This window comes from Pituophis catenifer, unplaced genomic scaffold (assembly GCF_029215685.1).
Source record: "Pituophis catenifer annectens isolate HBS135680 unplaced genomic scaffold, rPitCat1.0.hap2 SCAF_6, whole genome shotgun sequence".
Taxonomy (NCBI): Eukaryota; Metazoa; Chordata; class Lepidosauria; order Squamata; family Colubridae; genus Pituophis; species Pituophis catenifer.
The window spans coordinates 84,306,550-84,378,638 of NW_027256886.1; the positions used below are offsets into that span (position 1 = coordinate 84,306,550).

Below are 72,089 nucleotides of genomic sequence, written 5' to 3' on the forward strand. Positions count from 1 at the left end.
GTGTGTTTTACAAGAGATGTAGGAAGCTGCACTTCAGAGTACATCAATGCCTCTGCAAAAGTAAACATGAGATGGACGTAAGGGGAAAAAGAGATTAATAACCAGGTGGAAAGAACACGCTGAACTGGGATTAAGTGATCCTTCATAAATTATAGAAAAATATTTAATCTCGCTCCATAAATCCTTGCTACAAATGACTAGAATTCTATAGATGTTAAGTGCTAGGAATTACTTACCGTACTTTAAAATGTTAAGATGCCAAGAGGTAATAAAGCACATCCATATGCAAACAGATCTAGTTTTTATCCTTACGGTTCTTATTTATTTATTTAGTGTATGGCAAATACATGGATTTATAGTGGTTCAAATGTTAATGTCCGGTCCACCCAGCTATTCAAGGACAGGGTGGTTTATGCTGGAAAAATCAAACATTGGGCCGGTGTAAGCTCTTGATTTCCTCCTCTGTGGACGAAAACCATGGCAAAGCTAGACAGCATACTAAAAAGCAGAGACATCACCCTGCCAACAAAAGTGCGTATAGTCATGGCTATGGTTTTCCCAGTTGCAACGTATGGCTGTGAAAGTTGGACAATAAGGAAAGCCAAAGAATTGAGGCCTTTGAACTCTGGTGCTGGAGAAGACTCCTGCGAGTCCGTTGGACTGCAAGGCGATCAAACCGGTCAGTCCTAGAGGAGATCAACCCTGACTGCTCTTTAGAAGGCCAGATCCTGAAGAGAAACTCAAATACTTTGGCCACCTAATGAGAAGGAAGGACTCACTGGAGAAGAGCCTAATGCTGGGAACGATTGAGGGCAAAAGAAGGGGATGGCAGAGAATGAGGTGGCTGGATGAAGTCACTGAAGCAGTCGGCATGAGCTTAAATGGACTCCAGAGGATGGTAGAGGACAGGAAGGCCTGGAGGAACATTGTCCATGGGGTCGCGATGGGTCAGACATGACTTCGCAACTAACAACAACAAAGCTCTTGATGGACATTCAGACACAATGTGATGGATATTTTGTTGAGGAGCACCACAGTCACAGTGAGGGGTATAGATAAGACCCCACTTAAACAATTATGGTTCTCATTGCCTTTCTTCCATACATATATAAACTCCATGAAAATCACAGTATTTATATGCATGGAAACATAGAAGAACCATAAACCACACACAAAAGGCAATCAAAAGAAATTCAGCATTGGTTCTTAGGACACCGTAAAAGCTTAAAATGTATTTAACCTCCATTTTCACAGGGGAAAAAAAAGTGACAATAAAGGTGATCTAACCTTATCTTTTATCTGTCTTGTCTTGTCTTAATTAAACCAGATGGAACACACCATGGTAGTAACGAGAGGATAGACAGCCAGAAATTAATCTCCACATTTTAACACGATTCTCAAGGCTCGGATAAGAGGAGGGAGTCTGTAGTCTGAAAAATCAGCCAGGTCTCTAAATCCTTAAAACCGATATGGTCAAACTGCCCTCTTCAGGAGAAGAGCTGCTTCAGCTACTTATCCCTCACAAAGCAAACAGGACTTTGATAAAGTCCTAGGTTATGCGGTTGAGTAATTATTGAACATTTTGTTGATATATGTATTTCAATTGAGTACTGAATAATAGTTCTGATATTTCAGTTCATAGAAGAAAAAATAGATAGAGACAGACAATTTCAAAATAGGTACTGTCAGCCTCCGCTTTTATATTGCTTGCTTGCTACGGCTGCCATTGTAATGAGGGGAGCTGTCTGGGTAGTTGGGAGGGGGGAAGTGAGCTGGTGGAGATGTCTTGTAACAGGGAGTGAATTGGAGAAAGTTTTCCTCAGCGCTTCTCTGCAGCTGGGAGGCGCACTGATAACCAGTCAAGGTCAACCGTCCTGGCACACCAGAAGGATGGAGCCGTCGGAAACTGCACCCCACATGACCCCTTGGGGGGATGTGGATTGGATAATCCTGACTGGACCCTTGGGGGGGAGGGTTTTAGGGATGCTTTCTATATGTGATTTTCGCGCCTATTGCCTCAGACCTTGCTTTTCTTTGGTTGCATTCAGTTCATACTCAGTAAAAGTACCTTTCTCTACAAAAATGGAGTCAGGGTTTTTCTTTCTTGAGTACTGAAAGGAGGCATACCTGACAGGTACTTTTTAGAAATAGTGGTTGGCACCATTAGCAGTGGTGGGCTGCTTCTGGTTTGGACCGGGTTTTTTTTTTTTTTTAATTTGATTTATATGCCGCCCTTCTCCAAAGACTCAGGGCAGCTTACAATGTGCTCAGCAATAGCCTTCATCCTTTTGTATATTTATACAAAGTCAGCTTATTGCCCCCACAAACTGGATCCTCATTTCACCTACCTTAGAAAGGATGGAAGGCTGAGTCAACCTTGAGCCTTGGCGAGATTCGAACCCTGCAGTAATTGCAGGCAGCTGATCTTAATAACCAGCTTAATAACAGGGTGCCTTAAACCCCTGTACTACCAAGGCTCTTGCACCTCTTCACCTGAACCGGTAGTTCCGAGCACCGGTCGGCTCTGCCCACCCACTTCAACACTATCTGGTCCTAGATATCTCACTTTCCAGCTCGCTCGGCCCACAGCCCAGCTGATTTTTGCACCTCACCTGTTCTACTAACCGTGGCTGACCTAGCAGGCATGCAAGAAGCCTCCCCCATCGGAAAAGCCTTGTTTTAGGTGCTGCGCGCAAGCTCACATTTTTGGCGAACAGGTTGTTAAAGTATGTGCAGCCCACCTCTGACTGCTAGACAAACATTGCTTCAATAACAAGAACCAATGAATGGAAACTAATCAAGGAGAGAAGCAACCTGGAATTAAGGAGAAATTTCCCTACAGTGAGAGCAATAAACCAGTGGAATGGTTTCAGAAGTTGTGGGTGCTCCATCACTGGAGTTTTTAAGAAGAGATTGGACAACCATTTATCTAAAATGGGGTCTCCTGCTTGAGCAGGGGGTTGGACTTGAAGACGCCAAAGTCACTTCCAACTCTTTTATTTTGTTTTTAATATTTTCTTTTCTTGCAGTAACACAGGCAGTTCAATAATTTCAAACGCAAGAAATGCAAGATTCTAAAACCCAATTAAAATTATTTCATAACAGTTAAGTTATTCGTTTGCATTCCAAAAGTTTATGTATCTATTCAGTCTCTTTTGTTAGCCAGTATATCTTGATGGAAAATACTGCCTCTGTTTTATCTTCGTACTGACTTTAAGTCAGATGTTGCAGACGTTTAATTGTTCAAATGTTATTAGCGAGAGATGAGAGAGATCGTTTTCAGGCACCAGCCCTCTCTCTCAAGTCCCTAAATTAAATCTTTGGCGGTGGCACAGGAGCAGATATTAATTTTGTTTATGGTTATGCGTGCAAATATCCATCCTGGTGGTAGCATCTAGCCAACCTTGGCTGTTCTCCAAAACTTAAAATGTACCTATTTAGATAGGAAACCACCGAATAATACCAAAGTAAGAAAGTAAAAAGTCAAACCCATTAAATAGTGTCAGGGTAATAATTTAAGAGCTGACCAGCTGCTACAATGTAATGTAATACTGGGAATGAGTCAGCAAGGTTTTTGGGCTGATATCACTTTAAGAGCCTGTAATAAGAAGAGACCCTGTTGGGGCGTATCTCTCTCTCTCCGTGTGTGCTTTTGTGCTGTAGTTGCTGATTGCTGTTTGTTTGAGGTCTGACTAAAGTATGTGCATGTATATATTCTTTGTAGATAAAACCACTATTTATTTATTTATTTATTTTATTAAATTTCTATACCGCCCTTCTCCTGCGGGACTCAGGGCGGTGTACAGCCAGGATAAAACATAGCATATAAAATTTAAAAACATTTTAAAAAACAATTAAATAATTTTGGCCCGAATTTAAAACAACCCAATTAAAAACCGAATTTCGATTAAAAAACTAAGAGGATGGGATCAAGCCAGCCCAGCTAGATGGAACAAGTGTGTCTTCAGGGCCCAACGAAAAGTCCGGAGGTCTGATATCGTGCGTATCTCAGGGGGCAGGTCATTCCAGAGGGCAGGTGCTGCCACAGAGAAGGCTCTCCCCCTGGGGATTGCCAGCTGGCACTGCCTAGCTGACGGCACCCTGAGGAGGCCCTCTCTGTGTGAGATAACCGGTCAGTGGGAGGCTATCGGCGGCAGAAGGCAGTCTCGCAAATACCCCGGCCCTAAGCCATGGAGCGCTTTAAAGGTGGTCACCAACACCTTGAAGCGCACCCGGAAGACCACAAGAAGCCAGTGCAGCTCGCGCAGGAGAGGTGTTATATGTGAGCACCCCGTCCCTCCCATAATCCCCCGCACGGCCGCGTTCTGGACCAACTGCAGCCTCCGGGTGCACCCCAAGGGGAGCCCCATGTAGAGAGCATTTAAATACAAACCTCTGTTTACTGTATTTGTTTCTGGGTTGTCTCACATAGTCACACTGTGCGCATACCGACAGCATTGACAAATCTCTTCCATGTGGTTTCCAAAAGAGTTAAATGGGTTAAATCAATGTCACTGGTAATTCAAAGATTTCGCCTGGATTCAGGGAAATCTCCAACTGTTAGCTGCAACTTCAAAATGAGAAGGACAAGCATGTCAGATCCACCATCGCATCGCTGCAGCCCTGCTTCACTTTTGATGGCAGCCTGCCATCAAAATATGGGGAGAGGGGATGGGAAGATATAGGGAGGGGGAAGGGGATGACAAGAATCCGAAGTGCCAACCAGAGACAACAGTTAAGCAATCCAAGGGCAGAGACACAGGAATGGAATGTAAACCCACACTGAAAAGATGCCAAATTTTAGAACTGTTACCAAAAGAACTGGTTTGAACCTTATTAGACACTAACAAGGTGATGAAAGGAAAGAGAGAGGGAGGGGCTGGGAGAGGAGAAAGCTACTGGGTTCACGTGGGAATACTCAGATCTGGCTTTCCTTATACTGCAACCACTTGGCTTTAGTAAAAGTATCCCTTGCACCGCAAATGGAGTCAAGGGTCTTTCTTTCCTAAATGCCCAAGCTGGGACAGGCTTGATAGACCAGTTGAGTAAAGTGATGTGCCTTTCTGCATGTTAAAAGTGCATATTAAAATGTTAATGCATGTTAAAAAGTGCATAAAAGTCAATCTAAGGACCCAGATTGTTGGGGGCAATGTGCTGACTCTGTAAACCGCTTAGAGAGAGCTGTAGAGCACTGTAAAGCGGTATATAAGTCTAAGTGCTATTGCTATGGACCCAGCCTTCCGTCTTTCCGAGGTCGGTAAAATGAGGACCCAGATTGTTGGGGGCAAGATGCTGACTCTGTAAACCGCTTAGAGAGGGCTGTAAAGCAGGGGTGAAATCCAGCAGGTTCTGACAGGTTCTGGAGAACAGGTAGTGGAAATTTTGAGCAGTTCGGAGAACCGGCAAATACCACCTCTGGCTGGTCCCAGAGTGGGGTGGGAATGGGGATTTTTCAGTATCCTTCCCCTGAAGTGAGGAGGGAATGGAGATTTTTCCGTATTCTTCCCCTGCCACGCCCACCAAGCCACGCCCACAGAACTAGTAGTAAAAAAAATTGGATTTCACCACTGCTATAAAGCAATGTGAAGCGGTATATAAGTCTAAGGGCTATTACTATATTAAGAAGGAAGGACAAGGAGAACTGTCGTAGCCAATGTTTTGAAGCCAGTGACCATCACTGTGGATGACCTTGCCTTCATGAACACGTTAGTACATGTGGGCTAATCTTGGAAGGAATTAAGCAGAAATGCGCCCATTCAAATCTTGGGATGGTAGACCAGCAGTCCCCAAACTTTGCAGCTTGGTGGGGAGAGGGGAAAGAAGAGGAGAAGCATGTGCGCACGGAGATCAACTTCAGGGAGCGGAAGGCTGGTATACAGGCGCATGCATCTGCAGGACAATTTGCGTGAGCGGTGGGCCGGCGTGCACATGCGCATGGGCATGCAAAAGCTCGAGCTGCATACACATATGCACGCGATACCCTCGCACAAGTGCTGTGCACGTACGCATGAATGCCAACCTGCCACTCACATAGCCCAGTTCCAAATAGACCATGGCCCAGTAGTGAGGCCATGGCCCAGGGTTTGGGCACCCCTTGTGGTAGACTACATGTAATCCTCGACTTACAACCCCACAATGGAGCCGAAGATTTCCATTGCTAAGCAAGACAGTTGTTAAGTGAATTTTGCCCCATTTTATAACCTTTCTTGCCATGGTTGTTATGTGAATCACTGCAGTCAAGATAGTCGCAGGGTTGTGAAGCGAATCTGGATTCTCTGTTGACTTTACTGGTCAGAAAGTCACAAAAGGGGATCCCGTACCCCAGGGACACTGCAACTGTCAGAAGTATGAGTGAGTTGCCAAGCATCTGAATTTGGTCAGGTGATGTTGCAATGGTCGTAAGTGTGAAAAATGATCATAAGTCACCTTTTCAGTGCTGTTGTAACTTTGAATAGTCACTAAACGAATATTTGTAAGTTGGGGACTACTTGAAAAAGGAAATCTAGGTTAGGGCTTCAAGTTAGACTAGGAAGCGGGAAGAAAATTCCCATAAAGCGGACACAATGGCAAACCATCTCCATATTCTGCCAAGAATCGACGTAGGTGTCTCCAAGAAGACTTCAGAGCTAAGAATTCCATGGAATTAAAAATATGTGAAAAAACCCTCCTGGGACACTCCATCCTGTTTCTTTATCTCACCCCCCCCTTTTTTTTTTGCAAAATCATTTTCACTTACCTGTAAAAATAAAAAAAAAATCCAGTCTATCACCCAGTGAATAGTTTTTATTTTGTATTATTTTTGTTTCAAATGTTTTATTCAGTTTATCAGGATATAAAATATAAAAGAAAATGAACAGATTGGGAAAATGGGAGAGGAAAAAGGAAATGGAAGGGAAGGGAAGAGAAAGCAGTATAGTATAGTATAGTATAGTATAGTATAGTATAGTATAGTATAGTATAGTATAGTATAGTATAGTATAGTATAGTATAGTATAGTATAGTATAGTATAGTATAGTATAGTATAGTATAGTATAGTAATTAGTATTAGTATTAGTATAGTATAGTATAGTATAGTATAGTATAGTATAGTATAGTATAGTATAGTATAGTATAGTATAGTATACTAGTCTATTCTAGTCTAGTCTAATCTAGTCTATTTCTTTCATCCTGAGCCACGGTGGCGCAGTGGTTAGAGTGCAGTACTGCAGGCTATTCCTGCTGACTGCCAGCTGCCTGCAATTTGGCAGATCGAATCTCATGAGGCTCAAGATTAACTCAGCCTTCCATCCTTCCGAGGGTAAAAGGAGGATCCAGATTGTTGGGGGCAATAGGCTGACTCTGTAAACCGCTTAGAGAGGGCTGTAAAAGCACTGTGATGCGGTATATAAATCTAAGTGCTATTGCTATTTATTGCCACTTTGAATGTACATTAATCGGCATTAAAATGAAATTTAGTTGCATACAGCTCTCAAAGGGTCACCACCTCCAATATACACTACATAACCATGACAAAATAAATAAATAAATACAAAATTATACATGCACCCACATATATTATACGACAGAGGAAAAAATGTAGAGTATAGATGGAAAAAGAAAGAAAAACGTTGACCCTTTTTAGCGCAGTAAAACAGAATAAATAGCATTGTGGCCTGAACTTTTTACTGTTACATGCTAATCTAGGTTAACCATTTCTATAATAACAAGCTATCTTATCAGCAAAACCCCCATTTTCATTTTTTTTCCTTTCTTTTTTCCATCTCAAGCCCCACATCAAAAACACCCGGTGAAGATTTTACGACATGCCCGAGATCTCGAGCTGCCTTCTGCACCGACTGACAGACTGTCAAATTAGGGGTAAATCCTGACAGTTTCATGACATGTCGTTTTGTGCTCAGAGAAAATGATGCAAGCCTCGTCTCTCCACATCCATCTGTTAGGGCTGTCGGGATTCCCCCCACAACATCCCACTCTGAGATGTTGACACCCTGGTAGGGGAGGAAAGACACCTGCCATTTCCCAAAACAAAACAAAACAGCATTTTACGTGGGACGGGGGTCCATCTTCGTTTGCAATAGTTATTGTGTCTTAATTCTTGTTCGAGGAGGAGTGAAGGTTACTCCTTTGGACTTGAAGGGCGAAACGAACTATTACAGGAAATTGGCTTGCTAAATTGGCCAGCCCACCTTCCTGGCACAGCATGTTGACTTTTATGAAATATTGCATTTGAGGGGAAAATCTCTCTTATTATCAGCAATCTTTACAATGATCTTAGGAGATTGGATGGGAACTAATCAAGGAGAGGAGCAACCTAGAACTAAGGAGAAATTTCCTAACGGTGAGAGCAATCAACCAGTGGAAATGGCTTGCCTTCAGAAGTTGTGGGTGCTCCAACACTGGAGGCTTTTAAGATGAGACTGGACGGCCATTTGTCTGGAATGTTATAGGGACTCCTACTTGTCCAGGGAGTTGGACTAGATGGCCTCCAAAGTCCCTTCCAACTCTGTTATTCTGTGTTCCCCAAATATTTCCGGCTTTGCAGACCGGTGAGAAAAGGGGAGGGGAAGAGAATGAATGGTTCTGCGTGAGCGGCAGGCCAACCCGCCCGCACGCTGTTTCGGTGGCCCTGTTGCAAACAGCTCACGGCCCACTAGTGGGCCCCAGCCCTGAAGTTGGGGACCCCTGTATTATCTCCTCCAGGTTGGTTACATATCTCACCTAACCTGAAGAGACTTGTTAGGTAAGTAGCCAGAGGGTCTTTGGGATGTATGTTAGTGCGCCAACTGCTAAACCCTTCACCCTACGTGAGCAGGGTGTTAAGTGTACCTCCGTGGTGAACCTGTGCACTTAATGTAACTGGGGACTAATGAACATGGAAGATTAAGGCCGCTTCACCAAGGACATCCTGCTTAATGACTCATCTACGGTAAAGGATTTAAGAGCTGTAACATTTACATAATATCCCAATGATCTTTTGTTTACTCATCTAACAAACCTATCCTGATCAGGTAAGGAATATAGACCTCTCCGGAGGAGACACAAGGGGTCCCCCTAACCAACTTGTTCAGACTGAAGAAGCTACTTGGATAAGCAAGGAAACATTTCGAAGCCACAAAAAGTCTAGTTGCCATGACTCAACTTCCAGGCATCGGAGGAAAAAAAAAAACCTTTTTCCTGTATGAGCCACCTTGAAATCTCAAGAGATCAGGCAGGTTATATATACAGGTAACAATAAATTAAATAAACACCAGAACCTCTGAACAAATTGTAGGACGGCTTTGATGGTCATTGATCTGTTTCAGTTCAGTGGGAAACCATGACTTAACTACGACTGACGGATCTACCGCCCATCTGTTTTACTCCTATTGTTCAATACTTGCTAACTTTCATCCAATGCAGCCGAGTATTTTATTTATATGATAAGCTTCTATGACAAACACGGTTGTGTTTATAAGGATGGGCGAGCGGGAAGGTTTTCTCTTTGGAAAGCTTCTAAGGCTGTGATGGCGAACTTATGGTACAGGTGCCGGGAGTGCCATGCAGAACCATCTCTCCGGGCAGGTGAGCCGTCGCCTGTTGATCTTCTGGGTTCTGGGGCGCCAGCCAGCTGGTCTTCAGGCATGCAGGAATGCCGGAAACCGGAAGAGCATCTGCCTGGTGCGCATGCACGCACCGGGCGGCTGCTCTTCCGGTTTCCAGCTCACACGTGCGCACCGTCTACCTGGTCGTCCAGTTTCTGGCACACATGCACGCGCGAAGACCAGCTGGCCAGTGTGCATGTGCACGTCGGAAACCAGAAGATCATCTTCCTGGTGCATGCATGCGCACCTGCTCTTCCGGTTTCCAGCGCTCCCACACACGTGAAGACCAGCGGGCTGGAACCTGGAAGAGCATGTGCGCCAGAAACCGGAAGACCAGGAGGCCAGTGTGCATGCATGCTGGAAACCGGAAGAGCAGCCGCCCGGTGCACGTCGAAAAGGTTCACCAACACTATTCTAAGGGTGAAATCATAGCAAAGAAATTCCAGCTCACCTGAGTACAATTGGCTAGTATTTCTGCGCTACCTCAGCTCAATGGCGATCTTGTGATCTTCTAAAGAAAAAGAAAATGGCACTGGTGGGTTTTTTAATGCATCACCTAAATTTGCTTTAAGCTATCATTTAACTAAAAGAGCCCTGGTGGCGCAGCAGTCTAAAGCACTGTTATTAACATCAGCTGCCTGCAATTCCTGCAAGTTCAATTCTCACCAGGCTCAAGGTTGACTCAGCCTTCCATCCTTTCTAAGGTAGGTAAAATGAGGACCCAGATTGTAGGGGCAATAAGCTGACTTTGTATAAATATACAAAATATGAAGGCTATTGCTTAACACTTTGTAAGCCGTCCTGAGTCTCCGGAGAAGGGCGGCATATAAATAAATAAATTAAAAAAACCCTACAGCTCATAAACGCAAATAGCTAGATTCGTACACTGGAAACTAAAATTAAAATGTGTTACTAGGGTCTAGCATGCATCTGAGTCCCCGATCACACTATATTTGTCAACTCTGAAGTCTTGAAGGAGAAGCAATAGCAATATTTATTTTAAAATGTTCAGAAAACCTACGATTGAAGGCACTCATCTGAAGGCTCCTCTAATTTTTTTTAAAAAAACATGGCTTATAAAGCATAGCAAGTTCGATGTATGCCAGTTGCCAAGTGTCCAAAGTTTGATCACATGACCATGACCATGGGGATGCTGCAACAGTTGTTAAGTGTGAAAAACAGTAAGTAGAAGGATAGAAGTAGGGGAGAAGAGAGGAAGGAGAGAGAGGAATAGAAGAAAGGGAAAAGGAAAGGAAGAAAGGGAAAGGAAATAAGAGTAGGCGAGAAGGTTAGGAAGGGAGGAGGAGTGGGGGAAAGGAAGGGGCAGTAGAGAAGGGAAAAGAGAGGAGGAAAGAAGAAAGTAGAAAAGGATAGAAGAAGGAAGGGAAGGGAAACAGAGGAGAAGGACTGTTGTAAAAAAAGAGAGATGGAATGGTAGACCCTGAGTATACTCAAATTTATTAGGATGAAGAATGAACTAATATGAAAGTTAAAAAGAGAATATATATGATTAACAATGGATAAGATAAGATAACCAACTGAAATAATGTTAAGAAATTAGGATTTGAGGGCGGATGGTGATACTGTTTATATAATAAATATAGAAGTATTAAGATAAGATAAAAAAGTAGGGAAAAAGAATACTTTGGCAGAAATTGAAATTATGTAAAGTGTATTTGGATATGATAAATTATATAAGATATGGTCAATACTCTGATCATAAAATATGTGTGTGAAAGAAAAAAAACAATAAAAACTTGTTTTTTTTAAAAAAAGTGTGAAAAACGGTCATAAGTCGGGGGCAGGGGGTGGTTTAGTGCCGTTGTAATTTTGAACAGTCACTAAATGAATGGTTGTTAAGTCAGGGACTAACCTGTATATCAAAGCTGCTGTTTACTTTCTTGGAATGATGGACGCCCCTTTTTTTTCTACAGCTCCAGCTTCTACCGTTGAAATTACCTTCTAATCTGTCTACTGGCTCAACTTTCAACGAGTTGAGTTTTTCGAGCAACACTCTTTAAAATCATAGCATCGGCGAAGCATTTCATGTTCCACCAGAAACAAGGAAAAACCCTTTTGGATTGCCTGCAAAAACCATACATCAGTCACTTTCCCAACTAAAATCTAAAATATATTTATGATTCTTTCAGCATAATAACCAAATAAGCATCATCAAAGACAGTTTAAACTGGATAGCCCTTTTTGGATATGATCCATTGCCTTTCAAAGTCCAGAACCAAGCTGGAATATTTTTAGATCTTTGTTCATTAGTCATCCAAGAATTAAGTGCCCCAATCCTTACTGACAGGTGTTATTAGAAAGGCATTGGCAGATAGGTGGGAAACCCTCTTCGGCCATTAACTCTGAAGGCTCCGTTCCTCCTCCAGACTAGACCCATCTAGAAGCAGTGGCTGTGGTCCCACCAGTTTTCCAGAATGTAATCCTCCAAACCAGAACGGCTTTGGTGTTTTAGAGGCCCGTTTGGCTTCCGCGCGTCGCTTCTCATTCGGCTTCTGCACGTCGCTGCTTCTTACTCTTTTTCAGAAGAGCCCTTCAGGCTCGACTTCCGTCTCTTCTTCTCCTTCTGTCCGATAATACGGAAAAGTTTCTTCCTGGCTTCCTTCTGCCTCTTCAGCTTCGCTTCTTCCTCTTTCTCTTTCTCTTTCTGGTGCACTCTAACCTGCTGGCGGTGCTGCACCTTGTTCTTCTGCGCCTTGTGGTTGTGTACCGTGCCCAGAGCCGAGAGAAGCGCTGCGACCTTAACACAAGAAGAGTACACAATGTTGGAGCGACCCGAGCCCAAAGTTGGAAAACACAACCCAAAAGGAATCCAAGACACAACACGACCACATGTTGGGGTTTAAATTGTAGCAATTATCAACTCCGTATCTTTAGTATCTAGCATTAGCAAAGAAGCTGCCTACACCTCTTTCAAAGGTCTCAGAAAGGCTGGCTTAATTCCTTTTATTGTACCCACAATCACCAAAGTAATTGCTATGATTAACTCAGGCGTTAAAATACATTTTTTTCTTGATCCTTGGATCAGGAAACTATTAAAAGGTAACACGAACGATGCCTGCTGAGGGCTGCTAAATCTGTATTTAACTACCTACCGTTCTGTCCGATAAAAAGTCATTTCATCCCACACTGGAAAGCTACTCAAAGCAATAAATCTTGTCGCTGTATTTACTACCTGTAGACACTGATAAAAGAGTTCATCAGAGCTGGCAGAGTACCTGGGGCACATTGCACGGATTTTAAAAAAGCATTTACAGCTAGGGCAGAGTTTACAACCAGAGTAGGACACAACTTGGGAGTTGGTGCAGTTGCTATTTCAAGCCTCGAAAAAGCAAGGAAGCTTCTTAAGAAGAAAACCTCCCCTAAAAGTTTGAAGGGTTGTGTAAATACAATAGTCCTGGATGTACAGCCACAATTCAGCCTAAAATTCATGTCGCTAAGCGAGACATTTGTTAATGTGAGTTGTGCCCTATTTTACATCCTTTCTGGCCACAGTGATTAAGTGAATCACTGCAGGTGTTCAGACAGTAACACGGGTTGTTAAGTGTGTCTGGCTTCCCCCGTTGACTTTGTTTGTCAGAAGGTCACAAAAGGGGATCGTGTGGACCCCCGGGGGACACTGCAACCATCATAACTATGAGTCAGTTGCCAAGAATTTGAATTTTTATCGTGCAACCATGGGGATGCTGCAAGGATCATTAAGTATGGGAAATGTCCCTTTCTTTTTTTTTTCAGTGCTGCTGTAACTATGAACTGTTACTAAGTGAACTGTGTCAGTGTATAAGAAATTACGAGCTGGGATAGCCATAACAAGTCAGCCAATGGGAACTGTTTGGTGACTAAGAAACAGCATCTTTTGTGAACCATGTGAGATGGCTCGGAGCACTTAGCTTAACTGGTCTGTATAAATATAAGTTCTGTGCTTATAGATTCTAGTGCTTCTGATTCTGAGTTCTGCTTCTAACTTCTTGTCCTTGTCCTTGCTACTGTGTTGAAAGAGCTGCATGGGTATTGTATACACGCATCATGTTTGTATATAAAGAGGTTTCTTCTATAAATCAATCCTGCTGAATTATTTACTTGTGTGCTGGATGAAAGCTGCAAACTCTAATATACTGGTGTAAGTCAAGGATCACCTGCACGTAACACAGGTCTTCTTCCAATTGTGCTTAGTGGAATGTGGACCAAGGATGTGAATCAGGATGAAGCTGTGTAGGATCAAATCCACCTCTAAAAGGAGCCCATGGCAAATCTTCCGTCAATTTTACTGGGACAGCATCTTTATAATGCCCACTGTGATGCCTACAACTATTCTGGGTGAAATTGATGATGAGGAGGAGAGCTGCTATGAAGGCCGTAAAAGATCTCACCTTCCTTTCATGCGGTTCCCTGATGACAGCTGGTCTCCACTGATCCTTGGTGACTTTCTTTTTCCTTTCTTGGAACTTGGGCTTATTCTTAAACGGCAAGGCTTTCTGAAGAGCTTTGGGAATATGCAGCTTGTTGAAATGTTTCTTCACCCGCGTTATTGGCTAAGAAAGGTGGGGGGAGAAAGGAACGGTCAAAGAATTGTTTTTCGGGACCATGCAAAGTATTTCATTTGGAATTGTTTCGCACACATTTGGCGGAATGTCCTTCTTTGAGCAAAACCCCCCAAAACAAAACAGACTCTTTGTTTCAAGCTGCAAGTGCTTTCAGGAATGATGTACAGTAAGTGGAATATTTCATATTTGAAATGCAAATAGTTGCACAATTACACACACACACACACACACACGACCAGTTTAGGGCAAACATTTTGCATTCCCTTGCTGCTTTGTTGTGCGCTACTTTCGGTGAGCTCACTTCATTTTGCACTGAAAAAATTGACCGCCAGTACCAATAACAGTTTCTTTATTTAATTGACCAACCGGCAATCTGCAGTCTACACGCAATCTCTAAAATAATTTCTGTGGGCCCCAGCCGATTCAAATCATTCCACCAAAAATTCAGTAGTCCATAAATAAAAATAATTATTGAAGTCTTGGAACATGCTTAAAAGTTTAAAACAAATTTCTAACATACCCTGTAACAGCAAAATTCTGCCCCTTCCTTTAATGCCTCTTTCTACTATTATGCCATCCAGTGTCCTTCTCGGATTTGTTTATTCATCCAAGAAAGACTCTGGAGCCTGGGGAGGGCGAAAAATAGGCCTACTGGGCCCACTATGCCATTGCGTGCCAAAAGCAGGGGAAGTACGGGAGGTCACACGCGCATTGAATTATGGGCGTCGGCACTGACCTAATCTATCTATCTATCTATCTATCTATCTATCTATCTATCTATCTATCTATCTATCTATCCATCCATCCATCCATCCATCCATCCATCCATCCGCCCACCCACCCACCCACCCACCCACCCATCGTTGTATCTCTCTATCGATTGATCAATCTTTTTAATCACCTTATCTCTCTAATCACCTTATGTGTGTCTCTCTCTCTTGCCAGCTAGCTGGCCGGCCGGCCAACCAGCCAACCATCTTTCTCTCAATAAAATGAAGAAAGAGACCCCCATCCAGAATCCCTACAGTGAACAGATGCCCAAACTAAAATTAGATTTCTCAACTCAGAGTCTCCCTACCCACGTGGCAGAAACAGTGCAAGATTCTTGGAAGGGGCCCAGTATCTAAACCGCAGCACCGGAGACAAAATCAGTTTTTGAAAAACCCTGCCACACAAACACATCACACAGAACGTCCTACCTTATAGAGGGAGTCCTTGTTTTGCTTCAGCCTGATACCCTTCTCGTGTCTCAACTGGCCCGTGGTCTTCATTCCTACCCAAGAGGATTTCTCACCCGGAGGCTTCAGTAAAGAGGTGACCGGATTATAGAAGGCAGGGGTAGATACAGGATACCATGTTCGCATGAATACGATATCTGAGGAAAAGAGAAAATGGGGAATTTTTTTTTAAAATTGATTTTCCTCTTCATTGCTCACAGATTTGGGAAATATCTGGATTTTACAACTGCGTGTCAGGGTTCCAAGTAATACCCCCAACGAAAGAAAACTCTGACGCTTGAGTTTCCTCAAAGTACATTTTCTTAGAGATGTCATATTGGCACATCTGGGAAAACCTGAATCTGAAGGTTTCCAGGTTTTCCCCACCCAAAGAAAAGTCCAAGTCCCTGCCCAGCACCCACAAGTCCATCACATGGTCCAATCAAAGCACCATCCCAACTGGAGATGCCTCCCAATCCCAGTCTTCCAGGTGCAGGACAAGATGTTGATTCTTTGAGAAAGGAATGTTATTATGACTATATATCACCCATGCTCCACACAATTCTCCTCTCCCATTTTCTCACAGTAGTAAACGTGGCAAGTCTGAAGGCCTAATGCAAAAGATGGCTTCCAGGCCTGACACTGCTATCAATTGATGTCACGTTTTTACCTGGATCTCGTTTCTCCTTGGGAATTAGTGGCACAATTTTAAACTTTAAGTTTAAAACTGTACTGAGCTATATATATCATGCCCCAACACTGCTGATGTTGATATAGACCTAGGTAGTCCTCGACTTACAACAGTTCATTTAGTGACCGTTCAAAGTTACGGACAGCATTGAAAAATTGTGACTTACAACTTTGAAACAAGTGACTTTAGGACCGTGGTTTCACACTCACAACCGTTGCAGCATTCCCCCATGGTCACGTGATTAAAATTCAGATGCTTGGCATGTGGTTCATATTTATGACGGTCGCGGTGTCCGGGAGGGTCATAGGATCCCCCTTTTGCAACCTCCTGACAAGCCAAGTCGACTGGGAAGCCTGGATTCACTTAACAACGGTGTCGCTAATTTAATAAAAGCAACGATTTGCTTAACCACTGTGGCAAGAAAGGTCGCAAAAATGGAGCAAACTTACTTAACAAATGTTTCACTTAGCGACATAAATTTCCGGTCCCCAATTGTGGTCCTAAGACGAGGACTACCTGGATTTCCAATAAGCACTGGATCTTTACTTCCTGTTAATGGGCCCCCTCCCCTCCTAAACTCCCAAAAGAAAGCAACAAACATGTTTAAAACCACTACATTTTTTACGATAGGGAAGAGCCCTATGTATTTGGGAGCAAGTTTCTTGCAAGTTTCCTTCCTTCCTTCCTTCCTCCCTCCCTCCCTCCCTTCTTTCTTTCTCTCTCCCTCCCTCCTTCCTTCTCTTTCTCTCTCTCCCTCCCTCCCTCCTTCCCTTCCTTCCTTCCCTTTCTTTCTCCCTCCCTCCCTCCCTCCTTCCCTTCCTTCTTTCTCTTTCTTTCGCCCTCCCTCCCTTCCTATTCTCTCTCTCTCTCTCTCTCTCTCTCTCTCTCTCTCTCTCTCTCTCTCCCTCACCCTCCCTCCCTTCCTTTTTTCCCTTCCTCCCTCCCTCTCTCTCCAGCCGAAAACTAATTCAGCTCCCTGTTTGGAGATCTGGACATAAAATTGCCTGAGCTAAACCACGGCTTCACAGTTCTTGTATTCTCAGATTGGTGAAGGATGCCTCGTCACAGCTGCTTACTCTCCGTCTTCCCAATTCCCCCATCACAGATGTGTTCCAACCCCAGAACTGATCTTCCTCCTGACTCCGATCAGTCAATTTCAGACGTGCAAAACTGCAAAAGCCAACTTACCACTCATCAGCAACTTGTCTTCAAAAGTTGCTCGGAAGGCCCCCTCTGGGGTCCTGAGGGCTTTCTTAATCTGTCCTCGGATGCCGCTCACCGTACGGATGGCTGCCCCCTCAAACCTAGCCACTTCCAGCACCGAGTTAAACATCCCCTGCGTGGCATGGAAGAACATCTCTATTTATGGTGTATCAGGATTAACAATAAATAGCAATAGCACTTAGACTTATATACTGCTTTACAGTGCTTTACAGCTCTCTCTAAGTGGTTTACAGAGTCAGCCTGTTGTCCCCCAACAATCTGGGGCCTCATTTTACAGACCTCGGAAGGATGGAAGGCTGAGTCAACCTTGAGCCGGTCAGAATTGAACTCTTGGCAGTGGGGAGAGTCTGATAGATAGATAGATAGATAGATAGATAGATAGATAGATGGATGGATGGATGGATGGATGGATGGATGGATGGATGGATGGAAGGAAGGAAGGAAGGAAGGAAGGAAGGAAGGAAGGAAGGAAAGAAAGAAAGAAAGAAAGAAAGAAAGAAAGAAAGAAAGAAAGAAAGAAAGAAAGAAAGAAAGAAAGATCCTAAAGGACAACCTTCTGAAATAAAGGATCAGCATTTACAAGAAAGGAAATAGGGTCACTATTTATTTATTTATTTATTTATTTATTTATTTATTTATTTATTTATTTATTTATTTATTTATTTATTTATTTGATTTATATGCAAGAGGCTGACTCTGTAAACTGCTTAGAGAGGGCTGTAAATTACAGCCCTCTCTGAGGGGTTTACAGAGTCAGCATAATTACCCCCAACAATTTGGGTCCTTATTTTACCAACCTCGGAAGGATGGAAGGCTGAGTCAACCTTGAGCCTGGTGAGATTTAATCTGCCAAATTGCAGGCAGCCGGCAGGCAGCAGAAGTAGCCTGTACTGAATTCTAACCACTGCGCCACTGTGGCTCAATGTCAAAGAACCAATGTTTCTTCTAATTCACTTTCCTCTGTTACTTATTAAGAAGCGTGCTTTTTTTCTGTTTTTAAATCAACAGAGGTATCTTTGAGACAGCCATTTCTGCCACAAATGAAGACAGGCATGTCTCTAATAAACCGCAAATGTACCCAAATTTACTTTGGTCTTTTTTAAATTCGTTGCATTAAACACCACACCAAGATAAATTTTAACTTTGAACTCATACCCAGTCTCCTGAGGTGGGTAGCCACAATAAATTTAAATAAATAAAGCTGAACAACACATGACTTACAAAGACCAAACGGCAAAAATTTTCTGCTCAAACTCATACCTTAATGAAAGCTGTATTCTTGAAAATTTTGAAAGGGAAACCGATCAACTTTAATTTCTTCACGATCCTTATGGACTTATCCAAGTCCAGCACAACTCCAGTAGCAGCTATCCGAAAATCAGCCTGAAATAACAAACGTCCATTTATGATGAATGAAGTTCTTTTTATGAAAAGTCTATGGATTTTGATTTAGTTTACTTTCCCTGCATCTCTGTGGAGATTCTCTGTCATCCAGATCATGGTTGTCCCAAAGGTGCTTTTTTTTTAATTTCAAGAGGCAACTTGACTTTCTTGGTTTTCCCTTGAAGTCGTTTCACTTCTCATCCCGGAAGCTTCTTCAGTTCTGACTGAATGGTGAAGGATGGAAGGATTTAGATGCCTTGCAGTCATCTGGTCGCTAGCACTCTCTCTGAGAGCTGTTGAGGCTACTTGGAGGTTTTTCTAGGAATGTAACCCCATCCATCCTCCGCCATTCAGTCAGAAGAGAAGAAGCTTCTTGGAGGAGAAGCGAAACGTCTTCAAGGAAAAACAAAGGAAGTCCAGTTGCCTCTTGAAAGAAAGCACTTTTGGGCAGGGGTGGGCTTCAAAAATTTTAGCAAGGGGTTCTCGGCCCAGTTGCTGGGTGGGCATGGCCATGGTGGGCGTGGCCTAGTCAGCCTCCTGCACTACAGGGGGGGCGGCATTTTTGCCCTCCCCGGGCTCCGGAGGCTCTCCTTGAGCCTCTGGGAGGGCGAAAATGGCCTCCCCAGGCTCTGGAGGCCAGAAACAAGCCCGAACATTTGGTAGGCCCATTTTCGTTTTTTAATTTGATTTATATGCCGCCCTTCTCCGGAGACTCAGGGCGGCTTACAATGCGTTAAGCAATAGCCTTCATACTTTTGTATATTTATACAAAGTCAGCTTATTGCCCCCACAAGCTGGATCCTCAATTTACCTACCTTAGAAAGGATGGAAGGCTGAGTCGACCTTGAGCCTGGTGAGATTCGAACTTACAGTAATTGCAGACAGCTGGTGTTAATCACAATGCTATCAGTCTGCTGAGCCACCAGGCCCTCCTCTTCGACCTTCCCGAGCCTCCACACGCGCTCTGCACTTACCTGCATCCAAAATGGGCCACGTGGGGATTCCTGGGAGGGGAGGGGTGGGCGGGGCCAGCCAGGAGTGGGATTTGGGGGTTCTCTGAACTGCACAGAATCTTAGCTAGAGGTTCTCGCGAACCCTCAGGAGCCCAACCCTGCTTTTGAGACTTTCTTTCCCTGTGTCACACTAGAGCAATTTATTTGAGACGACCTAGAAACCTGACACCCTGCATGGAAACTCTTTGAGGGGAAAAATATTTTTATAGGAATTTTTTAAAAAAATCAGTATGGACCAGGGCTTAGTAAAACAACTTGAATATCTTCTTCTCAATGTTATCTCCGTGAGTGGAGCCATTTATTAGAACTTCCAACTGCCAAAGGTGAAACTGTTTGGGTTCATCTTCAACAGGGCACTTCACAAATAATAAAGCAATCGTAAGAAAGAGATAGGAAACCTATCCCTGCTAATGTACTTACCGTTGTACCACTCACAGATTGGACGGCCAAACACCCGGTCCCTTGTGGAGTGATGGGTCCTATAAAGAAGGTGGAATGAAATCATCAATCAATGATTTAACAGTGTGCCTTTATCTGTTTGTATATAATGTTTGTTTATAATGAAAACCTCCTACACTACCACCTCTTACAATACTAAACAACACAGTATCTAACAGTAGAGTCTTTCAAGTTTCTAGGTTCTATCATATCTCAAGACTTAAAATGGACACCTAACATCAAAAACGTCATCAAAACAGCACAACAAAGAATGTTCTTTCTGCACCAACTCAGAAAGCTCAAACTGCCCAAGGAGCTGCTGATTCAGTTCTACAGAGGAATAATTGAGTTTGTCATCTGCACTTCTATAACCGTCTGGTTTGGTTCTGCAACCCAACAAGACAGACACAGACTTCAACAGATAATTAGAACTGCAGAAAAAGCAATTGCTACCAACCTGCCTTCCATTGAGGACCTGTATACTACATGAGTCAAAAAGAGGGCTATCTACAGACCCCTCACATCCTGGACATAAATTGTTTCAACTCCTACCTTCAAAACGACACTATAGAGCACTGCACACCAGAATAACTAGACACAAGAACATTTTTTCCCTGAATGCCATCACTCTGCTAAACAAATAACACCCTCAACATTGTCAAATAATTTACTAAGACTGAATTACTATTATTCTTCTCTTCCTTACTAGTATCTATCTCTTCCCTCATATTATTATAACTATGTGCTTGTATATTTCAATTTATATTCAATTCAATTTATATTGTTTTTACTTGTTTCCTAGTATGATAGTAAACTTGACTATCACTAAGTGTTTTATCTTTTTATTCTTGATGAATGTATTTTATTCTCCTTATGTACACTGAAAGCATATACACCAAAGACAAATTCCTTGTTTGTCCAATCACACTTGGTCAATAAAGAATTCCATTCTATAAAGAATTCTATTATTCATGCCTTCCCTTAAGACAGGGGTTAAGGTGCTGTGGCTCCGTCAGGTGATCCCAACACTGGCTGGCCCCGCCCCTCGCTCTCCCCTCCCAGTCACTTCTCGCCTGGCCTGACAAGGTAAGGGCAATGGCGGGGGATGGATAAGCGGCCAGGGCAGAGACAGGGAAATACAGAGAGAGGGGGAGGGAGGGGGGAGAGAGGGAGGGAGGGAAGAGAGAGAGATGTCAAAAGGATTTTGTGGTTCCAGTGTTTTTTAACAACTGGTTCTCTGCCCTAATGACCAGCTGGGTAGGTGGGGCTGGGGGGGGGGGTCATGTGACTGGTGGAAGTGAGTGACATCGATTTGGCCACACCCATCCAGGTTTTGTGGCTCCCAGTGTTTTCTTTTCTGTGGGAAACGGGTCCAAATTGCTCTTTGAGTATTTAAGGTTGCAGACCCCTGCCTTATGAGATGATAAAAATAAATGTGTACAAGAAGAATGGCTACAGAATGCAGCGAAATCTTTTCTAAGGTGAGCTCCAGTCCCTGATAATGTATCCTTCTACAGGGAGTCCTTGATTAGCAGCAGTTCATTTAATGACGGTCCCAAGTTACCACCGAAAAAAGGGACTTAACAGCTGCTTTTCAGTTACGACCTTCGCTGTGTCTCCGTGATCATGTGATTCAAATTCAGACGCTTGGCAACTGGCTCATACTTATGACAGTTGCTGTGTCCCAAGGTCGTGTGATCCCCTTCTTGACCAGCCAAGACAAGAGGGAAGCCAGATTCACTTAACAACTGGGAAGTGATCCACTTAACAATCGTGGCAAGAAAGGTCAACGTTACAATGGGGCAAAATTTACTAAACAAATGTCTCCCTTTGCTCCATTGTGGTCGTTAGGTGGAGGACTGCCTGTGGTTTCCTTGGCAACAGTCTAGACAAGTGTCTCTCAACCTTGATGGCTTTAAGATGAGTGGACTCACCTTCCATGCTGGCTATGGAATTATGGGAGTTGAAGTCCACGTATCTTGAAGCTGCCGAGGTTGAGAAACACTGACCTAGAAGGTGCTTGCCGCTGCCTCATTTCTCCATAATGATTTTTGATTTTTCAGTCTTAGCTGAGAGCCCTCAAATGTCTGACAGCCTCGGTTCCAAATCCTAATCAGGCCTGATCTTCCTTAGTTTTTTAAAGTCACCCAGCCAAGCATGAAGGGAGACCACATTTGAAAATGGGAAAAAAAAGAAAGAAAGAGGAATGACCCAGTTCATTAAGGTGAACATTCACAGGGGGTGCTCCTCTGTCCTGGTCCTGTTAGATCTCTCAGCGGCTTTTGATACCATCGACCATGGTATCATGCTGCACCGGTTGGAAGAGTTAGGGGTGGGAGGCACTGTGTTGCGGTGGTTCTCCTCCTTTCTCTCTGACCGGTCGCAGTCTGTGTTGACAGGGGGACAGAGGTCAACCCCGAGGCCCCTCATATGTGGGGTGCCGCAAGGGTCAGTCCTCTCGCCTCTCCTGTTCAACATTTATGTGAAGCCGCTGGGCGAGATCATCCGTGGTTTCGGGGTGGAGTACCATCATTATGCTGACGACACCCAGCTGTACATCTCCACCCCGGATCACCCCAATGATGCCCTTGAAGTGATGTCCCGGTGCCTGGAGGCCGTACGGATCTGGATGGGGAGGAACAGGCTCAGGCTCAACCCATCCAAGACGTCCCGATATAGTCAGTTGATGCCATCACTGACTATTGGGGGCGAATCATTGGCCCCCACGGAGAGGGCTCGCAACTTGGGCGTCCTCCTGGATTCACGGCTGTCTTTAGAAGAGCACTTGATGGCCGTGACCGGGAGGATTTTTCATCAGGTTCGCCTGATTCGCCAGTTGCGCCCCTTTCTGGATCGGGACTCATTACGCACGGTCACTCATGCCCTCGTCACCTCCCGCCTGGACTATTGTAATGCTCTCTACATGGGGCTCCCCTTGAGGAGCACCCGGAGGCTCCAACTGGCGCAGAGTGCGGCCGCGCGGGTGGTAATGGGAGCGACATGGCGCTCCCATGTGACACCTCTCCTGCGCGAGCTGCACTGGCTCCCGGTGATCTTCCGGGTGCGCTTCAAGGTTTTGGTTACCACCTTTAAAGCGCTCCATGGCTTAGGACCTGGTTATCTACGGGACCGCCTACTACCACCAATAGCCTCCCACCGGCCAGTACGCTCTCATAGAGAGGGACTCCTCCGGGTGCCGTCAGCCAAACAATGTCGGCTGGCGACCCCTAGGGGGAGAGCCTTCTCTGTGGGGGCACCTACCATCTGGAATGGGCTCCCCCCAGAGATACGGAGGATCCCGGATCTGCGCACCTTCCGCCGTGCTGTGAAGACCTTTTTATTCCATCAGGCGGGCTTGGCCTAATCTCTTCCCTTTTTAAATATGTAAATTTTAATCTGTTTTTAAATTATTGGGGTGTTTTAATTTGTCTGGGCCAAAATGATTTAATTTGATTTTATCTGGTTTTTTAAATTTTTTGTATCTATGTTATTTTATTGTTTGGCTGTTCACCGCCCTGAGTCCTTCGGGAGTAGGGCGGTATACAAATCAAATAAAACATAAAAACATAAAACAAACCACCTGATCTAAGGAATGAACCTATAATCAAGATTTACAAACTCTTTAACAGCGTAGCAGATCAAGGCATTCTTTTTTTTCTCTAAGATCGTTTTTTATGTGTATTTTTATGGACTAGATATGATTCTAGGGCTTTTCATGCAGCTCGTGAGCTTGCATTACAGGTATTTCATCTGTCAATTAAAATACATCTTTAATGTATTTGAACACCAGTGATATCGCTTATCTGGGGATGTCATCTGCTTGTTGTTCCCCATCTAAATATCTATTGGCAAGGTGTCCAAACCATTGCCCTTCTGCCACTAGGGCAGCGGTCAGCAACCCCTTATTATTTCTAGTGCTGCATTTTGCTTCGTGTTTCTCCCTCTTTTAAACTTCTCAAAGTTCCCTTCGTTTGGAGCAATATCTAAGTCCTACAAATATATAAACAAACAAGCAAGCCATTTTTATAATTTCTCGCAAATGGCAATGCAGAATTTTCATTTCATTTGACAGAACTAGTTAGAAGTTAGAATCAGGGCAACCCCTTGCCTCCAGAGGTGGTGGGTGCTCCATCACTGGAGGTCTTTAAGCAGAAACCGGACAGCCACTTGTCTGGAATGGTATAGGGTCCCCTCCTTGAGCAGGCGATTGGACTAGAAGACCTTCCAAGTCCCTTCCAGCTCTATTCTGATTGGAAGTCCTACACAGTGTCTCCTCCCGCATTTGTAAGTTGTGACGTTAGCTCTTACCCCAGAAAGTTACTCCGCAGTGCATGTGTTGTGGTGTATACTTAAGCAGTCTGTGACGACCGTTGTGGTCTTCTATGTAATACACAGGAATTGTCTGGAACCGCCTCCAGCCTAGAGACAGAATCAGTGGATCGCGGGTTTTAAGGATCTTCTTGTACCAGCGATGCTTCTTCAACCGCATCTAAAAAAACCCCCAAAGAATAATTTCATTTCGGAAGCCATTTCAACAACCCTACCTCCTCTTGGTTGAGAACAAAGTTTTCAGTTGCATAATATTAAAGTATGGAAGACCCAGGGGGCCCTGATTCAAATTAATGTGTCGGAATATGTGTGTGATTGAGCTTTCAAAACCCCCAGGAAATAGACAGCAATTTAACAATAATGCATAGAAGGTCAAGAGGAAACAAAAACACACGTATAGAAAATATAAATATAAATGTATGTACAGTATGTATATAAGTACAGTATGTATGTATGTGTACACACCTTCAGACGAGAGCTACATTCAGGAGCATATGAGAATCTGTACCTGTCACAGAAGGGAGCGTGATGGCCCAGGGGTTAAGAATGCTGAGCTTGTCAGATGGAAAGCTGACAGCCCAGGTTCGAGACCCAAGCATCATGTGACAGGATGAGCTCCCATTCCTTGCCTTAGCTCCTGCCCAGCTAGCAATTCGAAAGCATGCAAGTGTGAGTAGATAAATAGTACCACTTCGGTGGGAAGGCGCCGTGAGCCTCAGTGTATGGTCATGCTGACCACATGAACGCAATAGCAATAGCACTTAGACTTATCTACTGCTTCATAGTGCTTTACAGGTGTCTCTAAGCAGTTTACAGAGTCAGCCTATTGCACCCAGCAATCTGGGTCCTTATTTTAACCACCTCGGAAGGATGGAAGGCTGAGTCAACCTTCAGCTGGTCAGGTTCAAACTCCTGGCAGTGGGCAGAGTTTGCTTGCCAGACTGCATTCTAAGCACTGTGCCATCACATGACACAAAAGCGTTTTCAGACAACACTGGCTCCCTCAGTTAAGAAACGGAGATGAGCACTGCCCTCAAGAGTCGGACATGAGGGACAGGGAAAACTTTTGCCTTATTTTATCTATCCTGGTTAAGAAGCATGCGAGAACATAACATACCTGCACATAGCCCACATTTCCTTCCGTGTTTCCCAGGCCGCCCAGGACAATTGGATAACATGGATCAAAATGCAGCACCAGTTCACATGGGACGTTCTCCAGTTCTATCCGTATATACATCCCCGGTCGAAATCCTTCGTACTGAATTCGGGTTTCATCATCTTGATCTTCAAACTCAAGTCTGTTAATCTGCATTGCGAATATAAGAAGGAACGCAATGCTTTATCGCAATGAGATCCATCAAGACAATTCCACAGCTGATCTTTGGTTCGAGCAGAGCCAATTCTGCTGACTTACGAAACGAGAAGCTGCGCTTCCACAATATGCTAAGTTCTGGTTTATGGTTCGCCTTGTTAAAGTTGTGTGTACCTCTGTGTGTTTTTTTACTGTACCGTTTGGTTACCTTGCGAATCAACGCTTCATGACAATCCAGACGTTAATGACATACAATTTATATGTTATGTCAATCATATTTTCTTTATCTGATGGCACAGGAGAATGGACGTGTCTTAGTCACAGAACACCCTTGCACTTTTCACTGAGGAATTATGGAGAAGGCAGAGTCAGCCCTTCCAGGTAGGCCAGGTCAAGAAACAGAGTCCATAAGAATTACTGGAATTCAATTTACATGTGTTAAAATAACCCTTCCCTTCCTTCCTAGAAGTGGTTTGCCCTTGTCTCCTGAGAGTATGACTAGCCCAAGGCCAACCTAAGCAATAGCAATAGCACTTAAGACTTATATACCGCTTTACAGTCGTCTCTAAGTGGTTTACAGAGTCAGTCTCTTGCCCCCAACAATCTGGGTCCTCATTTTACCCACCTCGGAAGGATGGAAGGCTGAGTCAACCTTGAGCTGGTGAGATTTGAGCTGCAGCTAGCAGTCAACTGAAGTAGCCTGCAGTACTGCACTCTATCAGACTACAACTCCCAATCTCCCAGTTTCTAGGCTGGTGCCTTAACACTATACCAAACTGGCCCTCAAATAATAATGCTTCACACCAGTGGCTCTCAACCGTTTCTTCACCAAGGAACTGCTTTAATTGCCTTTTGTGGCCACAGATCCCCCCACCCCACCCCCAAGACTTAACTCAAGTTTTAAATTATAACATTTCTTCAAGACTTTGCAGACCCCTTATGATGACATTACAGTCCCTGCAGGGGTCCGGGGACCACATGTTGAGAGACACTGCATTAAGCTATAATATAGAGCCGTGGTTAGAACACAGTATTGCAGGCAAAGTCTGCCTCACAGTCAGGAGTTCGAACCTGACCGGCTCAAGGTTGATTTAGCCTTCCATCCTTTCCATCCTTTCTGAAGTCAGTAAAACGAGGACCCAGATTGTTGGGGGCATTAGGCTGACTCTGTAAATTGCTTAGAGAGGACCGTGAAGCAGTATAATTCTAAGAGCTATTGCTACTGACTCAGCCTTCCATCTTTCCAAGGTCGTTAAAATGAGGACCCAGATTGTTGAGGGCAATAGGCTGATTCTGTAAACTGCTTAGAGAGGGCCGTGAAGCAGTATAATTCTAAGAGCTATTGCTACTGACTCAGCCTTCCATCTTTCCGAGAACGTTAAAATGAGGACCCAGTTTGTTGGGGGCAAGAGACTGACTCTGTAAACTGCTTAGAGAGGGCCGCAAATAGCAATAGCACTTAGACTTATATCCTTCTTCACAGAGCTTTACAGGCCTCTCTAAGCTCGGAAAGATGGAAGGCTGAATCAACCTTGAGCCTGGTGAGATTTGAACTGCCAAATTGCAGGCAGCCAGCAGTCAGCAGAAGTAGCTTGCAGTACTAACTAGTAGAAACAGAAGTTAGAAATTTGGAAGCATAAGAGAATGATTAATTACATAAGGGAGGTTTATTAAAATGGATAAACAAATATTATTATTATGTGATCAATATTAATGCTATGAATATTATGATTGCTATTTCTCAAAATTAATTGTACTCAGACAACACATTGTTTATATAAAAATGGATTTTTTTATATTAAATACTTTTTTAAAACATGCAAAAAAAAAAAGAAGTAGCTTCTAGTACTGCACTCTAACCACTGCGCCACTACAGCTCAAAGCACTGTGAAGCGGTATATAAGTCTAAGTGCTACTGCTATAATAAACCTGACAGCATTTCATCATCATCATCATCATCATCATCATCATTATCATTATCATTATCATTATTATTATTATTATTATTATTATTATTATTATTCAAACTTCTATACCGCCATTCTCCTTTCGGACTCAGGGCGGCGATCAGCCAAAATAAAAACATTTATACATAACATTACAATTAAAAATAGATTTAAAATAATTAATAAATTTGGCCCGTAATTTAAAACTTGTCAATTTAAAATCAGTATCAAAATTTTAAAACCAATCCTAAAATCAAGACAGACCGGCTAACTGAAAAAAGTAAGTTTTTAGGGCCCGACGAAAAGTCCGGAGGTCGGAGATCACTCGTATCTCTGGGGGTAGATTGTTCCAAAGGGTAGGTGCCACCACAGAGAAGGCTCTCCTCCTGAGGGTCGCCAGCCGGCATTGTCTGGCCGACGGCACCCTGAGGAGGCCCTCTCTGTGGGAGCGAACCGGCCGGTGGGAGGCTATTGGTGGCAGAAGGCGGTCCCGTAAGTACCCCGGCCCTAAGACATGGAGCCATTTCTGTCCCTTCCTCCTTCATTTGCACCAAAGACAGTCAAGATAGAGCCATAGCACATTTCTATCTCACATAGTTTGACTTAATTCCCGCTTTGCTAGAGGATTTGCGCTCCTTTTCCAAAGTTAACTCTGCAAGATCGGAAGAACAAACATTGTCGGGCCATTCGGAATCCCTCAACCAAGTCAAAGGGTCTACCTGAGCCTGCTTTTGAAATTCGTCTTTCAGATCATCAAAATAGGTGGCGTTCCCGTCATATTCGGCATTGAACATCTCTTTCAGTTTACGTTTCTTCGCGATACGCTTCTTCTGCTCCTCTTCCTCCGCATCCGCTTCGGGGTTCTTTCCCTCATTGTCCTCTTCCTCTTCGTTTGCCTTCTAACAGCACGGAGAAAATAACAACAACAACAACAATTATAATATAACAGTGATACCTATTGTTATCGGGGCACTTGGTACCATGTCCAAGAATTTTACAAAACACATCAAGAAATTGCAGCTTTCTGCTATAGCACCAGCGGAACTGCAAAAAACTGCGCTACTCGGAACATCGTACATTTTAACATCGTACATTTAAGAAGATACTTGGTGGATATCTAGGATGCTGGAAGCAACCCGTATCAACCATCAGTGCCAGTCAATAATATTTGTGATACATTTTTAAATGTTCAGTTGACTGAGTTTCATGCTTAATTAATAAAAGATATAATAATAATAGTACAAGCTTCTAATTCCCCCCCCCTTGAAATCTGCAACACAGAAGTTAAAAAGGAAAATCCTTGTCAAGATGCCCCTTTTTTCTACGCTCAGTTGACAAGTTGGAATCCAGCATACAACAAAACCATCTAATCACATCAGACAGCGACTCAAAGTTAAATACAGGCAGTCCTTGACATACGACCACAACGGAGCCCAAAATTTCCATTGCTAAGCGAGACAGTTGCTAAGTGAATTTTGCCCCATGTTACGGTCTTTCTTGCCACGGTTCTTCAGTGAATCACTGCAGAAATTGCATTGACTGCCTTGACTTGGCTCGTCAGAAGGTCGCCTAAGGGCATCACGTCAACCTGGGATACCGCAACCGTCATAAATATGAGTCAGTTGCCAACGTTCTGAATTCTGATCACGCGACTGTGGAGTTGCTGCCAAAGTCATTAAGCGTGAACACCGGACATAAGTCACTTTTTTGGGACCTTTAAAGGATAACTAAATTACCCCGTTGTAAGTCCAGGACTGCCTGTGTTTAAATTCGAATGTTTTATACTTTTTCAGAGCTTGAGTGTTGTTCAGGGAGAGAGATTTTAATTATTACTTAAGAAGTGATTGGACAACCATTTGTCTGAAATGGTATAGGGTTTCCTGCCTAAACAGGGGGTTGGACTAGAAGACCTCCAAGGTCCCTTCCCACTCTGTTATTCTATATTTTATCACACAGCATCTATCAGTTAAATCAGACACAGATAATCAGACCATCTCAAACCTCGTCTCCTGGATCAGCTGATTTGCCTTTATACATAGTTCCTGTCTCGAGATCTTCGAAATCGCCGTATATTTCCTCTGGAAAAAATAAAAAGCAGAGAACCATCATTCATCTTTCCGAGGTCGATACAGGTAGTCCTCGACATACGACCGCAACTGAGCCCCAGATTCCTGCTACAGTAAGTGAGACGTTCGTTAAAGAGAGTTTTTCCTCCAATTTCACCCACCTTTCTTGCCAGGGTTGTTAAGTGAATCGCTGCAGCGGTTAAGTTAGTCACACGGTTGTTAAGTGAATCTGGCTCCCCCGTTCACTTTGCTTGTCAGACGGTCTCAAAAGGGGGATCACATGACTCCAGGACACTGCGACCGTCATAAATGTGAGTCAGATAGCGTCTGAATTGTGATCACGTGACCACGGGAATGCCGCAACAGTCATAAGTGTGAAGTGGCCATAAGTCACTTCTTTCAGTGACGTTGAACGGTCACTAAACGAACTGTTGCAAGTCCAGGGCTGCCTGTATTTTTGCTAAGTCTCCTGGCCATCGGACCCATCAATACCCTGGGGATCAGGCATGCTTTATTCAAAATTATCAACTCCTAATGATCCCCTCATCCGGTCCTCCTCAGACGTTCATGAATGCCCACTTTATTGACAGAAGGGGTGAGTTAGTCCTTGAGTTATGACCATAACTGAGCCTGGTCATTATGGTTGTTGAGTCTTCGTGGTTCTAAAGAGGGTCGCCATATGAACGGACTTGATCTTATAACCTTTTAAATGCTGGCTTCTAGCAAACCATCATAAACCGCAGTCACATAACTATGAGGCATTGGGCCGGTATCAAAACTGGATTTTAAGTAGCTGTTGGGAGGGTGGGGCTCCATCATTATGTCAAATAGTTGCTAAGCAACCGGTCATAAGTCAAGGACTACCTTGTATGAAGAAACAATACTTTTTTCCCCCCAGGTTGCTTCCAAGAAAATAATTAGGGAAGGACACTCTCTAATTTACCATCTTCCTTCAACAATTTTTCTGCATCTTTGTCCGCTTCCCACTTTCCGGTCACAAAACAGTCTCGGATGCTGTCCATCACCTGCAAAATAGAATAGAATAGAATAACAGAGTCGGAAGGGACCTTGGAGGTCTTCTAGTCCAACCCCCGGCCCAGCAGATCCTACACCATTTCTGACAGATGGCAGTCAAGTCTCTTCTTGAAAGCTTCCAGTGATGAAGCTCCCACAACTTCTGAAGGAAACTTCTGTTCCATTGATTATTGTTCTCACTGTCAGAAAATTTCCAGGTTGAATCTCTCCTTGTTCAGTTTCCATCCATTATTCCTTGTCTGGCCTTCAGGTGCTTTAGAAAATAGCTTGACCCCTTCCTCTCTGTGGCAGCCCCTCAAATATTGGAACACAGCTATTATGTCTCCCCTGGTCCTTCTCTTCACTAGACTAGCCATGCCCAGTTCCTACTGTTCTTCTTATGCTTTCGCCTCCAGTCCCCTAATCATCCTGGTTGCTCTTCTCTGCACTCTTTCTAAAGTCTCAATAAACGTGTCTGTTTTACAGATTCACAGCAATTGACAATCCTTTTTCCAGATTAGTCCATCATCCAACAAATCTGAAGAAGCCGTACCTCGTCCGAGTCCCAGTCCTGAGGGGCTTCTGTGGGAAATTTGGAGCAATCCAGAGCATCAATCTTTCGTTTCGATTCTTTGTCGGGACGGCTGACGCGAAACAACCCGCCGAGTTCCACATCTCGTTCTCCTTCCTCCTCCTCGTCAACATCCTCGGCCACTGAGGAAGAATCAAGGCAGCATTTGGGCTACAATTAAAAGTTTTCGCGGATGCAGTAGGGGTAGTCCTCAACTTCCAATCATTCAATTAATGACTGTTCGAAGTTGTGACGGGATTGAAAAAAGTGGCTTGCATCTAGTCCTTGCGCTTATGGACATCACTGCACCCGCGCAGTGAGATCAAAACAGGCAACAGGCTTGTGTTTACATTTTGGCTGCATGCTGTGGTAGATTTTTTTTTTTAATTTGATTTATATGCCGCCCTTCTGCAGAGACTCAGGGCGGCTTACAGTGCGTTAAGCAATAGCCTTCATACTTTGTATATTTTATACAAAGTCAGCTTATTGCCCCCACAAACTGGCTCCTCAATTTACCTACCTTAGAAAGGATGGAAGGCTGAGTCAACCTTGAGCCTGCCAAGATTCGAACTTACTTTAATTGCAGACAGCTGGTGTTAAATTACAGTGCCTTGTCTGAAGAGCTATCCAGGCTCCTGAATTGAATTGTCGAGGTTTACCATTTTAAATTCCCTAAACTTCCCAAAAGACACTCCCCCCCAAGCTGGTATATTGAAAATAATTAACTATTGTCTCAAAGTCCTCCATTGTCAATTCCACATTTACCCTCTTTCCACTGACTGCGTTTCTGCCTGCATTTTGACCAAAAATGCAAGTGCCTTTAAGACCCCTGCCAAACTAAAACAAACTCAAAAGGCACTCCCCTGGTTAGGAATTGCAATTAAGAATCCAAATAGAAAAGTTCTTACAATGCAGGGGAACTGTTGGCTTTTTCCTTGCTTGCTTTCATCGTACTAATGGTGGACTGATGATGACAATCTCACTAAACTTTGAATCTATACGTTTGCCTAAGGTCCTTCCTTCCCTCCTTCCTTCTCCCTTCTTCCTTCCTTCCCTCCTCCCCCCTTCCTTATCTTTATCTCCTTTCTTGACCTTCCTCGACCTCCCCCTGTTCCGTCTCCCCTCCCTCCCTCTCTCTCTCCCTTCCTCTCTCCCTACCTTGACCTTCCTTTGTTCCTTCCTCCTCCTTCCCTCCCTTCCTTGAACTTCCTTTGTTAACCAACCTTCTTTCTCCCTTCCTCCCTCCTTTGACTTTCCTCCCTTCCTTCCACGACCTCTGTCCAGGGGTGAAATCTAGCAGCTTTTGACAGGTTCTGGAGAACTGGTAGCGGAAATTTTGAGCAGTTTGGAGAACCGGCAAATACCACCTCTGGCTGGCCCCAGAGTGGGGTGGGAATGGAGATTTTGCAATATCTTTTCCCCAGGAGTGGGGAGGGAATGGGGATTTTGCAGTATCCTTTCCCTGGAGTGGGATAGGAATGAAGATTTTTCAGTATCTTTCCCCTGCCACGCCCACCAAGCCACGTCCACAGAACCGGTAGTAAAAAAAAATCAATTTCACCATTGCCTCCCTCCCTCCTTCCTTTCTTTTCTTCCTTCGTCCCTCGCCTCCTTCCTTTCTAATACAGGCAGGGCAATATATTTTTACCTGACCCATAAACGAGTTTGCGGAGATTCGGAGCAGCCTGTTGCTGCCTCAAAAAAGTTTCAGCTGCCTTCTGGGTGAGGTCTTCTTTCCATTTCAGAGCCCCTAAAAGGAAAGAGAAAAAAAAATAAGATTGTTCCTTTATCTAAATCAGATTAAACAGTCAATGATTTTCCCTATTTCTTTTAATGCCACTTACATAAATACATGGCCCAGGCATAACAACTTCATTGGTTGAATGTTTATGCATGCACGTCTCCTTAATTTGAGCTGCACAGCAAATGTGTGCAGCTATTCAGAGGTCTCACTGGACTTAACATCAAAGTAACTGTGCACGGGATCTTGACCTCACTTTCCTTGCTAGAAAAGGCTAATATTAATATTAATATTAATAATAATATTAATATTGAAACTATATTAAAATTATAGATTAAAATTATTGAAAGTAATGGGGTGAGCTCCCGTTACTTGTCCCAGCTTCTGCCCACCTAGCAGTTCAAAAGCACATAAAAAATGCAAGTAGAAAAATAGGGACCACCTTTGGTGGGAACATAACAGCGTTCCGTGCGCCTTTGGCGTTTAGTCATGCCAGCCACATGACCACGGAGATGTCTTCAGACAGCACTGGTTCTTCGGCTTTGAAACGGAGATAAGCATCATCCCCTAAAGTCGGGAACAACTAGCACATATGTGCGAGGGGAACCTTTTAACTTTAACTATTGAAAACTATAAAATATCCGCCAACTGACGTGCAACTGAAAAATGTTTTTGTGGGTGTTTGAAACAATTGACCGGTGGACGAAACAGGTAAGATGCCTGGGTAAATGCCATCAAAAAGAAATGAATCATCGCCATAAAAACATTGTGACCAACATTTTGAGAGATTCAGAAGTACGTACCAATTGTTTCTGAAGAAAAATCCAACGCCTCTTTATAGTCTTCGTCCTCTTTCAAGAGATCTTCCACGTCATCTTCGTTCTTCATTGACCCAGAATCTTGTATCTTAACACCAGCACTTTGTAGTTGAGATTCTTCTTGGCTTGACCCTTTGAGGTTGTCATCGGCATCTTCCTCCTCCTCCTCCTCCTCCTCCTCCGAGGGGCTTTCCGAAGATAAAGGTCCATCTAAATCTGGCACTGGTGCCTCTTCAGCAGTCATTTTTTCAATCAATGTGATACGGGCTACTTTTTTAACTAGCTTTTTTCCGTTCCTCATCTTGTGGTCCGTTTCGCACGATAAAGATTTATTCAATCGAGCTGGGTTTCTGGCGGTAGATTGGGAAGGTGTCGCCTCCTCTTCCTCTTCACTTTCGTCCATCTCTTTGAAGTCGTCTTCTTCTTCCTCTTCTGAACTCACCTCAAGATCATCATCACTGTCAGCAAAGGCTGGCCGCTCCGTTAGGAGCGCAGGCTCCGTTTCATTTCTGCTTCGCTCGGAAACCAGATACTGGTGTAGAAAAGTGTCATCTTCTCCTTCCTCATTACTATCACTCTCCCCTATGTCCTCCTCCACAGACATCCCCTCTTCTTCCTCCTCCTCCTCTTCCTCCTCCTCCTCATCACTTTGGTCTTCATTTTCAAAGACTGCCTTCCGGCGTGTCCTCCCAGTTCGCGGGTCTGTTTCCTTTTCTTCTTTAGGCATGGCAAAAACACTGAAAATTAAAAATCTGTTTCAGGCATCTAGCAAAGCTTCGTGAACCTCTCAAGAATAAAGTCAGCATAAACTCCTTGACAATACAGGCAATCCTCAACTTACAGCCGTTCGTTTAGTGACCGCCCGAAGTTACAATGGCACTGAAAAAAGTGACTTAGGACCGTTGCGGCATCTCCCACGGTCACGTGATCGAAACTCAAGAGGCGTGGCAATGGATTCATATTTATGACGGTCGCAGTGTCCCGGGGGTCACGTGATCCCCTTTTGCGAACCTTCTGACAGGCAAAATCAATGGGGAAAGATGGATTTGCTTAACCACCTTGTTACTGATTTAACAACTGCAGGGACTCACTTAGCAACCGTGGCGAGAAAAGTCATAAAACGGGGGCGACCCTCACTTCACAAACGTCTCACTTAGCCACAGAAATGTCGGGCTCAATTGTGGTTGTACACCAAGGACCACCTGTATTTTAATTCACCCTAGATAAATTCCACACTTTATTTCCCTCATTACAGTCAGCGTTACTATTGTGCTTCCTGTATTGAGAGTGTCCACAAATGCAGTTTAGGGCAAATAATGGGCGTTTTCAAAATAAATAAATTCACCCCTCTCCCTTACAACATTGTAGGGGTACTTATGCATTCAAAAGAGAGTTATTAATTCTTGCAGGTTACTCATCCTCCCTTCTTTTGTATTGTATTGTATTGGTGGTTTGGAAATTCATGACCAGCATAATGTCATAAGTTCATCTTAGATCCTTTATCCTCTGTGCATCTTTTCCCTATATCTCTTCTATACCATGCAGCAGAGTTCAATCAATCAATCAATCAATCAATCAATCAATCAATCAATCAGAATAGAGCTGGAATGGACCTTGGAGGTCTTCTAGTCCAACCCCCTGCTCAAGCAGGAGATCCTATACCCCTGATGGTGAACCTATGGCACACATGCCAGAGGTGGCATGCAGAGCCCTCTCTGTGGGCACGCGTGCCATCGCTCCAGCACAGACAAAATGCTGCTGGACACGCACCAAAACAAATGATGGGCAGACCATGGCTCTGATTGATGGGCGCGGTTTCGTTTCGCAAGTTGATAGACAGCTGGGGGCCTATTTGCGAATGGTCCCCGCTCCTTTCCTTCTCTTTCGAAAAACCCTCCCTGGCCTTTCACTTTTTCCACCCCCGATTCCCTCTGATAATTGTCATTTACTTGCCTTCTTTCAAAAATTACACAGATACACAAGCAAATAACCTGTGCATTGATGAGACCTAATTGCAAAGAATGGGTGTATGCATGTAAGACTAGAGGGATCTTGCACACAGCTCTCTATCTCTGCAGAAATAATGGATACCTTGCTGCCCACCTCCTCGCCCACTGCTTGGTCCCCTTGGTGTGTTCTTTTCCTGTGGCAGGATTGTCTCGGATCATGTGCAGAGTGCCTTCACAGTTCAACACCCCCCCCCCAAAAGGTTCAGACTAGGATTAGGCCTTTCAAATCAACCCCTGCAAATTTTTAGCCCTCAGCAGAGCAACAGAAAGGAGAGGGAGGGAAAGAGAGGGAGGGAAAAAGAGAGAGAGAAACAGAGAGACAGAGAGAGGGAGGGAAAGAGAGAAAGAGAGAGGGGGGAAAGAGAGACACACAAAGAGAGAAAGAGAGAGGGAGGGAAGGAAAGAGAGGGGGGAGAGGGAGGGAAAGAGAAATGATATTACAAAAGTTTTTCTTTTTTACTGTTGCTAAATGTAATATTTCAAAAACAAAAAAAAATGAAGGGGCATACAAGTGCATCTATCACATTTTTCTTAGGACAATTAGCTGAACTCTGCCTTGTTTATCATTATTTTAGGTAAACCTCAGTATTCAAGTTAAATTGCCGTGTTGGCACTTTGCGATAAATAAGTGGGTTTTGGGTTGCAGTTTGGGCACTCGGTCTCTAAAAGGTTCGCCACCACTGCCCTATACCATTCCAGACAAATGCCTGTCTAGGCTCTTCTTGAAAACCTCCAGCGATGGAGCACCCACAAATTCTGGAGGCAACCTGTTCCACTGATTAATAGTTCTCACTGATGAAAAAGTTCCTACTTAATTTGTCTGTGGAGATTCTCAGTCATCCAGGTCATGGATGTCCCAAAGGTGCTTTTTCAAGAGGCAACTGGACTTTATGCTTTTTCTTTGAAGTTGTTCAGTCAGAGCTGGAAAAGCTTCTTGGATGTTGGGGCCAATAGGTTGACTCTGTAAACCGCTTAGAGGGGGGCTAAAAGCACTGTGAAGTGGTATATAAGTCTAAGAGCTATTGCTATTGACTCAACCTTCCATCCTTCTGAGGTGGGTAAAAATGAGGACCCAGATTGTTGGGGGCAAGAGGCTGATTCTGTAAACTGCTTAGAGACGGCTGTAAAGCACTGTGAAGTGGTATATAAGTCTAAGTACTATTGCTATACCATTTGAGATCCAGTCTCTTCTTAAAAACCTTCCAGTGATGACCCACTCATGACTTCTGAAGGATTGTGCGTGAACCTACTGCTTACCTCTCGTTTTCAACATCCTCCGTGTCTAAAGGCTTGGAGTCCATGAAGAGAGAGACTTTGCTGGAAGCCATCTTGGCATCGATGGTGGAATGTGCTGAGATGAGACTCTGGACGAGCTCGTGGTTCGGTCTTTCTTCCTCCTGACGAATGAATAGCATTTCAGTCACCCTTTTCTAAGGTCTGTTTAGTTAAGGTATTTATCACAGCACTGTTTTAGCAGCCTCCCAATAATCACTGAATATTTCAGGGAGTGCAAAAAGCTGCTTAGAGGGACAAAGGTTAATGGCATTCCCGCTTTATTTAGTCTTCCATCCCAAGGTGGAACCAGACTTTTAAAGAATTAAAATAAAACTTCTTTTCAACCAATTGACAAAGTTGTTATGGATTAGATTATAATTAGATTAGGTTATAGATTAGACAAAAACCACAGAGGCCAATCCAAACTTGAGAATCTCTGCTATCACCACCTTAGTTCAGAAAATAGGGGATTAGTTAAAGCCAATTTTTTTTCAACACAAAATGATGACAGCCATCAAGTAATCGAGCCCTTATGGCACAGTGGTTAAAGTGCAATCTTAGCAATAGCACTTAAGACTTATATACCGCTTCAACAATGCTTTGCAGCCCTCTTTAAGTGGTTTAGAGAATCAGCCTCTTGCCCCCAACAATCTGGGTCCTCATTTTACCCACCTCGGAAGGATGGAAGGCTGAGTCAACCTTGAGCCTGGTGAGATTTGAACTGTCAAATTGCAGTCAGTCGCTGGTCAGCAGAAGTAGCCTGCAGTACTGCTCTCTAACCACTGCACCACCCTAACCCTCATTTTAGTGACCTCGGAAGGATGGAAAGCTGAGTCAACCTTGAGTCGGTCAGGATGAAACTTGTGGCAGTGGGCAGTCTGCCTGCAATACTGCATTCTAACCACTGCACCATCACAGCAAAGTTTGCAGGCAAATTCCGACCACAGGCTGGAGTTCGATCCTGACGAGGCTCAGGGTTGACTCAACCTTCCATCGTTCTAAAGTCAGTAAAATGAGGACCCAGATTGTTGGGGGCAATATGCAAATAATGTTTTACTTTGTAAGCCACTCAGAGAGGGCTCTAAAGCACTATGCAGCGGCATATAAGCCTAAATGCTATTGCTAATTGCTGTCAGGTGCAAACAACCAGAGTGTCAATCGTCCGACTAATGGACCCAATAAAAGCAGGGACTTTTCAGGAACTTAAAAATACCAAAAACAAAACTTTATTGAATTCGTCATTTCAGCACTGAAGAAAAGCAAAACCAACTCTAAGTTTTCCTGCATAGTTAAAGATGAGTTTCATCCCTCCCTCCCATGGAACGGGATTCCCATTGTCCAATTGGGAATCAGCCTTTTGTTTTGATAACAGTCCACATCTTGGCCAACACCTGCAGAAGTGTCCTTGGCTCTCAGGGTTGAAGATTGTAGCCTCCACATTCCAGCTCACCCTTCCCTCCCTCCCTTAGTTCTTTGGCAAGTTGAAGAACAATAATAATCACAGGAAGCTTAAGTGTTTTTCAATCTTGACACAGAGCTACACGTGCAGAATGCAAGCTAACTACTTTATTACCTTCTGCCTATAATACAGGAATCTTCCCAGCCTTGTCTTGGGAACAAATAGCTAAGACTCCAAGGTACCTAGGGGTGCTCAGTTCTCATCCTCTTGTGGTTAAGCACTGACTCCAAGCTTGATCCCACCTCCCTGGCAGGCTGGAGTGCTTCCCAACAAATGCTTTAACAATTAACAGCAATTCATAAACAGAAAATTAAGCGCAAGCCTTAAGTCATACCTCTCTGCCCCGATGGGAGTGGCTTCCCCCAAGGTCAATATACACAGCATCTTTGTCGTATACCAAGCCCCCAACCCCCGAGAGCGGGGCGTAAATCAGTTTCTCCTTCTCATTTAAGCAGCGTTTCTTTTGATGCTCAGGAAGGGCGCAAGGATCTGGCAGGAAGCTGACATCGCTGACAGTGAAATCCCCGACACCTGAAGGGGAAGAGATCATACCAGCGTCAAAATGAGAAGGACCGAGATTACGTCAACACAATCTTAAATGGATTCAAAGATGAAAGATCACGCGTTAGATTGATCACTGAAGCAAAGAAAGCTATATGACCTTTATTGCTGATCAAAAGGAGTTTAATTCTAACCCTTGCCTTCCTGCTACCAACATTTCTCTATCCTGCCTCACAATATAATCTGTTGAGATATATAACACACACAGAGACTTATAAAACTGTTTTCCCGAAAATAAGACCCAATTGGAATATAAGCTCTAATGAGTCTTTTGGAGCAAAAATTAATATAAGACCTGGTCTTATTTTCAGGGAAACACGGATATTATTGTAATTTGCTTTGCATTTCATACGCGAATAACTGACATAGAGATCTAAAAATTGGAAAACAAATTTATTGATTTGTTTGAATAATTTGCCTGGCCGCCCATCTCATAATAGCGACACTGTTTCAGTGGTAAAAACTCTGCCACCATAAAACTAAACTGCCATCCTCTCTAACTTCAAGGAAATAAAACAGATTCCATTTAGAAAGAAATGTAAACATTTCTTTAGTTAAATTAAATATTTAGTACAACAGGCTTCCTGACATTGGTTTTAGGCAAGATACTTGCTAATAACCCCACAGTTAAGATCTTGTCATCCAGGGCTTCACCCACATCCAAAATGATACAGGAGGACTTTGGACCTTATCTGAGCATTGGACAGCTCTATTTGTTCAAGCAGCCCAAATTTGTTCAGCCTTTCATGAAAGGCTCAAATGTTTTAAGGCTGTGATGGCGAGCCTGTGGCACGCGTGCCAGGGGTGGCATGCAGAGCCCTCTCTGTGTGCACATGCGCTGTCGGCAGCCGAGCAGGTGGGTCCTGGAGCACCTCAAAACAGCCCAAAAAAACGGTTCGTTTTTGGCCCAAAAAAGGCCCTGAAAACAGCTCCAGAAACGGCCAAAAAACAGGCATGCATCCCCAGCCAGCTGGTCTTCAGGTTTTAGGTGCTCTGGCACGCGCGAAGATCCGCTGGCCAACATGCATGCACATGCTGGAAACCTGAAGACCAGGCCAGCTGTTCAGGTTTCCAGCGCATGCAGATGCACGGGTGTTCCGGTTTGGGCACTCGGTGCCGAAAACGTTCGCCATCACTGCTTTAAGGAATCCACACATTAATGTTTATGCTAGTGTTTTCCAACTTCAGCAACTTTAAAGTGTATGGACTTGCTAAGTGGGGAATTCTGGGAGCTGAAGTTCACATACTTTAAAGCTGTTGAGGATAAAGGACACTGGTTTATGCAACTCTTAAAAGCAATGACATCTCTCGTTTTTTGTGTGAAAGGCTGGAAATAGTTGGGCTGCTTTAATGAACCACAGAGAAATGTTTGGCTCGAAGTCCTTCCTTCAAATCATGGTCAAACTTTCCTATTTTCCACCTTAAATAGGAACAGGGCAAGCCCCTTTTCAAAGCTTAGATCATTTTTAAGGACTCTTTGCGTTCTCCCCAGGCAGTGAGGAAGAAGCTCTTGGCATCTCTTAAAGGTACTTCACTATCTTTTGATGACAAAATATAGTAGCAAAGAAAAAAAAAACCCTTCCGATTCTATCCCACCTGCTATGTGTATTTGGCTTTTGTTTTTCAAGTGGGATCCTCTTAGATAACCATAAAGGGAAACTTTCCGGTCGCATTTTGGATTAACCCTGATCGCCTCTGGGTTTGTCAAATCTTCCATCCTGCAGATGTAAGAATATCAGGGTTAGAATGTTTAGAAGGAGATGGAAAACATTCTCTGTACTCTAAACTGGCACAATAGTTGTCATGTTGGTGAGAAGGGTGACATATAAGTAAATAACAACAACAATAATACATATCATTCTTGATGGTTAGCTACCTGAAAGTTTGAAAACTTTGCTGTAGGACCTATCATTTAAAGTGAACTTTTCTTCCGGCTCATCCACGTTTGCCCAAATCCTCTCAAGTTGCTAGACCCTAGGATGGGAATCATTTTTAATCTATTTTCATGCTATTAGCAAAAGAGGGAGGGAGGCCAAGGAAGGAAGGTGAGAGGAAGATCAAGGAAGGAAAATCAAAGGAGGGAGGGACATCAAGAAAGCAAGGAAGGTCAAGAGAGTCAGGGAAGGTCAAGGAAGGAAGTTCAAGAAAGGGAGGGAGGGAGATCAAGGAAGAAAGAAAAGAAGGTCAAGGAAGGAGGAAGGAAGTTCAAGAAAGGGAGGGAGGGTGGGTCAAGGAAAGAAGGGAGGAAAAAAAGTCCAGGAAGGTCAAGTGGAATAAAAGAAATTACCTGTCCACCAAGACGTAGGGATGAGTTGTCTGCCAAGTCAGGGGACGGAATTTCATCACGGAGATAAACCGCCCTAGATTGTGGATTTCCTGTTTTTGATAGTCTCCGTGCACCATCCCGGAGAGGTAGAACAATTTGGCACCCTAAATTTAATAATTAAATAAATTCATAGAACGCACATATGCTTAAATTGCAATTTAAGCAATTCACTTGCCTTTAACTGTTGTTTTTTTATCCAGAAATGCTATTTCTTTCTTTGAATGCATGAGTTTAATTACCTTCTAAAACTTAGTTGGGTTAACATGAAAATTCGAAACTCAATGTAAACTGAGCAAATGGCAGGTAAACACGTACGCACACCACAGTATTGTCCCAAATAAAGAAAAGTCACATTGCTAGAAGGACATAGGCAAAAATTGATGCCAGTTTCGCAGGACACTTTATCCTATACAGGTAGCCCTTGTTTAGCGACTGACTCATTTAGTGACCGATCAGTGTTACAGTGATGAGGTTTAAATAACTTTCTGACCTACATTTCTATTTACAACTTTCGCAGGTCCATAAAGCAAAAGAAAAATGAAGCTGGGTCATAAGCACAGTCATGGTTTCACTTAGCAACTATCTTGCTTAATAACTGTCCCAATTGCGGTTGCTAAACAAGAAGGACCTGTTTATAATTTTTATCTTTGCTTCAGGGAACTAGACAGAGGTAGTCGTCGACTTACAACAGTTTGTTTAGTGACTGTTCAAAATTGCGTCACTGAAAAATGTGACTTATGACCCCTTTTCACAGTGACAAACTTTGCAACCTCCCCGTGGTCACGTGATCAAAATCCAGATACTTGGCCAGCTGACTCACATTTATGACGGTTGCAGTGTCCCAGGGTCCTGTGATCCCCTTTTGTGACCTCCTGACAAGCAAAGTCCACGGGGGAAGCCAGAGTCAATAAACAACCGTGCGACTAACTAACTTAACAACTGCAGTGATTCACTTAACAACTCTGGCAAGAAAAGTTGTAAAAACGGGGCAAAACTCACTTAACAAATGTCTCACTTAGCAACGTAAATTTTGGGCTCAATTCTGGTCGTAAGTCGAGGTCCTACCTATTTGTACTTGTAGGTCCTACCTATTTAACTTTCTTTTTTATTTTTTCATTGTTTTTATTTTTATTAAATGTAAAAAGAGCAAAAATTTCAATGTCTATATAAACTGTGTTGTCTGGGTATAATTAGTTTGAGCAATAATAATCACTATAATAATAGCATTCATAACATTAGTAATCATATAGTAACAATATCTCATCATAACATCTGCTAAAAAAACCCACCTCAGGATGGAGATTTATTTATTTCCCGCCTTTACTATATTTACAAATAACTTGAAGCAAGGAGCATATCTAACACACTTTCCTGCTCTTATTTCCCTACAACAACCACCCTGTGAGGTGGGTTGGGTTGAGAAAGCATATCCAAGGTCATCCAGCTGGCTTTTATGGCTAAGGCGGAACTTGAACTCGCAGTCTCCTGCTTTCTAACCTGCTTCTAGTGGTTAAATCAAACTGAGTTGAAAACTAGTGAAAACAGGACCCGTCAATCTGTGGTTTTAAAATGGAATTATAAAGTTACAACAGCTCTTGGGTTGTTTTTTTCATTTTTGATACACTTTTCCCAGTCGTTGAAGGCAAGTTGACGCATGTCATACCTGATAGACCTCAGTCCAGAACCGATGCTTTAATCTCTTTTTGGTCTTCCTGAGTTGCTTGTTATTTTTGAAGCTGTCCAGGTGTGTAAGAACACCCATGATCTTGGGGAAGCCATGGACCTGGCAAATGTTCAGAAATTCAAAGGTTTCCATTTCAAATCCAAAACTGGCATCGATCAGCATCAAAGCCTGAGAAGGAAATTGAAAATAAATAAATATACTCTGGGGGGAAAAAAACAACCTGTTGCACTTTTTTTTTGTCTCACTAAAACATGCCAACTCTAAGTAAATACTGATAAAGCTCAACTTTCATGCGCTTATCTATTGAATGCATTGGTATAACTTAAATCATTTCCCTTTTTCCCCCTCCCATCTTTAATTTATTTTGCTTCGTGTACACCTTTTTTGAGGGCTTTGCGTAACGATACTTACATCAAATTAGATTCCCTTTTTTCCCTCACATCTTTAATTTCTTTTGCTTCTTATAGGATGTTTTTTGGTGCTTTGCATAACATTGCTTACACCAAAAAGGATCGGCACCGTAGATGTGTTCATAGAAGGGGTAAGGACAAAATCTGTTCTCACTGTATCTCTTTTCTCCAAAAGGAAAAGTCACTTAGGTCTGGGGCAGGGGTGAAATCCAGCAGGTTCTAACAGGTTCTGGAAAACCGGTAGTGGAAATTTTGAGTAGTTCGGAGAACTGGCAAATACCACCTCTGGCTGGCCCCAGAATGGGGTGGGAATGGAGAATTTGCAATATCCTTCCCCCAGGGATGGAGTGGAGATTTTGCAGAATCCTTCCCCTGGAGTGAGGTGGGAATTGAGATTTTGCAGTATCCTTCCCCTGCCACGCCCACCAAGACACACCCAAAGAACCGGTAGGGAAAAATTTTGGATTTCACCCCTGGTCTGAGGTCTCCAACCTTGGCAACGTTGCGACTCGTGGAATTCTTCAGCTGGCTGAGGGATTCTGGGAATTGATGTCCACAAAAGTTCCCAAGGTTGGAGACCCCGGACCTTAAGTAATGATCTGGCCTTACTCTTATCGGACCTTCCTAGTTATTAAAACCAATCGTTATGTTCTGGCTTTCAACATATATCTCATTATTAATTAAATTATGTAACTAAAATAAACTGGTATTTATTATGGCAAATCAATTGTTCCAACTATTAGAAGAATGTGGAAAGAAACAAAGAAGAACATACAATTGGGGTTCACTCTTATGGACTAAAAAAAAACATATTAATTGAAAGGCCAAAATGTTAGGATGCAAACCAATTCTTAATGTATTTTACAACAAAACAGCCACACCTCTTAGACTTTAGAAAATGTCTAAAATCATATACAGGGAGTCCTTGACTTACGATCACAACTGAGCCCAAAATTTCTGTTATGTGAGAAATTTGTTAATTTTGTTCCATTTTACAATTTTTCTTGCCACATTTGCTAAGTGAATCCCTGCAGTCCTTAAATTAGTAAAATGGTTGTTAAGTGAGTCTGAGTTCCATATCCCCACTGACTCTGCTTCTCAGAAGGTCGCAAAAGTGGATCAGGTGATTCCGGGACACTGCAGCCGTCATAAACTTGAGTCAGCTGTCAAGCATCCAAATGTAAACCAGGTGACCATGGCGATGCTGCAGCGGTCATAAATGTGAAAAATGGTCGTGAGTCACTTTTTTCAGTGCCGTTGTAACTTCGAACGGTCACTAAGCAAAGTATTGTAAAAGTCGAGGTCTACCTGTACTAATGTTAATCGGATTTTTATCTTGAGGAAACCTATCTCTGTCCCATGATATACCAATAAAACTTACCAGATCGGCAACTTTGGCAAGATCAATCATCGCATTAATATCGCACCCACATTCAATGATGGTGAGCCGGCGTTTTTTACCTGGCCGCCAAAGGCAAGAAACAGAACAAGGAAGATTGTTATAACTTTGTTTAAAAATACAAAGATTTTTTTTTAAAAAAAAATTGCAATCCAACATTAAAAAAAACAAAACCTGGTTATATGCGAGATGATATAGCCAGATAAAGCGAGCCAGTAAGAGAACTAGTTTGGCCTAGTGGTTAAGGTACCAGTCTGGAAAAACTGGCAACCCCGAGTTCAAATCCCGCCTTAGTCATAAAAGCCATGAAAAATAGTCTTTCTCTCTCTCTCTCTCTCAGCCCAACCCACCTCACAGGATTGTTGTTGTGGGGAAAATAGGAGGAGGGAGGTGTGTTGCGTATGTTGCCTTGAGTTATTTGTAAAAATAATAAAGATGGCAAAATAAAATATAACTGTAGAAAATGGAATAAATTCCACCACAGAAGGGTAGCCAAGTCGCTTATATGCCGTGTCCTGGATAGAGGGGAGTGAACTGCCAATAATCTTTTCTGCTGTCCTCACCACTCTCATCACTTTCCTGTCTGAAGCAGTAATGCTTCCAAACCAGACAGTAATGCCATAGGACAGGATGCTCTCGATCGTCCCTCTATATAAAGTGGTAAGGACAGGGGGAGGAAGGAAGATGTTTTGGGGTCAGGTTTTCACCCGAAAACAACCTGCAGGCCTCTGGTCAGCGCTGATCTTTCTTTCAGCGTCTAAAACTGAGAGCAGCGGTGGGTGAAAACTATAGAGGTCTTCTTGTTGTTGTTTTTTACCTGATACGATGGTCACAGGGCCTTGAATTTCAACCAATTTCTGCCTTGTGAAATTCTTAATGAGGCACCTTATCAAGGTGCTTTTCCCAACCTTGGGGGGGCCCACCACCACTACGACCACTGGAGGGGGTTCCAAGGGAGTGCGATCCACCACTGGAATATGATGCTTTTTGGTTTTCAAATCCTGGGTCCTGTTTTAAGGATAGGAATTGCAGCTGAGTTAAAAAACAAAATCATGTGATCATGTCGACTACGTTCAGGTGTAAGCACAGGTAGTCCTTGACTTATGGCCAAAACTGAGACATTTCTATTGCTCAGAGAGACAGTTATTAAAAGGGAGCTTCGCCTCGTTTTCAGACCTTCCTTGCCACAGTTGTTAAGTGAACCGCTGCAGTTGTTAAGTTAGTCACACGATTAAAGTGAACTTCTGGCTTCCCCATTGACTTTGCATGTGAGAAGGTCACAAAAGGGGATCACATGACCCTGGGGACACTGCTACCCGTCATAAATACAAGTCAGTTGCCAAGCGGCCGAATTTTGATCACCTGACCATGGGGATTGCTGCAATGGTCATAGCTGTGCAAAAGTCATAAGTCACTTTTTTTGTGCTGTCGTCATTTCAAATGGTCACTAAACGGACGGTTGTAAATCGAAGACTACCTGTAGTAGGCCCTGGCTTATTACTAGGAGCAAGAGAGGGTTTCCAAACATTTTCATATGCAACTCCCACCATCCAATGCAAAGAATATACTACATACTCTAACTGGAAAGTCAAATATTGAAAATACCGTATTTTTCGGCATATAAGATGCACCTACCTTTTTTGATGAGGAAAAGAAGAAAAAGAAATCTCCCTCTGCCTCTGAGCAATTTTGCCTCATTGGAGCAAACAGCAAATAGCCTGCTTTACTTTCATTTTCGTTTTCAGCATAGCTTGATTAGCACAAGGAAAAAAATAACCTGCTCCAGCAATTTACCTCCTTGCAGCAAGAACAAATCAGCTGAGAGTCGGGAGGCCGATCCAATCAACTTGCGCTAATTAGGTTGTGCTGAAGCTGAAAGGATCTGTTTTTTCTTGCTGTTTGCTTGCAAGGAGGTAACTGCTGAGAGGCAGAGGCCAAAGGGTGGGGGCCAATGGGTGGGCAGGGCTACATTCGGTGTATAAGATGCACCTACATTTTCACCCCCTTTTAGGGGGGAAAAAGGTGTGTTTTATACGCCGAAAAATACGGAATGGCTGATTCCATTTTACAATGATTGTATAAAGACAGTTAAAAGAGTCCATTCAAACAGTGAGTTTGGGGAGGAAAACTAAGGTTCTAGTTCTTATATTGCAAAGTTTCAGAAACAAGCTGTCATTCAGATGAATCTTATTCCAGAGAATACAGAAACGCAGAAACAAATAGTAAAAAGAAACATAACTGGATTTTTGTTCTGCTCAACAATTAGCTTTTCCTTAAACCCCATCCTTTAGCCAGGCAGAAGAGAAGTTCACTTCATCTAATAAGCTGCTTGGGGTCTTGCTCACATTCCCCCAAATTACATGATGTATCCTTGGGGCCCTGAATATTGCTATGGGGATGAGAGGGATACGTCTCAAACTTAAGAGAGCCTCCATTCTCTACAGAAAGTCTTCATCGGCTCAATTTAATTCATTTCTCTCATTGTGCTGTAAACTATAAACTTGCCTATGCTTTGCCCTAGACTGAGGATATGTATTTCTTTATATTCATTTGTATCCTCCTGCCTTTATTTTTTACAAACAACCTGAACAGATCTTATTTTCTGTAATATAATTTGCCATCCCACCCCATAGAAGACTCTCTAGAGCCAATAATGGTGGTAGGGTTAGCAGAGCAAATCTAGTCGTAGAGAGACCTGTGGAAGGATCTGGCCATGCGGACTGCAGACTGGACCGCAAAGGCCTTGGGGTTTCTCTTCCTGGCATCCTCTTCATCTTCGATTCCTAAATCTTTCAAATGGCGCTTCTTTTTCTTGCCAGCCTTGGGACCGCTGTGTTTCTTGCGATGTTGTTTCTGGTTGCTCTCCTCCATCTTTCTCCCTTGGGTCCAGCAATCATGTGAGGCAAAAGACTTTCCTTTTCACCAAGGAACTGTAAAGTTAGGAAAAGAAAGTATTATATATGTGATACAGACTATCATTGAAGCAGTAGGCATGTCGTTGATACATAACAGCTTATAGACCTCTAAATCTCTTCTGTCTTTGTGGAAAAGATCTTTAATTCTGTAAATTTTATAAATCAACAGATGGCCCTACACCAACTTAAAGATCAAAGCAGCAGAGAGTTTTATTCAAATGTTTTCCAAAGTCACCTCCCCAGTCATGCAATTTTACAAATTCAATGTAAATGTGGGACAGCCCCTGTGCAAACTCAGAAAAAAAAACAAGGGAAATAAAGTAGCAACTTTTACTTTCATTTTTACAGTATCCTTTTCCAATTCAGCATCCTACACAGTTCCAATTTGCATGCTGGGGGTGAGGAGGGAAACAGCATTTCCAGAAAGAGGAAAGACATGCAAAGGGCGAGGTTTTTCTGCTGTATATCAAATTACATTCCTATCTATCTATCTATCTATCTATCTATCTATCTATCTATCTATCTATCTATCTATCGGATGTGTCCCCGAAACACCAAGGTTTTTTGGCTGTATATCACAACACACACACACACACACACAGAGCCCTATAGGCCAATTGCAAGATATTTATTTTTTCCCTGGTGAAAATATTCCTGTATTTAGAAACATTCACAGACCGGGGGGTCAAAGGAATAAGGTGATATTCAAAAGAAAATAGCAACAAAGTGGAACATGCCATATACATTTTAAACAGTTTTAGATTTTGTATGCTTTGTATGTATGTCTTGTTTTTACTTTGGCTGTTCACCGCCCTGAGTCCTACATTGGAGAAGGGCGGTATAGAAATTTAAACAAATAAATAAATAAATAAAAATACATTATATAATATAAATTCTGTATGGGGTCTGACTTTTGGTACATTCTGTACACAGAAATAAAACTATACATCAATTATACTGTATAAAATTGTAAACAAAATGATAGATGAGATAGATAGACATACTAGAGACAGATAGAGATACAGTAGACAGACAGAACAGATATAGATAGAAACAGACAGAGATAGATACTTTAGACAGACACAGATTAGATCAATCAATTGATCGATTGATCGATAAAAACAGAGAGATAATAGAGAGATACAGTAGACAGACACAGATTATAGATAGACAGACAGACAGACAGATAAAAACAGAGATAGAGGGATAATATATACAGACAGACACAGATTACATAGATACAGATACACAGATAGGTAGATAGGTAGGTAAAAACAGACATAGAGTGATAATACAGTAGATGGACACAGATTACATAGATACAGACAGACAGATAGATAGATGATAGGTAGGTAGATATGTAGATAAAAAGACAGAGATTATAGATACAGTAGACAGACAGAGATTAGATAGACAGACAGACAGACATTAGAAATAGGGAGACAATAGACAGATTAGACACAGATATATTAGAGAGAGACACAGTAGACAGAGAGACAGATTAAATGGATGGATGGAGATAGATAGATATAGAAATGGATACATGAGACAGATAGAGATGGACGGATGGATGGATGAATAGAGAGAGAGAGAGAGATGATAGTATAGAGGGAGGGGGGACTAGAGGGAGGGGGAGAGGGGAGGGAGGGATAGAGACAGACAGACAGGGAGATGATAGATACAGATTACAGCCCGAGAGATGATAAGAGTAGACACAGATGAGAGAGAGGGAGAGAGAGAGAGAGACCTAGATAAAGAGATAGATACTCTGTGCACAGCCAACCTGAGAGAGAGAGAGGCGGGCAAAGCCTGCTATTAAGGCTCCTGGCATGGCCCATCTTGCGTTCCCCACAGCAGCACCGTCCTGTTTCCAGGGTTACCGTCGGGCCCAGCTCAAAGCCATTTCCGACAGCCGCCCCCCCCTCCACCCCCGCGAAGCCAACGGACTTCTCAAGGCCCCCTCAAGGCTGCCAAATCTCGAGTCAGGCGAGTAAAAGCACGCGGGGCCCACTCCCAGGACCGCAGTCCCACCTCCGTCTCCCCGCCCTCCTCCCTCCCCATAAAAAGCCCAAACCTCGTTCAGACAACGCGCCGCCGACACGGGTTAAACTTACCCGGCACTCTGTCTCCCCGCATGGAACCTCGGCCGGAAATCTCTCGTTCGGTCCGATTCTTTAAAAGCGTCCCATCCGGAAACAGCGGCTCGTGTCTTTGCGTTCCGCGCTAGGGGGAAGATTATCTCGGTGACACCGGGCGCGCGGGGGGGGGGGGGGGAGGAACCATAGCAACCGGCCGAACGCGAACTTAACCTCCCCTGATCGCTGGTAGCTTGCGCCCTGCAGCCCCCTCCTGGTTGGAGTCGATATTACAGACAGATCAGTTTAGAATAGAATAGAATAGAATAGAATAGAATAGAATAGAATAGAATAGAATAGAATAGAATAGAATAGAATATAGTGGAGAGGAGAGGAGAGGAGAGGAGAGGAGAGGAGAGGAGAGGAGAGGGGAAAGTAGAGTAAAATAGTGTAGAATAGAATAGAATAGAATAGAATAGAATAGAATAGAATAGAATAGAATAGAATAGAATAGAATAGAATATAGTGGAGAGGAGAGGAGAGGAGAGGAGAGGAGAGGAGAGGAGAGGGGAAAGTAGAGTAAAATAGTGTAGAATAGAATAGAATAGAATAGAATAGAATAGAATAGAATAGAATAGAATAGAATAGAATATAGTGGAGAGGAGAGGAGAGGAGAGGAGAGGAGAGGAGAAAGTAGAGTAAAATAGTGTAGAATAGAATAGAATAGAATAGAATAGAATAGAATAGAATAGAATAGAATAGAATAGAATATAGTGGAGAGGAGAGGAGAGGAGAGGAGAGGGGAAAGTAGAGTAAAATAGTGTAGAATAGAATAGAATAGAATAGAATAGAATAGAATAGAATAGAATAGAATAGAATAGAATAGAATAGAATAGAGAGTGGAGGAGATGAGAGGAGAATGTAGAGTAGAAGAGAAGAGAATAGAATATAGAAGAGAAGAGAATAGAATATAGAATAGAAGAGAATAGAATGTAGAGTATAGAGTAGAATAGAAGAAAATTAGGCTAGGCTAGACTAGCCTAGACTAGACTGGAGAAGAGAGGAGAGGAGAGGAGAGGAGAGGAGAGGAGAATTAGACTGGACTCGACTGGACTGGACTGGACTGAGCAGAAAGGGACCTTGGAGGTCTTCTAGTCCAGCCCCCTGCTCAAGCAGGAGAACTTCTACCATTTCAGATAAGTGACTGTCTAGTCTCTTCTTAAAAACATCCAGTGATGGAGCATCCATGTTTTCTGAAGGCAAGCTGTTCCACTGGTTAATTGTATTACTGTACAGGTATTCCTCAACTTAGGACCACAATTGAGCCCAAAATTTATGTTGCTAAGTAAGACATTTGCTAAGTGAATTTTGCCCCATTTTATGACTTTTATTGCCACATTTGTTAAGTGAAACACAGCAGTTGTTAAATTAGTAACACGGTTGTTAAGCGAATCGGGCTTCCCCGTGGACTTTGCTTGTCAGAAGGTCGCAAAAGGGGATCATGTGACCCCTGGCAGTCACTTCCAACCGTCATAAATGTGAGTCAGTTGTCAAGCATCCAAATTTTTTTTTTTTTTTTATTGCAAAAGTTTTACAATTACATTTTCACCCCTTTTTTCACCCCCCCACCTCCCTCCCCAAACTTCCCATCCTCCCTAACCCTCCCTGACCCGCCCCCCCCCGGACTTCCCTATTACATACTCATAACTAATAACACTAATATATAAGCCTGAACCCATCCCTCCCCCTATATAATTTTTCCTCTTTAATATTTCTAATACATTATTTTCAAATAAAAGCTATTTGATACTTTCTAGTTTGGTATTTGTTCTGAACATATTCTATCCACCTTTTCCATTCCCATTCATAAGTCTCTTGTGAACAATCCTTTAAATACGCTGAAATCTTCGCCATCTCTGCAAAACTAGCCATCTTCAAAGTCCATTCCTCGATAGTAGGCAAAGCTTCATTCTTCCAATATTTACCTATCAACAATCTTGCTGCAGTTATCATATACAATATTAATTTTATTTCACCCCGTGTAAAACCCTTAACTATACCCAATAAAAACAATTGTGGAGAAAATTGAATTTTTTTCTTCAAAACATTCTGCATGACCCACCAAATTTTTATCCAAAAGGCCTTAACTTTCCTACAGGTCCACCAAACATGATAATACGTAGCATCCAAACATTCGCATCTCCAACATTTTGGCTGAACATTAGGGTACATACATGACAACTTTTTGGGATCTAAATGCCATCTATAAAACATTTTGTAGAAATTTTCCCTCAGGTTCTGGGACTGTGTAAATTTAACATTCTGAACCCAAATATTTTCCCATGTTTCCAACATCACTGGTTCTTCAAAATTTTGTGCCCACTTAATCATACAATCTTTAACTAATTCAGTTTCTGAATCCCTTTCTTGCAAAACATTATAAAGCCTTTTAATATGCATTGGACCTTTCTCTCTTATATGTCTAACCAATTCTTCCTCATGCAACATAATACCAGTTTTTTGGTCCTCTTTCCATCTCAATTGTAATTGATTATATTGTAACCAATTTAAATTAATTCCTTCGTCCAACAGTGTCTGTAATGTCTTCAGCTGCCATCTGCCCGCATCTGTAAAAAGAACCTCTTTGTATAAAAACCCCCCGAGTGACATTATATTTGTATTCCACAAAGTATGACCAAGATCCAGCCATAACGGTATTTTATAATCCCATTTGAGTCGGTGCTTCTTCCAAACTCTCATCAAAGATTCTCTAAGTATATGACTTTTAAATACTTTATCTATTTTGTCGTCGTAGAATAAATAAGCATGCCATCCAAATTCAAGATCAAAACTTTCTGCATTCAATATTCCAGCCTTCTTATTTCCAAACCAATCGCTTGTTAAAGTTAAAGCTGCTGCATCATAATATAACTGTAGATTTGGGAGTTTAAGACCTCCTCTTTCTGGAACATCTTGCATAATTTTCAATTTCACTCTCGGCTTTTTCTCGTTCCAGACAAACTTATTCACGCCAGACTGCCAGACTTTCAGTTGTTTATCACTTTTAAGCACCGGAATCATTTGAAACAAAAACAGAAATCTTGGCAAAATATTCATCTTAACTGCTGCTATTCTTCCAAGTAAAGACAGTTGCAGCTTTTTCCAAGTCTCCATATCTTTCTGAACCTCTCGCCACAACACCTCGTAATTATTTTGAAACAATTTCATATTTGATTGAATTGGATTATACTTTCTTTTCCGATAGACATAGATCCTTTTCTAGGATTGATTTTATTTTGTTGTCAAATGATCTATTTGTTAAGACAAAAAGAACAAAGATTTTTCCAAGAACTTTGACTGACCATAGCCCTGTATGGATAGAAATCGAGATGGATAAGGTTGAGAGACGTTCTTGGAGATTAAATGAGAACTTGTTTAGATATGAAAAAAATATAATAGAACTTAAAAAGCATTTGAAAGAATTTTTTGAAATAAATTTGAATAAAGGTACTCCAATTGAAATTGTTTGGGACGCAAGTAAAGCTTATATGAGAGGGGTACTTATCTACATGAATTCTAAACATAGACTGTTCCGACAAAAGAAAAGATCTGAGTTGGAAATGGAAATAAAGAATAAAGAACAGTTACTTATTAAAAACCCAACAGATGAAAGAATACGAAGCGCTATAAAACTTTTGAAAGACCAATTTCAAATGCTTATGGCGGAACAAGTTGCAACAAGTTTACAATACGCGAAGCATAATACATTTTGCAACGCTAACAAACCGGGCAGATGGTTGGCTTACACACTGAGGAAAAAACAAAGTATACGGACTATTGATAGTATTGACATTGGAGGGAAAGAAATTTTTCAACAAAAATTAATTAAAGAAGCTTTTGTGGATTATTATACTAAATTATATGCCAAAGAAGAGGTGCAGAATGGACTTATAGAAAAATATTTAAAGGATAAGAGAGTTACAAAAATTACTGATCAACAAAAGGAAAGAATGAATTATCCTATAACAGAGGAGGAGATAATAGCGGCAATTAAGCAGCTAAAAACAGCCAAAGCTCCTGGCACGGATGGTTTGACTGCAGTGTATTATAAAACTTTACAAGCTGAAATGGTGGGACAACTTAGAGATTTATTTTGCAATATTCAACAAGGGGGTAGAATACCCCCATCTTGGACAACTGCTTATATATCTTTGATACCAAAGGAACAAGTTGGTCCTAAAAAACCAGAGAACTACAGACCAATATCTCTTTTGAACACAGACTATAAAATTTATGCGAAGGTATTAGCCAACAGGTTGATGCCAGTAATCCAAAAAGTGATTCATGAGGACCAAGCGGGATTTATTGAGGGCAGATACATGAAGGACAATGTAAGGCAAGTAATAGACTTATTGGAATATCTTGATAAGAATAAACAGATTTCTGCAGTGCTGGTTTTTTTGGATGCGGAGAAGGCCTTTGATAGAGTGGATTGGAATTTTCTACTAAAGACTTTAAAAAAGATGGGCTTTGGGGACCAATTTATACAGGCGATTTCAGCAATTTATCAAGAGCAAAAAGCACAGATTATTATTAATGGAAGTTTGACGACAGAGTTTAAAATTGAAAAAGGAACAAGACAGGGATGTCCGTTGTCCCCACTTTTATTTATTTTAACATTGGAAGTCTTGCTAAATACAATACGGGACTCAAAAATTCTGAAAGGCATAGTGATAAGGCAAGAGGATTATAGAATAAAGGCATTTGCAGATGATCTGGTTGTTACCCTATCACAACCAATGGAATCAACAATCCTGATGAACGACATTATACAAGACTATGGTAGAGTTTCAGGTTTTAGACTGAATTCAAAAAAGACTAAAATGATAGTTAAGAATATGACACAAGATCGTAAACATGAGCTTGAAAGGAGGGCAGGTTTTGAAATTGTACCTAAGGTAAAATATCTTGGAGTTCAGGTTGCAGAATCAAATGTCAAGCATCCAAATTTTGATCAGGTGTCCATGGGGATACTGCAAAGGTCCTAAGTGTCCATAAGTCACTTTTTTTCAGCACCATTATAACTTTGAACGGTCACTAAATGAACTGTTGTAAGTCGAGGACTATCTGTGGTCTGTGGTTTTTCAACCTGGAGCAACTTTGAGAAGGGTGGACTTCCACTGCCAGAAAACCTGAGGAATTCTGGGAGTTGAAGTTCACCATTCTTATAAAATTATGCAGGCTGGAAAAATACTGGAAGAGCAATTCGTGAAGACTTGCTTGAAAGAAGGGGTGCCATTCTCCCCTCCCCTACAGAAAGGATGCATGTGGGCAAAAGGGATGCAAATTTTTCAGCTCTGCAGGGCTGGAGTGACTTCAGATGTCTAAAAGTGAGGGAAAAAGGAAGAATACAATTTTTATTGTCGTCCCCCTTACAGCCTCCCAAAGCAGGAGCTGTCTTTTCCATTGCAGTTCCATTGCTCCCCTGGAATGGAAAACGAATTCTGCCACCTGTGTAGTTTCCCTGGGTAGAAATATGGAAATGTTCTTTCTTGGTGGTCTCCCATCCAGTCACTGCAATCAGCAAAAGAAGACGTTGCTATTTCCATTTGGAAACCACTTCTGGACTTTGTGCTTGTGATGTAGGGGGGGGAAAAACCAAAATGTTGACTTTGGATTTTGCTGATTAAATAGGTTTGTTGTTATAGAAATAGCTATTATATTACCATAAAAAAGTAAAAAGTTGATTACATTATTATTAACTTACTGTACTGCACTAAAAAGAATCAAAAGTGAATGTTTCCCCCCTTTTACTCTTCACTTTTTTCTCTTTCCTTTCCTCTTACTTTTGTATTATTTTCATTTTTCTTTGCATTTTATATTTTGATAAACTAATAAAAAAATAAAATAAAAAAGACATTTCTATGTGAATAGATTGCTTCTCCTCCTTTATTGCTCCCTGGATCCCAACTCGTCCTGCCTTTAGAAAAACTATAAAACAACAGCTGTAAATGTCCGTTATATATAATAATAATTTTATTGACCTTTTATGCCACTCAACTTCCAACAACTCAAAGTTGGCTTGTAAAAGGCAGAGGAATTACAATAAAAATGGTAAAAGATATTTGTTTTTTAATTTGCTGTTGTTTTTATTATTCTGGGGAGGAAAAAAGTGGCACAGAAATGGAAGTAAAATTACTTCCTTTTCTAAAAGATATAGCTTAGTGAAAGACAACTGACAAAAAAGAATGAATCCATTCTATACACCGAAAAAACACCTCTTTAATGTAAATTAAAACATACTCCTACAAACATTACAATGATTAAAGAAAACTAAGAGGAGAAAAATAAGAAAGAACAACAAACATAATATCCTTAAAAGAGTAGTTAAGATTTAAATTCCTAATTCAATCAAAGCCATGCAGAAATGTCTTGTTCACATTCTTCTTGTTTGCAGCATGTTTATCTTCTTGCTTGCAGGATTGTAAAGATATTTCAGAAATTAAATACCTATCTCAGCATCAGAAAAATAAACAGTTCTCCCTACATGAAATCATTCCCTTAGACAAGTTCCACGCTTAGGCAACATGCTTTATAATATATTAACCATTCCATCTTGGAGAAAGAGAATTTTACAGCTTTTAAATTCCTATAGGAAAAGAAGGATTTGCTAAGAGAAACTCAATAGTTAAAATAGTTTAAAATGGGATTTTATTGTACTTGTTTCTTAACTTGTGTTCACCGCCCTGAGTCCTTCGGGAGAATGGCAGCATATAAATACATTAAATAAATAAATAAATAAATAAATAAATAAATAAATAAATAAATAAATAAATAGCGGTCCTACTACAAACTTTTCACACACAGAGAGAAAAACACATGCACATTGTTATGTAAAAATTAAATATAATAGTTTAGAGATATATTTGTTTGTTTTGTTTCTTAATCTCAACAGACAGCAGGGACTGGGACAAGAAAAAAACAAACCAAGGATTGAATTGGGATTTTATTAACTGGACTGGGAGATAAATACAGAAATTTGAAACATTTTATATGGAAACATTTTGTGGCAGACTCTTGCTTATGCTCTAATGATTAAAGGTTTTGCCCCCTCCCAGCCCTTTCCTGCAATCTTCTATTATCTCCATTTTGCAAATTTGCAGAACGAGGCAGCATTGAAACAATAGCTTATCAGCAGCCATTGTATATTACAGTCCACACCAATTCATGTTTCTTTAGAAGGCATTCCTGCTATGCTTAATTGTGTTCGCTCTGGGGTAGGGTGGCGGGGAAAGGATGCTTAATCTCGCAACATCTATGAGTTTTTAAAGGATGTAGGATTACTCAACCATTTACCTGATTTATAGCTGAGTTAAAATGAACTTTGAAACAAACAAACGAACAAAAAACCATGGTTGTCTAATGATTGTTGTAAGACACACCACATGTTCCATTTTCAAAGTAAATGCAACAAAACAAGAGGGATTTTAAAAGGTACGGTTTTCTTGTTGTTTGCATTTTAAAGTGCCGGCTATGTGTCTTCGTTCAATGCAGAAATTATTTATCCTTTTATCCAAGTAGTATATTCGTCTAGTGAATATGTTCCAGGGGTGAAATCCAGCAAGTTCTGGAGAACTGGTAGCAGAAATTTTGAGTAGTTTGGAGAACTGGCAAACACCACCTCTAGCTGGCCCCAGAATGCGGTGGGAATGGGGATTTTGCAGTATCCTTCCCCTGGAGTGGGGTGGGAATGGAGATTTTGCAGTATCCTTCCCCTGCCACACCCACCAAGGCACGGCCACAGAACAGGTAGGGAAAAATTTTGGATTTCACCCCTGGTCTGGGGTCCCCAACCTTGGCAACATTATGACTCGTGGACATCCAACTCTCAGAATTCTTCAGCTGGTTGAGGGATTCTGGGAGTTGATATCCACAAAAATTCCCAACCCCGGACCTTAAGTAATGATCTGGCCTTACTCTATCGGACCTTCCTAGTTATTAAAACCAATCGTTGTGTTCTGGCTTTCAACATATATCTCATTATTAATGAAATTATGTAACTAAAATAAACTGGTATTTATTATGGCAAATCAATTGGGGTGGGAATGGAGATTTTGCAGTATCCTTCCCCTGGAGTGGGGTGGGAATGGAGATTTTGCAGTATTCTCCCCCTAGATTGGGGTGGGAATGGAGATTTTGCAGTATCCTTCCCCTGCCATGCCCACCAAGCCATGCCCACCAAGCCACACCATGCCCACCAAGCCAGGCCCACAGAACCGGTAGTAAAAAAAGAATGCATTTCATCACTGATATGTTCTCTCTGGTGAAAGATTTTTTTAGGCAATCTTGTCATAAAGTGAGGAGGAAGAGAAAAAGGAGGAGGAGGAGGAGGAGGAGAAGGAGAAGGAGAAGGAGAAGGAGAAGGAGAAGGAGAAGGAGAAGGAGAAGGAGAAGAAATAATATTGCTAAAACATTGTCTCTATACGACCAAGCCACCTTAATGTACTTATTTCTCCTGGCCATTCGCTTTTCTGTTCAATCCACATTTGCTGAGCTGCCATTCACTCCTGATTGCTCTTTCCCCAGGTTTTCCCACACCCTTTCTTAAGTACCCCATTCTCTTCAACTTGCTTGTCCTGCTTGACCTGAAAAGGTGACCTCTCACTTCCTTACACCAATTAGGCAGATGATGAGTTTTCTTACATGCAGTGTAAGGATAGGATAGATAGCCGAACATCAGAAGGCATCATTCTGGTAGCACTTTTTTCCAATTAACCAATGCTACTACCGTAAAAGCATAAGCTTTCATGAGCTGCAACTTGCCCTTGGATAAATGTTTTAGTCAGAAAAGATGCTACCAGTCTACTTCTGGGGTGTTTTTATTTATTTTTTAAAAGTCTATATACACTATTAGTTTTGCTTCTGTGAACAAGCATTCATTTCTTGCAGGGTGTCATATTTCTTTACATCGCTGTCTTTGATAAACACGCAGAATTGAATCATTCAGTATTTGGATTTAAGACATTTTCATGATGGAACTCAACTGGGTGGAGACCAGCAGGTTCTGACAGGTTCTGGAGAAATGTTGAGTAGTTCTGAGAACCAGCAAATACCACCTCTGGCTGGCCCCAGAGTGGGATGGGAATGGAGATTTTGCAATAACCTCCCCCCAGGAGTGGGGAGGGAATGGGGATTTTGCAGTATCCTTCCCCTGGAGTAGGGTGAGAATGGAGATTTTGCAGTATCCTTCCCCTGCCATGCCCGCCAAGCCATGCCCAAGCCACACCACACCACGCCCACCAAGCCACGCCCACAGAACCGGTAGTAAAAAAATTTGGATTTCACTGCTGGTAGAAACCATGAATGCAGCGCAGATTTCTGAAGGACGAGGAGGAGGAGAAGGAAAAGAAGAAAAAAGAAGGGACTCAAATGTTCTGCCACATAGAGAAAACAGCCTATGAACAGAGATGAAAATACAGAGTATATGTACATTTGAAATGACCCTTATAACACCATTTTGCTCTAGATGATGGAGAGAATATATTAACATCTTTTATGTTCTGGAGAAAAAAATGCAGATTTCTCATGTCTTTGCGGAATGGATTTGGATTATTTTCTTAAACCAGGAAACATACCCTGGCTGTTTTATCCATGTAAAAAAAATGCAGATTGCAGGAAGTTTCCATTTGCACAAAGTTGCCTTTTGTGGCTTGTGCCTTTTCCTTCCAGCCCCTTTAAAGCATGCTCATCTCTGCTATTTGGCCATTTGGACTTCTTCTTTCTGGATGCACCCTTTCCCTGAATATTTTGCATACTTGATGGGCCAATCATGACCATGTTTCTTTTTTTTACCCCACAGCTATGCAATTAAAATATTTAATCTCAACGTGTCTTCCTTCGCGTACTCTCCATCCATTCTGGGAAAACGCTACAGTTTCTTGGAAGATCCTTTGGTTTCTTTTTCTCATCGCTCGTCATTTTGCAATGCCTGGTTTCTAAATCTAGAGTTTGCAATGAACGAGATAGAAATCTTCCATCTCCGAGGGATTCCTGGCAGGATCTCACTTTTTTAGTTCTTCAGATAGCATTTTCTTTTGCCCATTATCCTCCAGAAGAAGACCCCTTCTTCTGACAGATAAGCAGCCCGAAGATAAACGAAGTAGCGGCAGTTAATTCATTAACAATACAAATTTGGAGAAAATAATGCATTTTATCAGCAGATAAGAGAGAGGGAAAAAAAGACTACGATGCAGTATGAGGAAGATTACAGGAGCCACCAAAAACAATTATATCTGCCCTATTTACTTTGTAATGACGGTAAGGATAAGGCAGTTCAACCTTCCCTAAGCATGAGAACTGCTGTTTATATTCAGGAATATGAATAAAAATAAATGAGAGAAAAGACCAAAAAAAAAAAAAAATAGAAACCCAGATGACACTTGAGTAAATGAAAAAGGGGGAAGGAGGGGGGAAATGAAAAAAGAGGAAAGGAAATGAAAAAAGAGAAACCGTACTATATAAATGTACGTTAAAGATGATATTTGCCTAACCAGCAAAATAGAAAAGAAATTGAAAGGAAAATGTGGGTAAATATAAGATCAGGGTTGCTCGAATACCATCTTGACAAAATATTGAATTGAAAATGGACACAATGATGGAGAGGGAAGGGAGAGAGGAGTAGAGGGACAGGTAGGAAGAAGAGAGGAGAAGGGAGGAAAAGAGAGAGAGAGATAGAAGAAAGGGAAAAGGAGAGGAAGAAAAGGAGGGGAAATAAGAGTAGGAGAGAGAGTTAGAAAGAGAGGAAGAGGGGAGGAGTGGGGGAAAGGAAGGGGAAGGAGAGAAGGGGAAGGAGAGGAGGAAAGAAGAAAGTTGAAAAGAATAGAAGAAGGGAGGGAAGGTAAGAGGGGAGAAGGAGAGGAATGGTTGTTGTAGAAGAAGGGAGATATGGAATGGTAGAAGAGCAACTCCGAATGTATTTTAAAATTTTAGGATGAAGAATGAATCAATATGGAAACTAAAAGATAATATGTGCCATAAGAATGGTTAAAGAGATTGTACATTTATATATGTTTTATAAGAAATAAAAATAAAAAACTTTTATTAAAAAAAAAAGAACTGCTGTTTACAGGCAGTTCTCAACTTATGATCACAATTAAGCCCAAATTTCTGTTGTTAAGCGAGACAGTTGTTGAGCGCCGCCCCATTTTACGATCTTTCTGGCCACCATTGTTAAGCGAATCACTGCAGTTCTTCAGCTAGTAATACGGTTGTTAAGTGAATCAAGCTTCTCCGTTGACTTTGCTTGTCAGAAGGTCGCAAAAGGGGATCGCGTAACCCCGGGACACTGCAACCGTCGTAAGTATGAGTCAGTTGCCAAGCATCTGAATTTTGATCACGTGACCATGGGGGATGCTGCAACGGTCGTAACTGTGAAAAAAATGGTCATAATTCATTTTTTTCCAGTGTGTTGTCATCGTCGTAACTTTAAAAAGAAAACCAGATAGCAGGATGTCAATAAAACATTATAGGTGCCTGAAAGAGCCATCAGAAAAACAGCTGGGAAGGGAAGGACTGTTTCAAGAGAAACTATATCAAGAGGTCAACTTGAAGTCAAGCCAATATCAATTTCAAATCATGTCCTCTTACCCTTTAGCCAATATCAAATTCACCACCATCAGCTGGAAGACTCCAGTTGTCTGATGAAGTGAGCTACAGATCACACTATCCCAGTAGTGTTAGTTGGAAAAGGTTTAGCTTAAAAATCCTTGAAAAGAATAACTCTTAGCTGTGTGCATGCACGCACTGTGACTGTAGTTTGCTGGGGATCCAAAGGACAATGTATTTATTTACTTGTTTATTAAATGTATTAAATTTCTATAGCCACCTGTCTCTTTTCATTTACATATTTTGGAATTGCTAGACTCCCTTTTCGGGTTAATTTGACCATCATCCCAGCTTCAGAAAATTGAAAAGGAGATCCAACCCACTCCTCTGTTCAAGACCAATACTTAGAACAAATGTTCTAGATGTTACAAAGAAACCCAACTTCCCATTCCATTTTCCCATCATTTCCTAGAGTTTCTTCAGGGAAACTCCAAAGTGGTGAAATCCAAATTGTTTTACTACCAGTTCTGTGGGCGTGGCTTGGTGGGCGTGGTGTGGCTTGGTGGGCGTGGCAGAAGGATACTGCAAAATCTCCCTTCCCAACCCACTCCAGGGGAAGGATACTGCAAAATCCCCATTCCCTCCCCACTCCAGGGGAAAAGATATTGCAAAATCTCCATTCCCACCCCACTCTGGGGCCAGCCAGAGATGGCATTTGCTGGTTCTCTGAACTACTCAAAATTTCCGCTACCAGTTCTCTGAACTGCAAAAATTTCCACTATCAGTTCTGCAGAACCTGTCAGAACCTGCTGGATTTCACCCCTGGAAAGGTGCCACAAGAATGTATTTTTATCTGCAAGCCCAGATCAGGGAAATACAGGATGTTGAGTTTTGCAAAGGTCTTGAATTTGGCTGTTAAAATAAACCCAGGCCCAGGGGTACTGTCCCCGGGGAGAATGAGAAGTGAAATTAAGAGCTCCTGAGATAGATGGATTATCCAAGTGAGTAATTCTAATTTTAGCACATTTGAAAGAAATGCCTCGGTTGATCTTTATTTGCACGCTGTCTCTTTTCTCTGCCTGGGCCTTAATTCAAGGGCATTCTCTCCAGCCATGAAGGATAGCTTATCTTCTGAAATAGAAGAGACAAATCTCTTTGACATATACTTGGCTCCGAATGACTCAACCATTGACACTCAAACATCCCCCCTTACCTAAGTAGAACACGACAGGAACAATCAAGCACAGACAACCCATTTCAAGAGCAAAGTTTATTGAAAGCCCTCCCTACCAAAAAGCAGTTCCAGATACCCGTTCAGTTCTTTTATTTAAACCATATTCCCCCCCTTAAGAATATTAAGAGCTCAGGGTTTAATAAATTAGCACCCAAAACTTAAAATCCATTTTAGGTGGCTCATGAATCTATTAGATGAGTGGAATTTTCAACCAGAAACTCCAGTTTGCTCCTAGGAGAAAAGGATCCCAAAATAGTCCATTTTGACCAGTGGTGAAATCCAATTTTTTTTTTTTACTACCAGTTCTGTGGGCGTGGCTTGGTGGGTGTAGTGTGGCTTGGCGTGACTTGGTGGACGTGGCAGGGGAAGGATATTGCAAAATCCCCATTCCCTCCCCACTCCTGGGAGAAGGATATTGCAAAATCCCCATTCCCTCCCCACTCCTGGGAGAAGGATATTGCAAAATCTCCATTCTCACCCCACTCTGGGGCCAGGCAGAGGTGATATTTGCCAGTTCTCCGAACTACTCAAAATTTCTCCAGAACCTGTCATTACCTGCTGGATTTCACCCAATTTAGACCCAGATTTCTCCTCATCAAAAAGCCTGATTAGAGCCAGGTTAGTTAAGGCTGTTTATTTATTTCTTACATTCGCCTGCCGCCCACCTCCTTGCAAGACGACTCTGGAGGGGATTTACAACATCAGAATAAAACTGTGTGTGTGTGTGTGTGTGTGTGAAATCACAACAGAATCATCATAAAATACAAATTACAGCTTAAAGATGGGGAGGAAGGGAGGAGAATGTACACAGAGGTGGGAGCTGGGTATTAGTCGATCAAGCACCCAGTGTGATGCTTCTCCATTGGGGTGCTAGACCAACTGGTAGAGCTGGGTTTTCAGGTCCTTATGGAAGATCAGAAGGTGGGAGCCAATCTCACCTCAGAAGGGAAGATGTTCCAAAAAGCTGGGGCCAAGGCAGAGAAACCTCTTCCCCTGGATTCGGCCAGCCGGAATTCCTTGACTGATGGCATCCATAGCATGCCTTCTCTGCCATTGGGAGGAGATGTGGGGGGTCTGCTCCTTGAATACCAAAGAAAAAAAGCTTCCTGTCCCAACAAGTCTGCAGCCCCCTTGGATGTTTCCTCACAACCATGGGCAGAGGGCCTTAAGTTTTCTTTCACAGTAGTCTCCTTGCAATCTTCTTCCAAAGCCTTCTGAATCCCTGCCTTGAAGGCTTCTCAAAGGCTTCATCCAATGTCCCAAACTGAGACCTTCGCAGGCCGATCCCCGCAGAAAAGCTACCTCCTGTTCCCCCTCTTCATTCGTTTTACTTATTTTAGGATTTTTAAAGAATGCCAAATCCAGTCTAAAAGTTGGCTGTTTATTCAAGGAACCATAATAAAACATTACATTAAAAGGTGGGGAAGAAGGGAGCAAGATGCACACTGGGGTTGGGGGGGTTAGGGGTGGGGAGTGGTCTTGCCTTAATCTGTTAACCCCCTCCAGAGTGATGGACCCCATTGGAGTCCCAGGCCAACTGGCAGAGCCAAATCTTCAGGCCCTTAGCAAAAAGTAGGAAGATGGGTGCAGATGTCACCAAAAATTGAATTTTGGGGGCCTCAAAACATGAGAACAAAACTCATAAATGTTCTTTCTTTGTGGAACTCTTTAGTAAAAGGTGGAAGATGTATACAATCTGAATAAAAAAATGGAGTATTACCATACAAACCAGCCTGGGATATTTGTCCATGTTTAGATGCCTCGGGAGTCAGGACCAAAAAGTTCAATGTTCTCTGTATGGAGATCCTTAGCTGGAACAGAACACGAGCAAGTTCTGGTAGAACAGAAAAGATCCCCCAGCTGTGGATTTGAAGAAATCTGCTGTTGAGATATGGGTCTTAGGAGTGGATCTTTAGAGGGTTTTGTTGGTTGTGTTGGATAGGTTGTGGAAAGGCAGGGACCAATCCAGATCCAGAGGGGGATTTGGAGTCCTAGATTTAGAGTCCCAGTCCACAGAGCTCCAGCAGAGAGGCTGTTTTGTGGTGTGGAGGGATCTGCTTCTTGGGTTCCTTCCCAGAGGTAGAAATGTTCGGAGGTGTCCGATGAGTCTCCACACTGGTGTCATTGAGTCTCCCCAAACAGATCACGCTGAGAGAGCCAGTTGCCTCCTCCTGCCAACCACTTTCTCCACGGTTTAGGTTTCCTTACTCTTCTATTCTGAAACCAAACCTGAAAAAGGAAGGAAGGATCGAGAGAAAGACAAACTCTACTATATCAAAGCTGAGACATTATGGGGTTAAAAAGGACCACAAGAAGTCTAAAGCCAGCAATCCAAAGAAGAGAATATCTGGTGCTCTCTGAGCTGGGCTGCAAATGTTTCATTACCCAACTAGGTAACATCATCAGTATGATTTAACATGGGGTGGGAGTAGGGGAGTATGGGATGAGAGAGTATCTCTGAGCCAATCCCACACTCCCTCCCCACTGACAGTGTTATCTAATTGGGTAATGAAATGCCTGAAAAGAAACAACCAAGCTCAGAGAGAACCAGAATCTCCACCAAGATTAACATCACAAGACAACACAACTACGGTTGTTGTTATGTTCTGGGTGAAGAATGGCGTTGAGGCCAGAGTGATTTCTAACAGCTCTTTATTCAATACTGCCTGTGAGGCAACTGTTGCTCCCTGGCTGACACAGCTCCTTTTATAGGAAAGCTGATCAGCCCACAACCAATCAAGAGAGAGTATTTTCCCGCTCCAACAGAGGACCAGACTGAGAACTTCAACTGACAACTATATACAATAAGTAACACCAGTAAAAGACCTTCTCACTTGTTTACATAATTAATGCATTCTGTACGCTTTTTAAATGCTTCCTTGAAGTCCCTAAACTGGGGTGCCTTACAAATTTATTTGTGAACACACACATGGGGGAGGGAGGAGGACCCATTTTCTCTACTGCGATTGAGATCCTAGTAAGGACTGTAAGCAAACCTCTGTTGTACAGGTGTTGCAATCAACAACAGCAAAAAAAAAAAAATCTTATCCAGGATCTAAAACTGAATAGAAGTACCAAATATTTGCATTTCCCCGATTTTATCTGTGCTTATTAAAGTTGCTTTAAATACAGAATAACAGAGTTGGAAGGGACGTTGGAGGTCATCTAGTCCAACCCCTGCTCAATCAAAAGGCCCTATATACCAATCCAGGCAAGTGGCTGGTCAGCTTCTTCTTAAAAACCTCCAGTGATGGAGCACCCACAACTTCTGGAGGTAAATTGTTTCACTGCTTAACTGTTCGCACCCTCAGGAAATGTCTCCTTAGTTCTAGGTTGGTCCTGTCCTTGATTAGTTTCCATGTAAATCTTAAAGCATTTAGGTTATCCTTGATTCAAGTTCCTATCCCAGTATGGATGTTGGATTAAATTAGATGCAATTGTGTTTTCGATTAGATATTTACAGCTCAGCTGAACCCTGAGGAGGCTACAACAAAAAACACCACAAGCATCAAATAACTATAATGTCTGTCTGTCTGTCATCTATCTTCTCTATCATCTATTATCTATCATCTCTCAATCTATCATCATTCATCTATCAACTTCCTTTCTACCATCTACTTACCTATCTACCTAACTACCTATATAACTATCATCTACCTATCAATCATCTACCTACCATCTACCTACCTACCATCTACCTACATCTACTTACCTATCTTCCTATCACCATCTATTATCTATCGTCTCTCAATCTATTAATCAATCTTCTATTAATCTATCATATACCTACCTACTATCTACCTATTTATCTACTTATCTACCTACCTACCTACCTATCATCTACCTATCATCTATCAATCTATCTTCTATCAATCTATCATCTACCTACCACCTACCTACCTATCATCATTATCTATCAATCTCTCAATCTATCTTCTATTAATCTATCATATACCTACCATCTACCTACCTACCTATCATCTACCTACCTACTATCTACCTAACTACCTACTATGATTCTATCAATCTATCTACCCATTCATTTAAATAGAACTCAGTCGAACATATATATGTTACCATCAATGTGTAAGATTAGGCATTCTATAGGAAGTCTATAGAATGCCAAAAAATGGGACCTCAAAGTATGAAATGCTAAAGCCTTCAGACATTTCCTAGCCATTCTATATAATGCCAAAAGGCAAACGGGCAAATATAAAATACTCCTCCTAAAATGCCATTGTAGCCTTCTTTCTTGCAACAAGCAGGTTAATACTGGTCTTTGGTTTTTTTTTTTTTCTTCTAGTAAGAAAGTCCTGTGTTTTATTGGGCATTTCTTCTTTCATTTTCCTATACATTTTTTCCAATAAAGGATAATCTTACCTAACCCTTCTCATGACCCTCTTTGCATTCTTTGCCTAAATAGTTCTTCTAATGCTTGGATATTACATACAACGCCTAGGGAAAGTATGCAGCACATTAAAATAGCAGAGAAATTTCATGCTTTGCCTAAAAAACATTCCGTGTTCTATAGAGTTCCTAGGCCCATGATGGCGAACCTATGGCACACATGCTGGAAGCGGCATGCAGAGCCATCTCTCTAGGCACACCAGCCATTGCCTGTTGCTTTTCTGGGTTCCGGCACATGCATGCGTGCTGGCCAGCTAGTCTTTGCGCACGCATACACGATAGAAACTGGAAGACTAGGTGGCCGGCGCACATGCGTGCACCGGAAAGCTGAGCTTCTGGTTTCTGTCGCTCCTGTGTGAACATGCTGGGGAGCTGCTCTTCTTGTTTCCTGCACACACATGCATGCATGCACATTCCCATTTTGACACTCGCTGCCGAAAAGGTTCACCACCACTGGTATAGAGCAAGGCCAGGTGAAATACAGCAATAGGCCTCACCCACAATCAAATTGACTGGAATTGATACCTTTTCTATGCTGTTTCCCCCAAAATAAGACATCCCCTGATAATAAGCCCAATCGGGCTTTTGAGCGCATGGCAATAAGGCCAAGCGCTTATTTCAGGGTTCAAAATAATATAAGACAGGGTCTTATTTTTAGGGAAACCTGGTACTATATAACAATACCAGGAAAGCCAATGCTGCACTAATACAAGAAGAGGGGGTGAGCCCAGTGGTGGGATTCAACTAATTTAACAACCGGTTCTCTGCCCTAATGAATTCTTCCAACAACCAGTTCACCAAACTGCTCAGAAAGTTAACAACCGGTTCTACCAAAGTGGTGTGAACTGGCTGAATCCCACCACTGGGTGAGCCATTGTCAAAAGTTCTGAAGGAAGAATTCTACTCCATACCTATTACACAAGTATTGAACCTAGCACTTCTTCCAAGATATTTGGAACTCATGTTATGTTCAAAACAACCTAGATTTAGACTAGTTGAGATAATGGGTCAAAGTACTATACTCTGGTCACCATGCTACAGATTACCTGGTAATTCGGAGTCCCAGATTTGGAGTCCCAGATTTGGAGTCGCAGTCCACAGAGCTCCAGCAGAGAGGCTGTTTTGTGATGTGGAGGGATCTGCTTCTTTTCTCCTTCACAGAGGTAGAAATATTTGGAGGTGTCTGTTAGGTGTTTTGTGCCAGCCATGGCAGTTTCTTAAAAGGCCACCAGATGGGAGCAAAGAGGCACCTTCGATCCCACTGGTGGGTCAAGGTGCTCCGGCCCCTGCAGCCCCATTGGGGAGAGTTAACGGCCCTCCGGCCCCCTCACACACATTGGTAAGGGAGGGGTCAGGGGCCCCTATAAGAACCCCTGCACAGGGGCTGCTCTTTGGCTCTTGTTCTAACTTCCTTTGGGACTGATCCATAGGCTCAATCCAGGCATGGATGCCTCAATGCCAGGGAACTCATTTTACCTACTTTATTTCTAAATAAAGATTTAACTTGATTTCATCCTTGCGTGCTGCCTTTTCTTGGCAGTGCTCTCAACGAACCATCGATCTTTGTGAGATCCCTCACAAAGTGGTAGCAGAGGATGGTTCAAGGCAATGCTTCCAAGCCAGCAGAAGCAAGATGCCTGGAGGTTCCAGCAAGAATCCCCAAGAGATGGATGGCAGGAAATCCCCGATTATGACCAGAAGTCTTCAATCAAGAATGGCAGCCCTCCATCCAGTCCCTGACACTAGCTTCGATCCAGAGGAGGGTTCAGATGATCTCTATGCCCCCAGAGGACTCAGCAGAATGCCAGGAACCCCTTCGCACGCTTCCCTGCAGCTGCAAGCCACAGAGGAAAGCATGGAAGGCCAGCAGTCCACCCAGGACTGCCAGGACACCAGGGAGTTGGCCAGAGACCAGGCCACCCCCAGCGTAGACCAGCTCACTGGCGAGGAATACAGAGAGCTGCTACGAATGCTCCTAGCAGCCCGAGGGATGCCAGGAGCCAAGCCGCATGGGACACCAGTGCAGGGAGCCTCTGGATGCTGGGTAAGTCCCTCCCCAGCAACCAGGAGGCCACCTAACATGGCGCTGGCCACCCTGGGGGCCCATGGGGCCCAGGAGCTTTTGGTGGGAAAATTCCCGCCAAATCGCAACCTGCAGCTTTCGGGGCCAACCGGAAGCAATATGGCGGCCCCCAGGCTACCTACTCCAATGAGGCTTGGTGGGCCTCAGCTAGGCCACGAGGCCCAGCAACCAATGGCGGCCAGCCAAAGCAGCATGCAAACTGCTCGCTCCCCCCCCCCAGGAAGCCTTGAAGTCTGCCCAGCCGCACCTGCTGCAGCGGGCATCAGAGCTGCGATCCAAACCCTGGTCACGGCCCTGGAGGCCACGACAAACACAACCTTGATGTCGGGGATAGCCAGCCTCCTTCGCTACCCCCAGGAGACCAACAAGGAGGGGGCGTCCAGTCTGGAGCCCCCCAGCCAGGACCCGCGCCTCCAGAGAGTCTCAGAAGAACCCCTGGGGGCTCCATCCTTCCCAACTCCCCCACTGAGGCAACGGAGGACTCACCTCGATGTCTTCAGGGGGCCTCCAACTGAGTCTTCCACCTACGACGATGGCTGCCTCCTCTGGAGTCTTCAGGACCAGCGGTGGGCCCCTCCAGGCGATCCTCAGCATTTTTGGGCCTTTCTGGCCCCATCCTGCAGCCTTCGCTGCTTGGTAAGTGTTCCAGTACCAAGGGGGCTTCCAGAGGAATCTTCAGAGCTCCACAGGCCCAGGCCCAAGCCTGGCTCTGAAGCACCAAGAGAGAGGTCCGCTCCCGTCGGCTCCTGGGCTGGAATGAGCTCTGAGCATGCCCAGTATGCTCCATCTGAAAAGGAGAAAAATAATCAGAGAAAAATACCTACATCCATCAGCAGAGGGATCCCTCTCCCATTTACTTCAATGGAACCCAAGCAGAGGTACCATGGACAACAAAATGCAACTGTATTTTCTACTTCTTTTTACTCGTCTGCTTCAGCACTCCCAAATAATTTTGAGAAATTGCATCTGGGGGTGAGAATTTCAACATATGGAATAAAGAGATATAGGTATGTCTCTTAAAAGAAGGGACCCCAGAAATGGTTTTAGACCCCCCAACTTTCCCTTGGGGGCCTCAAGAAGAGTGGTAGCACAAGAAAGCCTATACCACTCTACTGAGCTCACTGGATGCTAAATTGTACCCCAGCATTCCAGATGGGCTCACATCTGGTGAGATTTGGGGCTTGTTATATAACCTATTTAATAGTGATAGCTTGGGTTCCACCACAAGGCTTACATCGGAGTTTTATAACACCAAGCTGAAATTTGGGGCTAGAATGGCTGAACACCTGGGAAAGTTGAAGGCACTCAGGGCAGAACTGTTGCTCAGGGACTACCCGTGACTGAGGCCAACATGATCGCTGTTATTCTGGCATCCCTGGACAAAAGTTGGGGCAATTTTATTGTCTCACTAGAGGGAACCAGGAAGGAAGCCATGACTCTGTCCTACCTCACAGGGAGGCTCAATGAGGAAGACAGGAGGCATAGAGATGCAGAAGAATACACCAGGGCCACAACTCAGTGCATCAATAGGAGGCACCAGAGTTCAGAGCAGGTTAACGCTCTACCCAAGTGTTTCATCTGTGACTCTGAGGAGCATCTGAAGAAGGACTGCCCCCATTACCAGCAAGTACCTAAGCATGGTTCCAATCAAGGAAGGGGCAGGGGGCAGAGAAGGGGGCCTGGCAGGGGCAAAGGTGGTGCTAAGGGCAATTTCGTGTGTACTACTTACCTCACCCCCGCCACAAAGGCTGATGGCCCTACTGGCCTCTGGTTACTGGACTCTGGGGCTTCATCTCACATTGCTAACATGAAGCAAGGCTTTAAGAGGTTAAGGAGAATTAACTCCTCTGTCAAGGTTGCCAATGGTAACAATGCTTTGGTGGTTGGGGAGGGCACTGTATCTGTACCAGGGCTGGGCAATGTTGAAGGTGTGTTACATGCTCCCTCCATTGCCAATAACCAGTTGAGTATAACCAAGTTATGTGATGATGGCAGGGTGGAGGTATTGTTTCACAAAGGGGGAGGACATATCACTCGAGACAAAAAGGTCATTGGGAGTGTTACCACTATAAATGTTTTGCCATATTTCTCCCCCGAGTACCCAGCTACAGGAGACAGCTCACAGGGTGCCACCTCAGAAGGGGCCTGCACGCAGAGAGAGAGAGAGGCCCCACAGCCAGTCCCCAAGCTGTCAAAGGGGCACAAGGCCAAAGCAATTGCACCCATACCGCCTCAGCCAGCCCCATGGCCTTCCAAGACCAATGTGGGCAAGAAACCCGAGCCTCAGCAGGCACCTAAGGCAGATAAGCCCCCCAGAAGGCCTAAGGTGCCAGCACCGCACAAGGCAACCAGAGCCAAGGGGGTGTCAGTGGGGAAGTCACTTCATACCAAATGTACCCACCTCTTACATCAGAGGTTAGGCCATGCAAGCTTCCCAGTGGTCAAAAAGATGGGAGAATTTGCTGAGAGGATTCACCTCCAGAATTGTGAGGTGTTTCTGGGCTGTGCCATCTGTAAGAGAGCAAAGAGGAAGGCTGCTCCAATACCTAAGGTGTCACTGCGTAAAACCCAATACCCATATCAATTAATACATGTTGATTTGGTTGGGCCATTTACACCATCCTTAGGGAAAAGGCAGTATTTCCTCACTGCTGTCGACGACTTCTCGAGGTACGACCATGTGTATACCCTCACAGAAAAGTCTGAAGCCTTTGATACCATAAAATCACTGTACAACTACG

General features: G+C 42.9%; 1 protein-coding gene across 2 annotated transcripts; it reads right to left on the minus strand.

Annotated features, from left to right (window-relative positions):
* Window positions 1-11,694: 11,694 nt before the first annotated feature.
* Window positions 11,695-50,102, minus strand: BMS1 (BMS1 ribosome biogenesis factor). Of its 2 annotated transcripts, XM_070945745.1 has the most exons (23): window positions 50,060-50,102; window positions 47,726-47,960; window positions 45,848-46,038; window positions 45,013-45,092; window positions 43,201-43,389; window positions 41,499-41,641; window positions 40,808-40,929; window positions 38,985-39,181; window positions 37,174-37,313; window positions 33,893-34,644; window positions 32,997-33,098; window positions 31,331-31,491; window positions 30,707-30,788; window positions 29,699-29,775; window positions 28,417-28,596; window positions 25,557-25,745; window positions 24,419-24,599; window positions 20,093-20,151; window positions 18,537-18,659; window positions 17,241-17,388; window positions 15,344-15,519; window positions 13,971-14,132; window positions 11,695-12,340 (listed from the first exon to the last, which is right to left on the minus strand). In XM_070945745.1, exons 2-23 carry the CDS (start codon window positions 47,899-47,901, stop codon window positions 12,113-12,115), a joined length of 3,858 nt encoding a protein of 1,285 aa, XP_070801846.1. In that variant the 5' UTR covers window positions 47,902-47,960; window positions 50,060-50,102; the 3' UTR covers window positions 11,695-12,112. The 2 variants fall into 2 exon arrangements, with proteins under 2 accessions (XP_070801846.1, XP_070801847.1); XM_070945746.1 differs by lacking the exon at window positions 25,557-25,745.
* Window positions 50,103-72,089: the final 21,987 nt, after the last annotated feature.

Coding starts and splice junctions, on each gene's coding strand:
- BMS1 (XM_070945745.1), bottom strand. CDS start 47,901: ATGGAGGAGAGCAACCAGAAACAACATCGCAAGAAACACAGCGGTCCC. Junction 41,642..43,200: donor TCTGGACTGAGGTCTATCAG/GTATGACATGCG, acceptor TATTAAATTTAG/GGTGCCAAATTGTTCTACCT. Junction 20,152..24,418: donor CTGCGGAGTAACTTTCTGGG/GTAAGAGCTAAC, acceptor CCTTCTTTATAG/GACCCATCACTCCACAAGGG.